This window comes from Gigantopelta aegis, chromosome 1, assembly GCF_016097555.1.
Source record: "Gigantopelta aegis isolate Gae_Host chromosome 1, Gae_host_genome, whole genome shotgun sequence".
In the NCBI taxonomy this organism is placed as follows: domain Eukaryota; kingdom Metazoa; phylum Mollusca; class Gastropoda; order Neomphalida; family Peltospiridae; genus Gigantopelta; species Gigantopelta aegis.
The window spans coordinates 42,614,054-42,686,142 of NC_054699.1; the positions used below are offsets into that span (position 1 = coordinate 42,614,054).

Here is a 72,089-nt window from a genome sequence, read left to right on the forward strand (position 1 = left end):
CTTAACCATATGACTGACGCCATATAACCGTAAATAAAATGTGTTGAGTGCGTCGTTAAATAAAACATTTCTTTCTTTGATACTAACATACAATCATTGTGATATCAGATGAACAATCTGATGCTAACATATCAGACTAGAAATCGCATAGTAAAAAATAGCCATTTGATATCAGACGAAAAATCTGATACCAACATACAACCACTATCATATCAGACGAACAGTCTGATACTAACATACAACCATTATGAAATAAGATGAAAAATCTGATACTAACATACAACTATTGTGACATCAGACGAACAATCTGATACTAACATACAGCCACTGTGATATCAGATGGACAGTCTGAAACTAACATACAGCCACTGTGATATCAGATGAACAGTCTGATACTAATATACAACCATTGTGATACCAGACGAACAATCTGATACTAACATACAACCATTGTGATACCAGACGAACAGTCTGATACTAACATACAACCATTTTGATATCAGATGAACAGTCTGATACTAACATACATACCGGCCTCGGTGGCGTCGTGGATAGGCCATCGGTCAACAGGCTGGTAGGTACTGGGTTCGGATCCCAGTCGAGGCATGGGATTTTTAATCCAAATACTGACTCCAAAACCTGAGTGAGTGCTCCGCAAGGCTCAGTGGATTAGGTGTAAACAACTTGCACCGACCAGTGATCCATAACTGGTTCAACAAAGGCCATGGTTTGTGCTATCCTGCCTGTGGGAAGCACAAATTAAAGATCCCTTGCTGCTAATCGGAAAGAGTAGCCCATGAAGTGGCGACAGCGGGTTTCCTCTAAAAATCTGTGTGGTCCTTAACCATATGAATGACGCCATATAACCGTAAATAAAATGTGTTGAGTGCGTCGTTAAATAAAACATTTCTTTCTTTGATACTAACATACAATCATTGTGATATCAGATGAACAATCTGATGCTAACATATCAGACTAGAAATCGCATAGTAAAAAATAGCCATTTGATATCAGACGAAAAATCTGATACCAACATATAACCAGTGTCATACTAAGAGCCGAACAATCTGATACTAACGGAACTACACTGCGATAGCAGCGGAGATGAACTGATTAGGTCCTGCAATAAACCAGATCTACGCCTGCACATGTTTCAGCCTCTTACAGTTTTATTGGTTTATATAATGGAGAGCAAGAAAAAAACACCGCCGAACAGAGCTGTGTAGGGTGAGGTCGATACGCCAAACAAAAGCCGTCTGACACACAAGGTTAATTTACTCAGCACTTTCCAACTATTACAGGAAACGCCGCTCGCAATGCTGTATTTTCAAGTCGTTACTTAGATGAAATATAGGTCTGCAAATATAAAGAGAGAGAGAGAGAGAGAGAGAGAGAGAGAGAGAGAGAGAGAGAGAGAGAGAGAGAGAGAGAGAGAGAGAGAGAGAGAGAGAGAGACAGCGAGAGAGAGCGAGAGAGAGAGAGAGAGAGAGAGAGAGAGAGAGAGAGAGAGAGAGAGAGAGAGAGAGAGAGAGAGACATTAAGCAGTTACTGAGTTATTAACATCATGTTCTTTCTTCATTGCTATTTTGCTATTACTTCGTTTATGATAACTCAGAATATAATATATATAATATAATATATATATATATATATATATATATATATATATATATATATATATATATATATATATATTGTTAGCAGTGACTCAAATTTCATTTTATTTCCTAATATTTATGTTCAAATTTATGATAGTACTGTGACGTGAAATCCACTGTGGGTTACAATAAACTTTCGTTGACCAGCAACGTATTTAACGTACAGACATAGATAGTGTAATATGGATGACAAAACCGTTAACTTTTATAAAATTGTATCTCTGCAGTAAAGACAGTAAAAGTTTGTTTTGTTTAACGACACCAGTAGAGCACATTGATTAATTAATCATCGGATATTGGATGTCAAACATTTGGTAATTTTGACTCGTAGTCATAAGAGGAAAACCGCTACATGTTTCCTAATGCAGAACGGAATCTCTTCACAAGACAGAGTGAAGATGATGTTTTCGACGAGGTTATAACTTCTCCCATGAGTTACTGGCAATAGTAACTGTTTTGCCGTTAAGAGGACTGCCACTTCGCAGCACGATACCATTAATATATTCGTTATTAGGGGCGGGATGTAGCAGAGTGGTAAATCTCTCTCTCTCTCTCTCTCTCTCTCTCTCTCTCTCTCTCTCTCTCTCTCTCTCTCTCTCTCTCTCTCTCTCCTCCCTCTGTCTCCTGTTTCTCTGTCTCTCTCCTTCTCCCTCCCAATCTCTCACTCCCTTTCCCCCCTCCCTCATTCTCTCTGTGTCTCTATCGCTGTTTCTCTCCGCCCTCCCTCCCTCTCTCTCCTCATCTTATCCTCTCTCCCCTCCCTCCCTAGTCTCTATCTGTCTCGTCCTGTCTCTTTCTCTCTCTCTCTCTCTCTCTCTCTCTCTCTCTCTCTCTCTCTCCTCTCCTCTCACTCACTCCCTTCCCCCCTCCCTCGTTCTCTCTGTGTCTCTATCGCTGTTTCTCTCCACTCTCCCCTCACTCTCTCTCCCCTCCCTATATCTCTGTCTCTCTGTCTCTGTCTCTGTCTCTCTCTCTCTCTCTCTCTCTCTCTCTCTCTCTCTCTCTCTCTCTCTCTCTCTCTCTCTCTCTCTCTCTCCAAACATACGCAGTTTATAATGGTGTTATGAAAAAACATGTCCATCTGTTTGGATTGAGACGAATCCTGTAATAAACATTTGAATATTGCTATCTATGAACGTCCGCCAGAGCTTCCGATCGTAGTGATGGCACGGAATATCCACGAAACAAGAGCGGGAGGAACAATCAATATGAATATACACGGAACCAACCTCGTGGTGCCATCCAGCGATTTGTACGCACGCACACAGCTTAAATCTGCTTCCTAATAATCTGGTTACTGCGTCTGTAGGGATATTGGGTATTAATGGTTATGGACGTGGTATGAATAGGGAAATCCATTTGGAACATTGATATCAGAGTTGGAGGAATTGGTTGAATTAATTGTATTTCTTTATATGCATGCACAAAATTTACAGGCTTCAGATTTCGCTTTCGATTTCATTTTCATTTTTAAAACCTGGACATTTTAAAATAAAACGTATTTCTAAGAAAAGCGTGAAATATGTGTGAAATATCTTTAATAGGCACCCGAGCTGAATTGTAATTATCACCGGCCATGGTGTGTAGTGGTTAAGCCATCGGACATAATGCTGGTACGTACTGTGTTCGCAGCCCGACACCGGTTCTCACCCAGAGCGAGTTTTAACGACTCAGTGGGTGGGTGTAAGACTACTATATCGACTTCTATTTCAGTAACTACTAACAACTAACCACTAACCATCTGTCCTGGACAGACAGTCCAGATAGCTGAGGTGTGTGCCCAGGACAGCGTGCTTAAACATTAATTGGATACACACACGAAAAACGAGGAGACGTGTAATTATATTCTAGTTGTATGCAACGACGCATAGGACACACTATAGATATTTGTTTTCGCCAAATGTTATTTAAGGAGCGATGTAGAATAATGAACTTCATCACCATTATTATTATTAGTGTTACAAAACATGCATAGGTGGAATCTAACTCAAGAGTAATAGCATTATAGTTTTGGGCAAATTCTTTTACAATTTCTCTCTCTCGACCCCCCCCCCCCCCCCTCTCTCTCTCTCTCTCTCTCTCTCTCTCTCTCTCTCTCTCTCTCTCTCTCTCTCTCTCTCTCTCTCTCTCTCTCTCTCCTTCGCTAAAACTCCTACCTGCAGCGTATTAATCGACACAAACACCATTTATATAAATTCTACCACCCCTCGCCCTTAAAGTGAAACAGAAAACATTGGGGGTCAAGCGGCTCATTTCAGAGGTAATGGGTAGCATCTATGACTACCCTAGTTCCGCAAAATATTTGAGTACCTATTTTTACAGGCACCCCATACATGTTTCAAGCACAAGACTACTTGACACCTTAGTACTAGATGAAATAAAATTGCATATATTTTTTGCCCAGATGAAACTGTTTTTTATATAACCAACACGCTCACATTTATCACCAATCACAGGACTTGTGGTGTTAACTTTCCTATCAAAAGTTCGGTGCACCTCGACGTTTGACCCAGCCGGACGTTATTTGGTTTAGTACTACTTGAAATGACAGCTTGACCCCAACCTTTTTCTGATTTACTATAAGTGTGAGTGGTGGTAGCATTTATATCCGTGGTGTATATGTCAATTGATACGCTGCAAGTAGGATTTTTAGCCACATATATTACTATTGTCGTTTTGGGGGTTTGATTTGATGGTATATACCCTAAATAGTTTATGTGGTATAGATTAGTTTGTAGTATAACACATAACTATATGCCCCCCCCCACCGACCCCCCCACCCCCAAAAAAAAAAATCAACAAACAAAAACCCCCACAAAAAAACAACAACAACCTAGCGATGTATGGAATTTGCACCTCCTCTGAGGACGACCCTTTAAATGATATACTGTATATATTTCTTGTGCCAGCCAGTGCCCTACGACTGGTATATTAAAAGGCAGTGGTATGTTATGTCATGTCTGTATAAAAGGTCCATTGCTACTAATGAAAACATATAGCGGTTGATTTTCTATGACTATAATTATTAAATGTTTGACATCCAATAGCCGATAATGAATAAATCTGTATGCTCTAGTGCAGGCACGGCGGAAGCAAATAGACATGGGGGGGGGGGGGGGGGCCTAACTGAGATCGAGGGCGTAAAGCAAAGTTTCTAGTGTGTTCGGGGTATGCTCCCCCTTAAAATTTTGGGAACTAGATATACTTAAGATTTACTAACAATAATAGTTTTGATTCAGAATTATTGTGGAGGGAGGGGATGGGGTGGGGTGGGGTGGTTGTGACTAGATCATCCAGCCCCCAACTCCCCGTACGTGTAATGGTGTCGTTAAATAAAGGCCGTAGTATGTACTACCCTGTCTGTGGGCTGGTGCATATAAAAGATCCCTTGCTGCTAATCGAAAAGAGTAGTCCATGAAGTAACGACAGCGGGTTTCCTCTCTCAATATCTGAGTGGTCCTTAACCATATGTCTGACGCTATATAACCGTAAACAAAATGTGTTGAGTGCGTCGTTAAATAAAACATTTCTTTCTTTGATATCATCACGAAATTACATTCACATTCTGAAAAAAATCTTGCAAAGACTAAACCAGGATTATGCGCTGAACCCGGATGGAAACCTAGTTGCCTCGCGCTATTCACGCCATTCATGCTAACTGCGTGAAACCAGAAACTTAAGCTCGAGAAAATATAGCCAATTTTTCTCACTTTTTTTTCTTCTTCAGAAAACAGGAAATCTTGGAGGAATTAAGCTGAAATGAAAATATTGATTATAGTTAGAGTATTCCCATTAGTTGAAAAAACCCAAACATAGTATGTGGGATTTTTTTGGGTGAAAAAATGTATTTTTTTAAAGTTGGAATTTGTTTTCGCGTAACTGTAACCGTTTCCAATCAACGTTACAGTTAGAAAATCTCTTCTCCATTGCGCATATCACGTAGTTAATACTGCTTCGCAATCTGACGAGAGTATAGACTTCATTTTGTATTCGATTGTGTGCATTTGTATCACTACTGCGACTTTTCTGCCATTGTAACAAAACAAAAAAATTAAATAACATTTTGTAATTCTGAATCGTAGTCATGAGAGGAAACCCGCAAGATTTTTTTCCATTAGCAGCAAGAGATCGTTTATATGCACTTTCCAACCTTCAACTAACTGGGGTTTTCTCTCGTTCCATCTAGTGCACCACAACTGGTCAAAGGCTGTGGTATGTGCTATCCTGTCTGTGGGAAAGTACATATAAAAGATCCCTTAATGCTTTAGGGAAAATGTAGCGGGTTTCCTCTAATGACTGCGAGTCAGAATTACCAAATATTTGACATCCAATAGCCGATGATTAATTAATCACTGTGCTCCAGTAGTATCTTTAGACAAAACAAACTAACTGTTTAAACTTTAATACGAGTTGTTTTAATGTGTGTGTGTGGTGGATGTGTGTGTGTGTATATGTGTGTGCGCGCGAGTTTATATATATCTGTGTGTATCTCTCTCTCTCTCTCTCTCTCTCTCTCTCTCTCTCTCTCTCTCTCTGTGTGTGTGTGTGTGAGCGTGCGTGCGTGTTTATATATATTTGTGTGTGTGTGTGTGTGTGTGTGTGTGTGAGAGAGAGTATATATATTTGTGCGTGTGTATATATATATTATATATAGATAATATTATATATATATATATATATATATATTATATACACATGTTATGAATATAGATATATATATAAGTATATTATATAATAATATATCCTTGTCTCAGTGTTAAATGCTTGTGACATTATTTAAACAATACTAGCACTCATTTGTATACGTTTCAAAAAGATGAATTATCTGTGTACTGCGCTTAAATCAAACAAACGCTATATTTGGTGAATACGCTTGTAAATCATTTTTCTTTTTAATTTATATTTGCAGGACACCAGCAGACATTGTTTTCAGCAATTACTAGACGAATGAAAGATTAACACACGTGATTCCAGATACAGACTCTCGCAGGAACTCTTGGAGACAGTTTTGTTGGTTGTTACTGGAACAATATCGCAGGAACTCTTTGAGACAATGTTGTTGGTTGTTACTGGAACAATATCGCAGGAACTCTTTGATACAGTGTGTGAAAAAAAAATAAAAAAAAATAACAACAAACAAAAACAAACACAAAAATAAACACAAACAAACAACCAACTCAAAAAACCCGAACAAATCAACCAACCAAACAAACAAACCAAACAAAACAAACAAAAAACAACAACAACAAAAACACAACCCCAAGGCAACCCCCCCTCCCAAAAAAAACCAAAAAAAAAACCAACAACAAAAACAACAACAACAACAACAACATAAAAACACCCACCCACCCTCCATAAGAAACCAAAGCCCAAGACAAACCCAACACCCAAAAAACAATAACAACAACACAACAAGAACAAATTAAAAAACCCCAACACAAAACAGCAAAAAATAACAAACAAAGAAAAACAAAATACAAATATATTAGTTTTCAAATATACAAAATTACTTCCGACAACAGATCAAGCTGAAAAAATAACAGGCAACCAACCAACAAGTCTGTAAGCAACCAAGGAACTTTCTGCTGATGAAATTCACCATGTCGTGTTTATGGTGCAAGCCTCCTTCTGAGATGCCTCCAATCATAGACGTGGAGAAAGTGATTCAGGATTACGTATGGGGAAAGGTCAAAGGTGACAGACACCCTCTGGCTCGGATGTTCATGCGCAGGTCCGACTACGACATAGAGGTGCCGCACAACTACTTCCACTTCGAGGACATTGAGGAGGATGTCGTAGAGGACACCAAACCGTCTCCCAAACACCCCGCCAGATCTCGCGGGAAGGAGGCGAAACCAATTCCGGAGATGTCGGTTGTGTGCACGGAATTCAGGAACAACACGGAGACCGAACAGACGTTCCAGTTCCGCTTCCAGAAGACGAGGAACGCGTCCGTAAACGTCACCTTCCAGAAGGGCTTCACCATAGGAGGCAAAGCTCACTTCAAACTGGGTCTGCCGAAACACCTGGCGGACTCCTCGGCCGGCGGCGAGGTCAACCTCAAGTACCAGGTGACGAAAACAACAGGAGAGACTTTCGACGAAAGCGTGACGATTGAAGCGAACAGCGAAATTCGCGTTGTTAAACAGAGGAAGTACATCGCTAAGGTCTCGCTGGCGGAGCGACAGTTCTCCGGAACGTTTAGAGTGGAGACGTTGATGAAGATGCCGTCGGGCTCGGCTCCTATATTCGTGAGGAGGAAGCGGAACCAGGAGCTGCTGTGCATCGAGTCCATCAGCGACCTCAAGTCCGTGTTCGCGGGACTCCCCGTCGAGGTGGAGGACGTGTCCAAACCCAGCCAGAGGGAGGCCAGCTACGCCGTGAAGTTCGTCACGACTGGCATTATCGAGGGAGTCAGGCTGCTGGGGCAGAAGATCTACCTCGACTCCGAGCAGTTGGACGAGGCGGACAGCTTTACCGTGGCGATGCCGAAAAGTGTGGAAGATTTCATCAGCGGCCCAGCCAGGGACAAACTATCGGACGTCATGGAGAGCAGCACAGATTCTGCGTCACAAGAATCAGGGCAGGTATTTGTCCTCATTATTCAGGTATGGTAGGCATCAGGGCAAGTATTATTCAGGTATGGTAGACATCAGGGCAAGCATTATTCAGGTATGGTAGACATCAGAGCAGGCATTATTCAGGTATGGTAGACATCAGGGCAGGCATTATTCAGGTATGGTAGACATCAGAGCAGGCATTATTCAGGTATGGTAGACATCAGGGCAGGCATTATTCAGGTATGGTAGACATCAGAGCAGGCATTATTCAGGTATGGTAGACATCAGGGCAGGCATTATTCAGGTATGGTAGACATCAGGGCAGGCATTTATTCAGGTATGGTAGACATCAGAGCAGGCATTATTCAGGTATGGTAGACATCAGGGCAGGCATTATTCAGGTATGGTAGACATCAGAGCAGGCATTATTCAGGTATGGTAGACATCAGGGCAGGCATTATTCAGGTATGGTAGACATCAGAGCAGGCATTATTCAGGTATGGTAGACATCAGGGCAGGCATTATTCAGGTATGGTACACATCAGGGCAGGCATTATTCAGGTATGGTAGACATCAGGGCAGGCATTATTCAGGTATGGTACACATCAGGGCAGGCATGGTTCAGGTATGGTAGACATCAGGTCAGGCATGGTTAAGGTATGGTATACATCAGGGCAGGCATTATTCAGGTATGGTACACACCAGGGTAGGCATGGTTCAGGTATGGTAGACATCAGGGCAAGTATTATTCAGGTATGGTAGTCATCAGGGAAGGCATTATTCAGGTATGGTAGACATCAGGGCAGGCATTATTCAGGTACGGTAGACATCAGGGCAGGCATTATTCAGGTGTGGTACACACCAGGGCAGGCATGGTTCAGGTATAGTAGACATCAGGGCAGGCATTATTCATGTATGGTAGACATCAGGGCAGACATTATTCAGGTATGGTAGACACCAGGGCAAGCATTATTCAGGTATGGTAGACATCAGGCCATGCATTATTCAGGTATAGTAGACATCAGGGCAGGCATTAGTAAAGTATGTTATACATCAGGGCATGCATTATTCAGGTATGGTAGACATCAGGGCAGACATTATTCAAGTATGGTAGACATCAGAGCAGGGATTATTTAGGTATGGTAGATATCAGGGCAAGCATTATTCAGGTATGGTAGACATCAGGGCAGGCATTATTCAGGTATGGTAGCCATCAGTGTAGACAATATTCAGGTATGGTAGACATCGGGGCATGCATTATTCAGGTATGGTATACATCAGGGCAGGCATTATTCAGGTATTGTAGACATCACGGCAGACATTGTTAAGGTATAGTAGACATCAGGGCAGGCATTATTCAGGTATAGTAGACATCAGGGCAGGCAATATTCAGGCATAGTAGACATCAGGGCAGGCATTATTCAGGTATAGTAGACACCAGGGCAGGCATTATTCAGGTATAGTAGACATCAGGGCAGACATTATTCAGGTATGGTAGGCATCAGGGCAAGCATTAGTCAAGTATGGTAGACATCAGGGCAGACATTATTCAGATATGGTAGACATCAGGGCAGGCATTATTGAGGTATGGTAGACATCAGGACAGGCATTATTCAGGTATGGTAGACATCAGGGCAAACATTAGTCAAGTATGGTAGACATCAGGGCAGACATTATTCAGGTATGGTAGACATCAGGGCAGACATTATTCAGGTATGGTAGACATCAGGGCAAGCATTTGTCAAGTATGGTAGACATCAGGGCAGGCATTATTCAGGTATGGTAGACATCAGGGCAGGCATTATTCAGGTATAGCAGATATCAGGGCAAGCATTATTCAGGTATGGTAGACATCAGGGCAGGCATTATTCAGATATGGTAGACATCAGGGCAGACATTGTTAAGGTATGGTAGACACCAGGGCAGACATTGTTAAGGTATGGTAGACATCAGAGCAGGCATTATTCAGGTATGGTATACATCAGGGCAGGCATTATTCAGGTATGGTAGACATCAGGGCAGGCATTATTCAGGTATAGCAGATATCAGGGCAAGCATTATTCAGGTATGGTAGACATCAGGGCAGGCATTATTCAGATATGGTAGACATCAGGGCAGACATTGTTAAGGTATGGTAGACACCAGGGCAGACATTGTTAAGGTATGGTAGACATCAGATCAGGCATTATTCAGGTATGGTAGACATCAGGGCAGGCATTATTCAGGTATAGCAGATATCAGGGCAAGCATTATTCAGGTATGGTAGACATCAGGGCAGGCATTATTCAGGTATGGTATACATCAGGGCAGGCATTATTCAGATATGGTATACATCAGGGCAGGCATTATTCAGATGTGGTATACATCAGGGCAGACATTGTTAAGGTATGGTAGACACCAAGGCAGACATTGTTAAGGTATGGTAGACATCAGGGCAGGCATTATTCAGGTACGGTAGACATCAGGGCAGGCATTATTCAGATATGGTATACATCAGGGCAGACATTGTTAAGGTATGGTAGACATCAGGGCAGGCATTATTCAGGCATAGTAGACACCAAGACAGGCATTATTCAGGTACAGTAGACATCAGGGCAGGCATTATTCAGGCATAGTAGACATCAGGGCAGGCATTATTCAGGCATAGTAGACATCAGGGCAGGCATTATTCATACATAGTAGACATCAGGACAGGCATAGTAGACATCAGGACAGGCATTATTCAGGCATAGTAGACATCAGGACAGGCATTATTCAGGCATAGTAGACACCAGGGTCCGATTCCACAAAGCGATTATATCACTACTATCGTCGTAATATCTAACATCGCGGCTTTGATGTTTTCTACGATCGGCAACCCGTTCCACGACGCGGAGTAGCTTACTATTTTCGTATATTACTGTGAAAATTTACAACTGATACGAGGCAGCCACTAACGTAGATGTCAAATGGCAATTAGATGATGATTTGATATTTTTTAGAAGGATATTGACGTTTTGTGTTAAAATGGTTCTAATATATACCAAATACCTTTTATGAAACTGTGTTGGCCATACGACCTTCACACGAAAATACGGAAGATAACTCTCATGTCTTATGCATTCGGCAATTATCTTTTAGCAAATAAACTAATAAACTTACCTTCATAGATGTCCAATACCAATGAATACATCGAAGATGTTCCGAAAAGTCGGTAACCAATTTATTATTTAACTAATTTGCACTTCTTTGCAAAGGAGATTTTAATTATTAAAGGGTTAATTACGACTACTGTAAGTTTGCTTTGTGTAACGACTGTAAAATTTGCGGTGCCAGCGGTAAAACTTACTTGAAGTCACCACAATTAAACTGAGGTATGATTCTTTCTTGGAACGGGGCCCTAGATTTGTCCTTATTATTCAGGTATGGTAGGATCTACCCTGACTTCCTTTTCTCAGGAATTAGTGCAAGCACATTTCGAGTTTAGTAGAACCTCATCATAGAAACCAGGGCAGGTGTTCATCTTCATTATTCAGATAAGGTAGACTCACCCTAGTCCCTCATCTCATAAATCAGAACATATAGCTATCTATATATTTTGGGTATGGGAGGAAACTACCCTAGCCCCTATCAGGGCATAATATAGTGTTCCACATATTTTGGGTAAGGTAGAAACCACCTTAGTCCCTCATCTCATGAATGACGGCAGATAGTTATCTACATATTTTGGGTATGGATGGAAACAAACCTAGTCTCTCATCTTATGAATCAGGGGTTGACTGCCGACCCCCCCCCCCCCCCCCCCCCCCCGTATACATCTCCTGGTTGATCATCATATTTCGGCTATACTAAGACCTACTCTGTTCGTTCTTGACGTGAATGAGGGAAAAGTAATTAAGCCATGTTCCTGACATTTAAACCACTTCAGTTAAATCAAGAATGCATAGATAACGAATTACAACAGACCGACTAGACAGGAACTATTAACTACAGACCCTTATGCCCCAGCCCCACCCCCACCCCTCAAAGCGATAACTTCTGGAAGAGCCCTTATCGATTTTGTATAGGTGCGTGTCTTGACTCCAGTTGGATGCTCATTATTTGGAATATAATACATTTTGTTAAAGATAGTGACTGTCAAGGGACTGTTAAATTCTACTTAACGTCTATTAACGAGATACATGTAGTGCCCGGCTTATATCCCACATGAAGTAATTACTCTTTTTAGAAACTTGATATGTGTGAGAGAGAGAAAGAGAGAGAGAGAGAGAGAGAGAGAGAGAGAGAGAGAGAGAGAGAGAGAGAGAGAGAGAGAGAGAGAGAGAGAGAGAGAGAGAGAGAGATGAGGAGGGAGAGAGAGAGGGGGAGGAGGGAGGGGGAGAGAGATGAAGAGAGAGTGAGAGGGGAGAGGAGAGGAGAGGAGGAGAGAGAGAGAGAGAGAGAGAGAGAGAGAGAGAGAGAGAGAGAGAGAGAGAGAGAGAGAGAGAGAGAGAGAGAGAGAGAGAGAGAGAGAGAGAGAGAGAGAGAGAGAGAGAGAGAGAGAGAGAGAGAGAGAACTAGGCAGACAGATGCAGAGACAAGAAGTTTGTTTTGTTTAACGACACCATTATAACACATTGATGTATTAATCATCGGCTATTGGATGTCAAACATTTGGTCATTTTTGGCAATCATAGAGAGGAAAACCGCTACAGTTTTTCATTAGTAGCAAGGGATCTTTTATATGTATCATCCCACAGACAGGATAGTACATACCATGGCCTTTGATATACCCGTCGTGGTGCACTGACTGGAACGAGAAATAGCCCAATGCACCCTCCCTTCCCCCCTCCCACCCACCCACCCACCCTGATCACCCTTTCTGGTACGCTTATATGTTCATTTCATTTATACTTATTGTGTTCCTTATATATCCAATTAAGGTCTAAGCACGCTGTCCTGGGCATACACATCAGCTATCTGGGCTACCTGTCCTGGAGAGAGGGTTAGTTTGTTAGCTGTTAGTGGTTAGTGAGAGAGAGAGAGAGAGAAGTTGCATGGTAACAAAGAAGAAAGTTACGGGTCAAAGTACGAGGTGAAATATTTACGGAGTAACAACAGATGTGTCTCTGATTGGTAGTAATATTTGATATTGATTATTTGTACAAATACTACTTTCCACTTGCAATAAATAAATATACTTTTATTTGTTATACGGCTGTTATGCAGTATACACCAGAGGCTGAAATTAGTGCAGGGTACGTCCAAAAATGGATCTGCCATTTTCAGCAAAAATAATGATTGATAATAAAAACATTAATTCATCTATTAAACGGTATGTGCCCCCTCTCCATTTTCTCGCAGGTAGATTAAATGTGAGGTGCCACACGTTTTATTAATCTACTGTCCGAGCGCGCTGATGCATTATTTATATCAGTTTTATTTCTAAACGTTAACATTAACGGCAGTAGGAATTCATTTGGTGCATTGGAACCTCTAGCCTTATTTTTTTTAATTTATTTTTATTTTTATATATGACAATATAAAGCAAATGCTTACGGTAATAAAGAATTTAAAAAAAAAAAAAATGAATTGATAATAGAGCTAGAGAACTTTTGATCTATTCCCAATCTGCGAAAATCAAAACGCTGTTTTCCCAAGAGCTAACTTTTTTCTTCTTCTTTTAAAATTGACCTCATTCGACGGCACTTTCTTTTCCTTTTCTTTCGTAACAAGACTCGAGTAATTTGCCATCTTTGTGCCGACGTCGTCGGAAATTAGGAACGCAAGAGGCATCATAAATGTAATTGTGGATCTAACGCCGGTCGCTTCTGACATGAGGTTACTTCCAGTGAGCGGCCAACGACAATCGACCGCCTAATGACAGCCGTTTGCGGCTCGCTCCGGTTATCAGGAGCTCAGTCTGTCGATTCCACCGTCTGCGTTTTCTCGTCTGCCAAATATGTGTGTACGGTCCTTGTAAATAATTGTGTTTTGTGCCCCAGGTTCCGTATTCATAATGGCCGTTAAGTCAACGTATGGTAATTAGTTATCTATATAGTAAAATATGTACATGTTGATCAGGGCCGTAACTAGCAAGGGGGCAGTTGCTCCTCCCCAGAAAAAAAATCCGGAAACAATTATAGAAACTTAAAGAAAATTCTCTTCTTAACCGTTTAAGGAGTTTTAGACTATTAACTAGTCAGTTGCCCCCCCCCCCCCCCCCCCCCCCCCCCCCCCCCACACACACTAAAAAATCCTAGCTACGGATGAGGTCAAACAAAATTTATCTTGCTGGTCTCTGGTGAGCGCACGCGTTCATTTTCACCATTTGTGTAGGCAGGAGGGGTGGAGTGGGCACGGTGTCCATGCCCCCCCCCCCTATCCAATCAAACCTTTTTTCTTCACCCACCCCCCAATATGAGTTTGCCCCTCAATATAAAATAATACATACATACATATATACACACATACATAGATAGTGTTCCCCACCCCCACCCCCAATATGAGTTTGCCCCTCAATATAAAATAATACATACATACATATATACACACATACATAGATAGTGTTCCCCACCCCCACCCCCAATATGAGTTTGCCCCTCAATATAAAATAATACATACATACATATATACACACATACATAGATAGTGTTCCCCACCCCCCCCCCCAATATGAGTTTGCCCCTCAATATAAATAATACATACATACATATATACACACATACATAGATAGTGTTCCCCACCCCCACCCCCAATATGAGTTTGCCCCTCAATATAAAATAATACATACATACATATATACACACATACATAGTGTTCCCCACCCCCAATATGAGTTTGCCCCTCAATATAAAATAATACATACATACATATATACACACATACATAGTGTTCCCCACCCCCACCCCCAATATGGGTTGGCCCCGCAATATAAAATTATAAAATACACGCAAATATACACACATACATAGTGTAAGTTTCCCCCACCCTTCAATATGGGTTGGCTCCGCAATATAAAATCATGGCTATGTCAGTGATTTTCATTCTACCGCGTCAATATTCTTTTTCCACAAATGTCACGTTACCTCAAATAATGATATTGTATAAACAGAGTTTCTTTTGTTCTGACTAAGTAGCCCAGAGCATGTTTTAAAAACATTTTAAGGGCTAAGTGGAAGTAATAAAAGATACCTTGGCTACATAAAAAGTGTTATGGAAAGCTTTTAAGGCACCAAGGCAAGTACGTCATGGTGCGTCATGGCCAATAAGGAGGAACCAACGCAGACGAGGAAGAAATTTGTTTTGTTTAACGACACAACTAGAGCACAATGATTAATCAATCATCGGCTATTGGATGTCCAACATTCCGACTCGTAGTCATCAGAGGAAACCCGCTACATCTTTCCTAATGCAAATGAGGAGTACAAAAGAATATATATATATATATATATATATATATATATATATATATATATATATATATATATATATATATATATATATATATATATACCCACATTGTCTCTTCAATCCATGCTTTCCATGCTTTTCAAGGGTGGCGGGGGCAAATGAAATAAAACAAAACAAAAACAAAAACTAAACACTCGCTTCGCCGTCTCTCTCTCTCTCTCTCTCTCTCTCTCTCTCTCTCTCTCTCTCTCTCTCTCTCTCTCTCTCTCTCTCTCATATCAAGTTTCTAAAAAGAATAATTACTTCACGTGGTATATAAGCCTGGCACTGTATGAAACTCGTTAATAGACGTTAAGTAGTATTTAACACTCGCTTGACTGTCACTATCTTTAACAAAATGTATTATATTCCAAATAATTAGTATCCACCGAGAGTTCAAACACGCACCTGTAAAAAATCGATAAGTGCTCTTCAAGAAGTGGTCGCCTTGAGGGGTTGGGGTGCAACTCAAGTGATCGCCTCGAGGGGTGGGGGTGTAACTGAAGTGGTTTATATGTCAGGGACATAGGTTAATTACTTTTCCTTTATTCACGTCATGAGCGAACATAGTAGGTCTTACCCGTAGTACAGCCGAAATGCTCGCGGAAGGTAGGGTCACCTTTTCTCTACAAGTCTTGGTGCACTGATTCTAGATCCCTCTAATGCGTTGTATTACTCTGGATTTTGTTTAGTAGGCTACACGTGGTAATAAGTTGAGTGTTTTATTATATACTCTTCAAAAGAAGAAACGCAAAACCACATTGTCGTAACATTTGGAGAATTGATTTAATTATTGAATGGCGAGTCCGATAATTACCAAATGTTGCAGGATTGTTCACAATTCACTCTAGTCCATTGTGAGTAAGTGATAGGACACACCACCAAGGTCAAGGTCATCTGGAGTCAATACCGGGTGTGGCCTCCGCGTGTGTTGACAACTGCCTGGCACCGCCTGCCCATTGAAGCAACCAGAGTACGGATGACGTCCCGGGGGATGCTGGCCCACTCGGCCTGCAAGGCTGCTGCCAGCTCGGGCAGGGTCTGGGGCTGTGGTTGTCGCTGTCGGTCCAACTCGTCCCATAGATGCTCAATTGGGTTCAAATCCGGTGATATCGATGGCCAAGGAAGGACATTAATGTTGTTGTTCTGTAGGAAAGCCGTTGTGAGACGTGCTGTGTGAGGCCTGGCGTTGTCATGTTGGAATACTGCGTTGGCGTTGGCCATAACTGGAACGATGTGTGGCCGGAGGATCTGGTCAATGTAGCCCTGTGCATTCAGGTTGCCCTGCACGTGGACCAGGTCAGTTCTGCCAGTGTGTGAGATAGCTGCCCACACCATGACACTACCCCCGCCGAATCTGTCCACTTCCTGCACGCAGTTTGCCGCATAACGTTCACCACGACGCCTATACACGCGACATCTTCCATCATGACGTCGGAGCAGAAATCGGGACTCGTCACTGAACCACACCTGTCTCCATCGCAGTTGAGGCCATTGTCGATGAATCTGGCACCACTGCAGTCGGAGTCGACGGTGTTGTGGTGTTAAGATGACACCTCGAACTGGACGTCTGGCACGAATTCCTACCTCACGTAGGCGGTTCCGTACGGTCTGGTCGGATATCCTGCGCAAACGTGGTATTGCTGCGGCTGTGGAGGTGGCAGTAGTCAATCGTTCCCGAAGGTGGCGTACCCGGATGTAGCGGTCCTGCCCGGGGGTAGTGACCCGTGGTCGACCGGATCTAGGGAGGTCACGTGATGATCCATGTTGCTGGTAACGGTCCCACAGTCTGGAGATGGTGCTTGGGGACACATGGAATGCCCTGGCAACGGCCGTTCTGGATTCGCCTGCGTCTAGTCGGCCGATGGCATTGTTTCTCTGCGGTTCACTGAGACGTGGCATGTCCTGGATTGTCAACTGTCGGCCAGATACAGAGGCCAGGCAAGCGTACAACGCACGTGCAGTGGTGACATGGTTTGCACGTGGCTGCGTTTTTGCGAATATTCACATTTTGGAACTTTATTGTACAGTAGCTGCGTTTTATCGAATGTAACCGTGGGAATGTGTTTGGGACATGCAATGACCTTACATTCACAAAGCATGAACCGGTAGGAAACATAAAATCGGAGTTATAACCCATTTGTACCCTTTTGCGTTTCTCTTTTTGAAGAGTATATTATGACACGATTAACTGTATCGGGTTCCAAATACTCACTCTTTATAGACTTTTTGACGTAACTCTTTTGCAAACATTATATAAAGAGAAGGAAGGAAGGAACGTGCGCTACAACATCTTGCTCTGAATGTGTACGTAAAATCCTATGACCTCTGACCTGACCTGACCAGGAACGTTTTTATTTAACGACGCATTCGATATATATTAATTACGGTGATATGAAAATGTGGAGAGAGAGAGAGAGAGAGAGAGAGAGAGAGAGAGAGAGAGAGAGAGAGAGAGAGAGAGAGAGAGAGAGAGAGAGAGAGAGAGAGAGAGAGAGAGACAGACAGACAGACAGAGAGAGACAGAAAGAGACAGACAGAAAGACAGACAGACATAGCAAAATAAGCTCAGTGAAAATCGATGACATACCGCGGTAAATCAAAACAAAATGTTTACGCGCGAGGGTCGGAATCAACGAGCGCGCTGACTAGAGACCAGGGGCCTAATTCACAAAGGTCTCTTAGGCTCTGCTAGACAGCACAGCATCCTCTTTTTAAGTCTTTTAGCATTGCACTGCGAGAACGTTGAGTTGAGAGAGTTTAGTGAATTAGGCCCCAGGAAGTTATTTTGTTTGGCCTTAGTGATAGCCAAGGAGTTATTTTTTAAAATGACAGGGTTTTTTTCCACTAGCAGTACAAACGGAAATAGCTGTAATGAGGCTTGTGACAAAAGTAGGGCGCGATCAATTTGGGTAATTTTCAAACAAGCTGATTTTGTGAAAAACTTAATAATCTAAACCTTTATTTAAATGTGGGATTTTGTAAGGTTTGATGAGCAAAGTTTCCATAAATATATGTGTGATATCCGCCAATTCTAGCTTGGGTGTGAACATCGTCAACAATGCACAAAAAAGCATGCAGTTTAGGCACATTATGATGAATATAACACGAACATTTAACTAAAAATATTTGAAATGAATCCTCATTGTAATTATGACCCTTTTTGTAATTTCCTTGAAACTAAAAATACCTGTGTCTTTCTTTATTTTTAAACAATAGGTGGGTATTTAGGATACCAGGGTCTGGTATGAATAAATCTTAGCTAAGATTCACAGATAACTGCGGTCTGTTACCTTAGAGACTAGACTCAAGCATTTAACAGACTCCGAGACTAACGTCATGGCAACGCCATACAAATTGTATGTGTTACGTCATTGGAGATTTGAGTCAAGATTCTATAGAGGCTATTTCATGGTTATTTTCGAATACGATTTTCATGTCGACGAGTGATTTGTGAAAACCATATTTTCACGAATTGCGAAGCAATGAGTGAAAATATGGTTTTCACATATCACGAGTTGACATAAAAATCGTATTCGGAAAAAACACCATGAAATGGTTTATCTTTCCTAATTTTTGACAATATCTTTCGCTTATCCTATCGAAAACATGATATATTTCTTCCTATGGAACTTTTCCAGAAAATTTACTTCACCATAGACTTTTAAAAAGAAATTTGAATAAAATTTATCTTTGTTAACATTTATATAATTGTGATGGAACATGCTCTTAATTTTGTTTTCGCCTGTGGCGATATTAATTGTTTTAGAGGGCCGTGTGCAGTTCCAACATGCACTTAAGCCCAGTTGGGCACCGTGTTACGTAATACCTCCGCGCGACCGTGGTCGAGCTATGCCTAATACACACCCAGCCCAGATGCGGAGGCCATGTGGCCAGTAGTTATGTAATACCTCCGCGAGTGCGGTTTTTACGGCCGTGATTTTGGCGACTAGGCGTCAGCAAGTCTGGCCATCTAAGGAAAATTGTCGTCTTGGTCTCTGTGGAAATATCACTTGTAGGTATTCGGTGCCGCGATGTACCCCCAGGCGATACTGGGATTTTATAATAAATAGCTAGGGTTTTAGAGATATGAGGGAGAAACATATTGGAAGGCTTCCAGGGAACGCGTCCGTTTGGACTTGGTAAATATTATTTCTGCTCTGTTGTATAACCTTGATGTGATTGTTGTGACTTTAAATGTTTTAATACTGTATTATACCAATATTATTTAGACGGTGCTGCCGGTAATCTGACGCAGTAGACTGTAGGCTCACTGTTCTAATATATATAAAGCTTAACCAGTCATCCTAGAGGACCTAGGTAAACTGTAAGTTATTGTCTTTATTGTGATAGGTACCAGTATTAATTCCGTATTACAAGGTTACTGAATGAGTAGTTAAGGGTTAAGTAAAAATTAACCAGTTAGGAATAGAGTTGTAATTCCTTTATTAATTAAGTTCCCCTGGAAGCGTTTCTCAATTATCACACGTGTGGGTGTTGTGTCACGGTGAAGTGATTAGAATATTGTATAAACTAGACACCTAGTGATTAACTAATTAAGTGATCAGTTCTGGGTTGTTACTATTTGTTGTTGTTAATTAACTACTGCGGCAGTACATTTGTCAGCGTAGATTAATACAGATTCCAAAGTGTATTGTGTTTTTTGTTGTGTTTTCTAGTGAACTAAACGTGCTATATTATATATACTTTATATAAGATCTTATCTCTGTTCATACCTAGAGACGAGCCACGCGGGTATATACTGCCCGATACAGAGAGATCTAAAAGATATACAGTTAGGAGAGATATTTGGATAATCGTGTTTCATTCAGTGATGGGTATTATAGGATCCCCGTGACAATAATAATACTGCTGTGCAAACATACCTAACGAAGCGATCCTCCAAAAACTCCCACAAAAACAAAACGAATCGAACGCCGTTAAATTCTGACACGAATACTCAATGACACTACATTGTGTCATCATTATTTAGCTTCGTATTCAATTCGTTTGAGATATTTTATCGTAATTGCACTTCGTATCCCTTTTTAATAGGTACAGTTGTTTAAATTACAGTTTCTTATTTTTCAAATACGATCAGATGCATTGGTAATCATTAAACTTAAATACGAAGAAACGAGACAAAGGGAGATAATTTAATCATGCACTTTTACAAAAAAGTAAATACGATTTCTATATTTTCGCTGCAGCTAAAATACAGTGACAATATGACTTTTCACCGGATATGTCTTTTATGGTTTCCGTAGATCTATATATTTCATTGCTATGTATATAATAAAAAGTTTTATATAATCTGATAAAATATTTAATGGTGTTTATTGAATCGTTTGATTTGATTTTTCAGGGTGGACTCAAACATCAACCAGAGACAAAAATACTGAAGGATCCTGAAATACCACAGATCATAACAACAGCGCCGAGTTCCCTGGAGACGTCACCAAGGAGTGTGCAAAACTACAACACAACGGACCAAGGTCATAGTACAATGACGTCACCTTTAAACGAGACGCAAAATACTGGCGCGCAAATACCACAGATACGTCTGCCGGATAGCGGTAACGTACGTGAAACTAACGAGAAACCAACTGATAACTCAGTCACTGTAACAACATCAACGGACAGGTCATCAGTACCCAGATGTGAATGTGCTCCAAAGGCAGAACCTGAATTAGCCGATGTTGGTGAGAAAAACAAAGACAAAACCCAAACACTGAATGAAGTGGCGCAGCCAAAAATAAAGGCCGAAGAAATTATAAAACCGACATCAAAAATCGAACCTGAACTTTCAAAAATGAAAATCGTGGACGTTAAACGGTTGGACGGAAATAAACACGACCTAAAACAGACGACTAAATCCAAGTTTCTTTTAAAACAATCCGCTAGATTTGAGCCAGACGTAAAGCAGACGTCAAAAAACCAGTCCGATATACAACAGACGACAAGATGCGAAAATCCAGCCAAACAGAATCCGACAGCAAGAACTGAACCTTTCGCGGGACAGACGACAACACGACAAAAACTCAACGAAAGACAGACGACACAGACGGATGCAGACAAAAAGGAATGGAAAAAGACGGACATGGACAGTAAACGGACGAGATCGATGGACGTTAACATCACGAGATCGATGGACGTTAACATTTACCAGTCTAGGACATCGACAGGAAGTGTGATGGACGTCGACTCGGAAATGACGCAAAGCCGAGCGCGAGAGCGAGCCGAGATTTGAAAGGAGACGCGTTTACGAGACACAGTCTACCCATCTCCAGGAACGATGATCTGCGGAAAGCTATTCTGTCGGAGGAGAAGAGACGAAGCTTATCGAAACTCACGAAGTGCACGAGCGTTTGACCACGTGCACTACGGGCGTTAAAGGGGCTGTATCAAGAGTGCACAGTGGTCAGTTTCCATCATATGCATTTATTAATTCTTGGAGCCGGATGTAGGTTAGGCTGGTGGTAAAGCGCTCGCCTGATGCGTGGTCAGTCTAGGATTGATCCCGGTGGTTCCAGCATGTGCACCACGACTGGTATATCAAAGGCCGTGGTATGTGCTATCCTGTCTGAGGGATGGTGCATATAAAAGATCCCTTGCTACTAATGGAAAAAGAAATGTAGCTGATTTTGTTTCTAAGACTTTGTCAGAATAACAAAATGTCTGAAATCCGATAGCCGATGATTAAGTAGTCAATGTGCTCTAGTGGTGTCGTTAAACAGAACAAACTATCTTTAATTAGTAATTCAGCTAAACCAGTCTCAAAGTCTTGTATCCTAATTTGGGGTGCTTTTTGATAGTTTCACCCGTTTCTAGAGCAACATTAACATTAAAGATGGCCAATGCCATTTTAACACAGTTGCATTCAGTATGACTAGATGGCGACTGTCTTCGTTCCAGCCAGTGCACCACGATTGGCATATGAAAGGCCGTGGTCTGTGCTTTCTTGCCTTATTGGAAAGTACATATAAAAATTTAAAATCCAATGCTGCTAACTGAAAAAAAATGTAGCGTGCTTCCTCTGATGTCTACGTGTCAGAATTACCAAATATTTGACATCCAATAGCCGATGATAAACCAAAACAATGTGCTCTAGTGGTGTCGTTAAACAAAACAAAATTTAACTTTAACTTGTATCTAGATAAGGCCATCATAGAGAGATGCGTTGCACAAAGACAAGAAAATTGTTGCAGCATCCGTCGGGCATGAGGTTGCGAAATGTTCGCCTAAGGTGGACGTGCCCAATTCCGTTCCAGCAAAGATTCTACGATAATCTTTTTTATTGTGTGTGTGTGTGTGTGCTTTTCTACATTTAAAACAAATTCTTTTGCTCTAATTTGTCTAGGTAGTTTTGTTTAACGACACCACTGGAGCTCATTGATTAATTAATCATCGACTATTGGATGTCAAACATTGGGTCATTCTGACTCTTAGTCATCAGAGGAAACCCGCTACATTTTTTTTAATGTCCAATTATGGTGCACTGGTTGGAACGAGAAAAAAACCCCAAATCAACTGAATGGATCCACCGAGGTGGTTTGATCCTGCGACGCAAGTACCTCAAGCGAGCACTCAATCGACTGAGCTAAATCCCGCCCCTAGGTATATAGCTGAAGGTATAATGTATACATTTCAAAGCAAACGTTAATACATAGTTTTGGCCGGAAGGAGCCATTGTGCAACTCTTAAATAGCATCGTTATTTTGTTTAGCAAATCAGATTGACAAATTAAAACCGTTATCGTGACTAAAATCCTTTCTCTGCAGAAGGCAGAGTCTAAAGGATATTAGCAAGGTTGTGATTGTTTCCAGGAATCACTGTCAGGTGGTTTTTATTTCCAAGAGGACTGCCACTCTCCAGGACATTACATCCTAACACCGTGTTGGAAGATCTCCACCCAAAACTCATTGGCGTAGCCAGGATTTTATAGAAGGGGGCAACCCATATTGCATGGGGAGGGGACACTGTGTATGTATGTATGTATGTATGTATGTATGATTTTATAAAATGTATTAGTTTAAAAACAAAAGTTTGATTGGGGGTGGGGCATGGCCCCTGTACCTCCCCCCTGCCTACGCCACTGCCAAACTTGTTAATAAACTAATCCTGCACTAGTTAGAGCCAAATATGCGAAGGACAGGTTCGTGATTTTTGCACATTTCTTCCTCAGAAAACAGACTGGCATTCTTGAACTATTATCAACCCCACGTTCGCTTAGGAGACAATGGATAATAGCCCTTTCATATTATATTGTTCTATTTTCATCCCTGACATTACCATAGGCGTACGGGCTCCCATAACAACGTTTATTCATATCAGCTTTACTGCCAACAGTATATATAGGGTGGTAAACGAATCACTACACGTTTTTACATTATTTTCAACTACTGTTGACGGTAGAGTGATGGAATACATGGTAAAAAAGTCTCAGGTTAGCACATTTTGCCCGAATATCTTTATCAGTTTTGCCTGAATTTGAGGATTTGTTCCAGCCCACCTGTCTCGTACGTTTATGGACATTATTAACGTTCTCTGTGGGAACAATATTTAAAAAACGATTATTGCTGTGTGAGATTTTATCGGTGACACCATCATAAACTGTTTGTGTAGTGTTGACAGACTTTCTATCACATATGACTGCGACAAACAAGGGTTTCCTGAAATATTTTGTCTTCTTACGTTTACACCAGCTTCAGAATGAGCTAAATGCCACCCGGAGAGAACATTATGTAGACCTGGGTTTTTGTATTCCTCGTCATATATATTAACAAAAACGTTTTGGAAAATAGGCTTCTGGTGGTGGGTGTGGCATACATGGACGTCAATGTAGCCCCCCTCCCCGTCCCAAAAACAAGGTCAACTATTAATAGCACTATTGGGTGAACAGCTAACTGGGAGAACCTTTCAAATGATGATAGAAACATGAAACTTGGCACAGATGACCCTGTTTTTGAGAGGGGGCCCTACTTTGACCTCCATATTTGCCACACCCACCACCAGAAGTCCGTCTACCAAATCGTTTTTTATTTTTGTTAACATATATCATGAGGAATAAAAAAAATACCCTGGTCTACATAATGTCCTCTCCGGGTTGCATTTAGCTCATTCTGAAGCCGGTCTAGTAATTTGTGCACTAGTTTGTATATTGGAGAGGGCATTCACAATGTTCTGAAGCTAATAATAATAATAATAATAATAATGAAGAAGAAAGAACAAGAAAAAGCAAAACAATACCTCAGTACAAACATGGCGTGACTGCGGCGTCTTTTTAAATATCTTACTGAAACCTGGGCCTGTGTTTATAAAACTTTTAGAGTCCACACTCAATCTTTAAATACAATTTGTATGGCGTTGTCATGGCATTGGTGTCTCAATCTATTGGCGTCTTCTGTCTAGACTTTTAAACTTTTTATAAGCACCAGGTTGGTTCCCTTAAAATGTGACACACGACCGTCGCAGATATGTGGCCTAATTCACTGGACTCTCACAACTTTACGATACCGTCGTTCAATGCAAATATAATCGAAGGACGGTGCTATGTTGCTTAAGAGAACTTTGAGAATTGGGCTAGTGATGCAGATTTAGATAATACTCAAAGAGCTACGAGGCAATACCATTTATCCTTCACGAGTGAATTGATGTTGTCCTTCACGAGCCTTTGGCAAGATAAACGGTATTACCGGTTAGCGAGATGGGTATTCTGTTTATTACTCATCATCAATATTTATAATTTTATGGAATATTTTCAAACGATACTGTTATTGAAGTAGCAGTATACAGTTAGCTCCCTTGTATACCCTGGCGCACAAAGAGTTCGCTTCTTGGTTTTGCACAGATCCATGTTTGAAGCCTAATTATTTCGAAAAGGAAGTAAATTCTTAAGCTTAGTGATAGCCAAGGATGTTTTTTTTTTTTTTTTTTTTTTTTTTTTTTTAAATGACAATAAGTTTGTCACCAGCAACTACAGATCTGGCATCAGACGATATAGAACATGTACTATATTTTCACTATATTTGCCAGACTGGCATCTGCACAATGTTCCAACCTTACTCATTCATTGTTCTTAATAACCATCAGGAAAGGTATACATTAATCAATGTGGATTTTTTATTCTTACTGTTGATGTTTATAGATGTAAATGTATCTAAAGATATGAACGCATAAATATATATATATATATATATATATATATATATATATATATATATATATATATATATATATATATAGATATCACGTTACAGTTACAGACCCAGACATCAAAATACTGCCACACTCGCCAGACCCAGAACCAGCTTCGGTGTGTTTTGGGCCTTGCAAGGGCCGTCTCAAAATGTTTCAGCCACAACAAAATGGAGACGACAAAATGACATCATATTTCACGTGCACAGTCTGGGCTAGGACTTGGGAAGCAACGTCATGCTATGGTGTCGCTTCCCAAAATTACACCATTACACTTGTTATTACACGAGTGTTTCGTATGATTTTTATTAACTCGGTTATGTGAACCATGTGATTAATAAAGGAACATCTGTAATAATTTAAAACTGAAATGTGTAAAAAAAAACCAAAAAATACACAAAACAAACAAACAAAAAACAAACACACATTGTGGTGCACAGTATGTAATACAACTCAAAACGTAGTTGTATAACAATAAATGCTATTTTGTTATTAATATTAGGTCTCACTACACAGTCACTTCAAGGATGAGAATTCATTGATGACGGTCCACTATAGTTCCTAATTGTGACATATCTTGTGATTCACATATTCACTTCTAGTAACTGGGGAATAATTAATACAATTAGTGTTTTTAATGCTAAGGCTGGATTTTGCCCATGTTATTTTGTAATATTGTGCATTGACTTTTTGGAACATGGGTGTATAGCGGAAGAGGCGGTCGGCGTGACTTGGTTCCTGAACAAGTGGTTCCGACCGATATTACAGCCAGATGCGGTCATATAGATAAAACAAAATTGAGAATGAAATGTTGTCAATTTTGGAGTGAAAATAAATTCTTATATAATGTATGTTCGCAATGGTGTATGTTGTTAGTGTCAACGAGAACCCGTTCTGTTGGCAATCTTCATTTGATGTTGAACAATTCAACATGGATTCGTATGACAGATGACAGCTGTGCACTGAGACCTTACCTGTTGCGACGCACCGATTTGGCATGCCACTATCAGAATGCACAGTGTCAGTCTCGGTGCACGGGATACATTAAGTCAATACTTTCCTTAACGTGCACGGCGAGTTGCTTCCCTCTATTTATAAAATTTTCGTTCCACTTTCCAACCCAAACCGTACACTAACTAAGTACACAAACTGCATATATAAACCTATCACATTCTCTGTATCTCCACTTCAAGTAATTTCCACACGTTCTACAAAATAAATCTTTCAACAAAACACTGACCATTTGATTACGGCTTGGCTAGCTTTGAATGAATGAATGAATGAATGAATGTTTAACGACACCCCAGCACGAAAAATACATCGGCGATTGGGTGTCAAACTATGGTAAATGCAACAACAAAATGTGATGATCAACATGAATATAAAACTTCAACAGTTTCTTGGCTAGCTTTAAACATAAGGCTTTGGGAGTCCTGTGAAACCCCGGAAAGAACCGTTTACCGTGTTATGCACCAAGTAAAATACAAAACTAGGAACATTTGCTGCCGTATTTTGTGTTTACTGTTCTACTGTGTAAATTGTTTCTTAACATTTTTTTTTAAACATGAATTATTGCTATAACGATAAACGATAAACGATGAACATGAAGTAAAACATCATTTTATTATTTTCATTTTACTATTTTCTTTGTTATGATGATTAAAAACTAATTCACAGGTAAAAAGAGTAAAAATATAGTTATTATTATTATTATTATTATTATTATTATTTTAAATACCGACCTACATAACAATTTACATTATTTTTTTTAATTTTTTTTTAGCATGTTCCTCTCTAATTACAATTAGCTCCACTTTTACATGTGGATCTAACAGCAGCCCGTTGGAGCTCATGTCCAGTTGACCTTTCATCTGACCAATCAAAACCTTACTTGCCAGTGATTTGAAAAGAATTTGAAAACATTCGGGATTATGCCGAGGGTATACGGAATGATTCAGGTGAATTACGAAGTATGCCTGAAACTAATTTCAATATAAACTTTTATATACAATTCGTTTCAAGACGAAAAAAAAACCTGTGATGGTATAGCGATAAAATCTGTTTATACTAGTATACAATCCAGAGTTTATTACTGCACTTTTCCCCCTATTTTTTCAATGTTGAAATAGACCAACAAGTTCGCCTATTGCATAAATAGTCTCGCCGAATATTTTTAGAATTTGTATGCTCCCGAATAACGCTATAAAAGGCGAAGTGTAATTGGTCGATATTTAAATTGTTATTTATAGATGAAATGTCACCTGAACATGGGAGTCCACGCAATGCTGTTAGATCTTCTGGTACACCAGGTAGAGCTAATTTTAGATTGCATAGGACATGACAAAACTGTAAATGTCACTTTAACTGTCACGACACTATTGTGGGTGAAATTAAAAAAAAAAACCCAAGTTAGTTTTATTTAACGACACCACTTATTGATTTATTAATCATCGGCTATTTGATGTCAGCTATTTGATTACTTTAACATAGTCCTAGAGAGGAAACCTGCTACATTTTTCTATTAGTAGCAAGGGATATTTTATATGCACCATCCCACAGACAGGATAGCACATACCTTTGATATACCAGTCGTGGCGCACTGGCTAGAACGAGAAATAGCCCAATGGGCTCACCGACGAGGATCGATCCTAGACAAATTAAAACATATGTACATGTATATATATATATATATATATATATATATATATATATATATATATATATATATATATATATTCACCACCACTGCCACACCACAACCGCCACTATCATCGTCATCATCATCGTCAATACCACCGCCATCATCATCATGGTCATAATAGTAATAATAATAATAATGATCATCAACACCGCCAGCATCATCATCGTCATAATAATAATGATCATCATCAACATCGTCATTATTACCACTTCTCATCATCACGGACAACATATTAGATTAATAATAATAATAATAATAACCGTCAACGGATCATCATCATCATGATCGTCATCATCACAATATCACTACATTCAACATCATGGTCCAACAACATCTCCTATAATAATAAGGTAATCATAATAAATAGGTGATGTTCAAGGTCATGCTCCAATAAGAAGGTATATGCGTCTCATCATCATCAACAACACTGATCAAATATCATGGTCCATCTTCAATAATAACAATAATCATGAGATAGGGAGTGCGCATGGCAGGACATGCAGACGTTTAAACCGAGCTTATGACTGATTAGCCTTTTTTTTCGATGGGTCAGACGTTTGTGACAAGATTTAAGGACCAGTTAAAACTGTGGTAAAAATATCACTGTGATATTGGTGCCATGCTATCTTAGCCCCAAACCCCAAGTCGCTCTCCGACTATGTTACGATGTTGATCGGTATGTTACTATTTCTTCAGTAAAGCTACTTTTAACATTTGTACGGTTAAAAAAACATATCTCTTATTGCTGTTTTTATTTGTTTATTACATAAATTATTACCTGCATTTGAAAATATGTCGTCCAAACGATCAAACACCAAGCGTAATCTTTCAAGCGACAACAGCATTGAAACTGGTGAAAACATAGTAAACCAAAGTAAAGAAACAACCAACCCCCCCCCCCCCAAAAAAAAAAAAAAAAAAAAATTAAAATTAAAAAAAACCAACAACACAAAACAAACAAACAAACAAAACAAAAACAAAACAAAACAATAACAAACCCAACCAAAAAAACCCAAAAAAACCCTGGCAAACAATGAAAGCCTTACTTTCATAAAGTGCGATCGCGTCAAATACTCCTCCTGAATGTGATTTGAAATCGGTGATGGAACAATGAGATGATGGAACAAAAAAAACACGTATTTCCAAAGATGATCTAAAACGACAGTTAGAGGAAACAAACAACGAAATAATTCAGTCGATGACAGAAGCAATTGAAAAGTTAGAATCTCGAGTACTGGTCCTTGAAATTGAAAAAGATAATTCAGAAAAGAAACTGCATATGGCTAATGTGAACATCATCATTGCACATTGCTTGGGCAAATTTACAAAGAATAAAGCAAGGCCGATTATCATGAAACTTAAATCTTGCACAAGAACCAAGCGCTGTACCAACGCCTCAAACTGAAAGGAACTGGTATGGGTATCAGTGAGGACCTGACGACAAAACAAAATCATGAATATTAAAATAAAAATTGCAGCAACACAATGATGTTGAATCAGCTTGGACAAGAGACACAATCTTTTTTCTTAAGATGAAAGAAAGTGGGGAAATTAAAAGGGTAAATACCGTTTGAGTGTTTACGTGAAAAACTACTTTTGATGACGATTCCAAAACTGAAGACTAAAGCTTTACAATGACGAGACTATTAGTACTAGGTTTTTTTTCCACCATCTTCTTTTTCTTCTTCTTCTTCTTCTTCTTCTGTTTGTTCTTCTTTCTTTTCTTTTCTTTTATTTTCTTTTATTTATTTATTATTATTATTATTATTTATTATTATTATTATTATTATTATAATTATTTACTTATTAGTTCAGTGTTCGTTTTTATTATTACTATTAAGTAGTAGTAGTAGTAGTAGTAATAATAATAATAATAATAATAATGGTGGTAGCAGTAATGGTAGTCGTAGTAGTATAATAATAGTAGTAGTAGTAATAGTAATGGTAGTACATGGTACAGTAATAATAATAATAATAATAATAATAATTGTAATATAGCTAGGAAACAGTTTTGATTGTGACATAAGTTGTTCAGTTACCAGTTACTATACATGTTCTTTTTTGTTACTTGTAGTTAACAATTGTATAAATAGAAAAACACTTGGCCGTATGTGATAATACATTTTTATGTATTTATTTCGCAAATCTTTGTATTGTGGGCATTGCATTATAAAATGGTATTCATCTTCTATAACATTTGTATTACAAATTGTACACTTTCTTTCTGATCTTTCGATGTTACGATATCGGCCAACTAATTTCCTTTTATCAAATTACTCTACAGTGGGGATTGGCATAAAATACATATCAATATATATTAAGAAAATAAACTAGGAAGTTATAAAATTTAGCCAAAATCAAATACCGGTATTCATAAACTCAAAAAGAATCCCTTAAATGTATAGCACACCTCAGGTCGGAAAAGAAAATTTTCACACCAACTGAGCGTGGAAATTTTCGTTAAGTTATACACATTCATATGTAGGAAATATATAAACACAATAAAGTGTCTGCACACACAAACATCTATATAAATGTTTGCATAGGAATAAAGTCATCAATCAATGTCAATGTTTACTTCATAACAAGTTATTAAAGACATTGACGTAATACATCACTGGGGTTAACGGGATAAAGTATCTGGAAATACGTTTGAAGATCCTAGAAGGTGTTTAATTTGCAGGCCGTATCCTTGAATCATAAGACTCCACCTCAGTATTCTTTGGTTGATGTGCTTTACACGGTTAATAAATGTCAGTGGATTATTGTCCGTGTAGACCGTCGTCGTCTTGGAAGAGCATGCCAACTGCAAGCTTAAACTGTTTTGTAAAATCAGGAGCAGATAGGACTGATGCACTGTTTTGCATAATTTTAAGCTGTTTGAAAGCATGGTCACACTTCTCACTCCACACAAACTTGGTTTGTTTTCCCCAGCAGGTCAGCCAATGGCTTTGCGACTTAAGCGAAGTTAGGGCAGAATAGTCTATAATACCCCGCCATTCCCAGGAATCGCCGGAATTCCTTCCTGTTAGTAGGTGCAGGAAACTGGCTCATGGCATCAACTTTTGTGGCCACTGGGGTTACGTGACCAAAGCCCATTTTATATCGCAGAAACAATATCTCTACTTTAGCGAACTCACACTTGGCCAGGTTTATGGTTAAGTTCGATTCAGCTAATCTTTGTAACATTCTTCTGAGAGTGATTAAGTGTTGTTTCCAAGTAGTGGTATGAATGACAACATCGTCCAAATATACACTAACATTTTAAATTCGTGTAGAACAATGTTCCCCAGTCTCTGGAAGGCTGCTAGAACGGTTTTTTAAACCAAACGGCATTACTCTGTACTGGTACAGACCTGCAGGGGTGCAAAATGCAGTTACACTTTTAACACAATCCGCAAGAGGAACCTGGCGATAGCCCTTCAATAAATCAACTCTCGTTATGTAACTTGCACCACCCACACTGTCAATATAGTCGTCGATTTGAGGTAATGGGTATGAATCCGCTTGAATCAGCTGGTTTACACGTCATAGGTCAACACATAGGCGCTTGGTTCTGTCCGGTTTAGGAATCAAAACACATGGTGAAGCCCATGCACTATTTGACGGTTCTATTATGTTCTTCTCCAACATGTATATTATTTCGGCCCGAAGTATGTCTGTCTACTCTGGGCACATACAATACGGCGGTTATCTCACAGACTTTGGATCACCAACGTCGACGTCTGTACCAGTATATTAGCACAACTTGGCACATCTGGGAATACTGTTTGAAAGTCTTTGATAATGTCAGTCAACTCGTCATGCTGAGTTGCGTTCAGGTGACTCAGCTCAGCGTCAAGGTTATTTAAGATGTCTTGGTTATGTAGACGGACGTCTGCTTCTGGGAGAACCATTGCTGTTGGTGACTCACTGTATTGGCTTAATGAGTCTAACACCACCATTCCCACTTGAGATACCTTACCAACATCCAGAGAACTGTTATACATTGGTTTTAACATATTTGCATGGCAATGCCACTGTTTCCTGCCACGATCCTGCGTCAGTATGATGTAGCCTGTACTACTAACTTTACGGTGCACTAAATATGGACCAAAGTATAGAGCTTGTAAGGGGGCTTTGGGAATGGGTAACAATAACAATACCTTATCGCCAGAGTTAAAACTTCTTTCCTTTGTGTCCCTATTATACAGACATTTCATTTTTTTTCTGGCTACATTCTAAATGTTTGCTAGCCAAGTCATTTGCTTTTCACTATTTTTCTTTGATTCCAACCACATATCCTAGCAAATTTCCTTCATCATTGTTTTTCAGCCAAGCACCTTTAATTCGTTTAAGAGGCCCCTTATGGGGTTGTTCTAAAACTAACTGAAATGGTATAAATCCTAACGATGTTTGAATTGCATCCCTAGCTGCACATAAGACATAGTGTATGCCTTCATTCCAATTTTTCTCATTCTCTGCGCAATAGCATCTTTCTAAGGCCCCTTGACTCTGTGGATGGCATGCTGTAGACTGTATTTTAATGGCTAAAATACTAATAACCTGTCTAAATAATTTTGACATAAAATGTATCCCCTGGTCTGACTGAATTTCGGACAGTAATCCTACCAATAATAAAATACTTGACCAGTGCCGTAGCGACCACTTGTGTCGTAATCTTATGCAATGGAATAGCCTCCAGAACTCTCGTTGTCGTACACATGATAGTAAGGAAGTACTGATTCCCCTGTTTTGATTTTGGCAACGGGACAAGAATTTCAACTTGTACCCGAAAAAATAATTCACCCACTATTGGAATGGGCTGCACTGGTGTCCGAGGTATTTTTTTATTAGGTTTACCACACACCTGACAAATGTGACATGTTTTACAATATTCATATACCTCTTGTTGCAAACTTGACCAATAAAATTCAATAACAATCCACATATAGGTTGTATGCCTACCTAAATGTCTCCCGAATTGTGAATCATGTGCTAGACTAAGTATCTCATCTGTAAAGATCTTTGGAACAACAACTGAACTCGTTCTTCCCGAACATCATTCGCCATATCATGTTCATCAACATCTACTGAATGTACACTTTAGCGCATCAGTACTCCATCCTTCGTATAAAACCCAACTTTCCCTTTTTGTATTTTATCGATTCCCACCACCTTTTCCCGCAATGGTTTTAAGGTCTCATCCAGTTTCTGGTGCCTACACACATTTCCCTTGCTCCATCATCAGTCCTTATTTCCCCTTTTGATTGGCACAATTATGACCTCCTTACATTTTTCATTTACAGATTAGTTTACAATGTGTACTACCTATTCTGGTTTGCTATGTTCTTTTAGCACATTTTATCTGCCATGAAAGAATTTCCTATGTCTACCTCATCCTCATTTGACATTTCCCTTTTTGCCATGGAACATGTAATTACACACGCCGGAAATAATTGTACAAACAATTTTTTAGTATCTTAATGCCCCAAATGGTTTATTACAAACCACCAAATGTCATGTGAAAACCTGATTGACACTTAAGTCATTACCTAACCGAAAATCCACCCATCTCATCAGTAGCTTGTCTACAACACCGACAAAACAGAACAGAACTTTATTTCTCCCAGGCCGTTACACAACGGCATATGGGGAATATGAAATAACAATATTTGACAGTAACAAGATCGGTTTTACAGGAGATAATATATATGTATACAGTACAATGCATATATGTAATAAATTCACAATGTAATATGTAATGGTATTAACACAGCTATGTATGGCGTGGAACAATCATCATACTGCACATGCACAAAAATATACGCAAACACTCATACATATATACGTATACACATACACATACATACATATACATACACACACATATATATACATATACATACATATACAAACACAAACACACACATATATACTCTTCAAAAAAAGAAACGCAAAAGGGTACAAATGGGTTATAACTCCGATTTTATGTTTCCTACCGGTTCATGCTTTGTGAATATAAGGTCATTGCATGTCCCAAACACATTCCCACGGTTACATTCGATAAAACGCAGCTACTGTACAATAAAGTTCCAAAATGTGAATATTCGCAAAAACGCAGCCACGTGCAAACCATGTCACCACTGCACGTGCGTTGTCTGCACGTGCAACATGAACACCGACAGTATAAAAGTGCAGGGTGTTCGCTTGCCTGGCCTCTGTATCTGGCCGACAGTTGACAATCCAGGACATGCCACGTCTCAGTGAACCGCAGAGAAACAATGCCATCGGCCGACTAGACGCAGGCGAATTCAGAACGGCCGTTGCCAGGGCATTCCATGTGTCCCCAAGCACCATCTCCAGACTGTCGGACCGTTACCAGCAACATGGATCAACACGTGACCTCCCTAGATCCGGTCGACCACGGGTCACTACCCCCGGGCAGGACCGCTACATCCGGGTACGCCACCTTTGGGAACGATTGACTACTGCCACCTCCACAGCCGCAGCAATACCAGGTTTGCGCAGGATATCCGACCAGACCGTACGGAACCGCCTACGTGAGGTAGGAATTCGTGCCAGACGTCCAGTTCGAGGTGTCATCTTAACACCACAACACCGTCGACTCCGACTGCAGTGGTGCCAGATTCATCGACAATGGCCTCAACTGCGATGGAGACAGGTGTGGTTCAGTGACGAGTCCCGATTTCTGCTCCGACGTCATGATGGAAGATGTCGCGTGTATAGGCGTCGTGGTGAACGTTATGCGGCAAACTGCGTGCAGGAAGTGGACAGATTCGGCGGGGGTAGTGTCATGGTGTGGGCAGCCATCTCACACACTGGCAGAACTGACCTGGTCCACGTGCAGGGCAACCTGAATGTACAGGGCTACATTGACCAGATCCTCCGGCCACACATCGTTCCAGTTATGGCCAACGCCAACGCAGTGTTCCAACATGACAACGCCAGGCCTCACACAGCACGTCTCACAACGGCTTTCCTACAGAACAACAACATTAATGTCCTTCCTTGGCCATCGATATCACCGGATTTGAACCTAATTGAGCATCTATGGGACGAGTTGGACCGACGCCTCCGACAGCGACAACCACAGCCCCAGACCCTGCCCGAGCTGGCAGCAGCCTTGAAGGCCGAGTGGGCCACCATCCCCCGGGACGTCATCCGTACTCTGGTTGCTTCAATGGGCAGGCGGTGCCAGGCAGTTGTCAACACACGCGGAGGCCACACCCGGTATTGACTCCAGATGACCTTGACCTTGGTGGTGTGTCCTATCACTTACTCACAATGGACTAGAGTGAATTGTGAACAATCCTGCAACATTTGGTAATTATCGGACTCACCATTCAATAATTAAATCAATTCTCCAAATGTTATGACAATGTGGTTTTGCGTTTCTTCTTTTGAAGAGTATATATATATACACGCACACATCCATCTACATACATATATATTTTTTTTTCATTTGTAGGCAGCTGTAGTTTTAGGGTTTATGGAATTTGTTAATAATTTCTTTTATTAATTTGCATAGTTTCTTAAGGGCACTTATTTTATTATTAGTCATCAAACGCTTATATTTCAGCATACTGGGTTTAATATAATAGTATGGCTTTAACAATGAGTGACGTAGATTTACGAAAAATGTGCAGGTGAATAAATAGTGAAATTCATCTCCTATGTCATTTGTATTACATAAGGTGCATGTTCTGTGTTCCACTGGGGTGTTGTTCCAGCGCCCTGTTTCAATAGGCATATAATAGTTGGAGGTTCTAAATTTTAGTAAAGTAGTCCAGGACGTTTGTGGGAATAGGATAAGATATTTGTCTAAACTAAGATTTTCATTAAATATAGCGTACGTTTTACCTCATGATGATGCAGATACATCACTATTCCATTGTTGTAGATATTGATAATTTTGTCTTAGCTTTACGTGGTCAAGAAGCAGCTTTATAGAAGAAAAGTTCTGTGTCAGCAAAATATCGGTCATACCTAAGTTATTGAATATATCTTCCACATATTCCATCCATTTATAGTTATATCCATTTATAATTGAGTCGCGTGACATTAATTCGTGCAGCAGAAACTTATAATTATTTGTTGAATAACCAGGTTAAGGTTTTTTTTCCTAATTCTCCATATAGCATGAAGAGTGGGGTACCTTTTTTCATGGGTAGGATATGCCTCAAGAATGTAATATGAACATTTTCAACAATATCAGTATTTTCATAACCCCATATTTCGCATCCATGTAAAAGAATCGGAAGTACAATTGAGACAAATAGTTTTAGTTTACATTCCACTGAAAAGTTGTTATCTTTAGATTTTGATAGAACAAAGTACATTGCTTTTATTGCCTTTTGTTTAAGAATTTTTTTTTGTTATATTAAATTTGTTTAGTTTTGTAAAAGTTAAGCCTAAGTATTTATATTCTTTTACGTTTTCAAGTTCATGGTTTCCAAGTGTAAATACCTTCTTGTGATCGTTTCCATTACCATTAAAAATGATTATTTTAGTTTTATTTGCATTGACTTTTAGTTTCCATTTGTTATAATACTTCGAAAATACATTTAGTGATTGCTGTAAGTCAGAGGCATTAATTGCGAGAAGGATACTCCATTACAATTTTGAAATTTAAAAAGTTTTCTAGATCATTTAAATAGAGAGAGAATAGGACTGGCGACACATTTTCTCCTTGGCGGACTCCGATGTTGCAAGGGAACTGTTCTGAGGTTCCATTGACTGTACAAATACATGATTTTATTCCTTGGTACATTTGATTTATGATTTTTAAAATGTTTCCATTTATGTAATTGTCTAATAGTTTTTGCTACAGACACGTTCTAGAAATTAAATCAAACGCCTTTTGGAAGTCAACAAAAGCTCAGAATAGTTTCTTTTTTCTTTTCTTTAAAATTTCTATCAGTGAATGTATATTAAATAGATGGTCTGTGGTGGAATAACCTGTCGAAAAGCAGTTTGGGCTTCGTTCAATATGTCGTTTTCTTCAATAAATTTGTTCAATCGGTTATTTAAAATTGTTGTAAATAATTTCGAAATGCAACATAGTAACGTTATTGGTCTATAGTTTTCTGATAATAAGCGACTGCCTTTATTTTTGAAAATGGGTTTAATAACTCCAATTAGCCATTCACTAGGATAAACTCCATTTTCCAGGATTATGTTGAAAAAATTTACATAGATTGGCAACATCATGTTCGCAGTCGTTTTAACATATTCATTGATAATATTATCAATTCCTGGTGCCTTTCCATTATTCAACTGTTTTATAGCCTTTATTATTTCTCTTTCTTCTATCCTTTGATTTAAAACATTTTCTCCGTCTAAGTCTATACTATGTACATTTATTTTTATTTCATTGTCATCTGTTTCGCCTTTGTTTAAATTTTTGAAAAATATATAAAAATCATCTAGAGGTGATAAGTTTTTTTCTTCGTTTGGTCGTTTGAGTAGTTTATAAAAGGCTTTAGGGTCGGTTGTTCTTAGTTGACGCATTTGGTTTTCTATATTAAATTTTTGGACTGACTGTTCTCTCAAAAGTCACTTTTTGTATGATTTACTTGCATTTATTAGTCTTATCTTATTTTCTACAGTTTTATACAAGTTATAAGGTTTTTTGGGCTTCACGGTATTTTCCGCGTAGCGCTCTACATCTGTACGACTTTCCGAACAATGTTGGATTTAACAGGCCGCTTGTTCGCCCGAGAACGTGCATGACCTAAGGTCGATTCGGCTGCATCTAAAAATAGATTGTTTAGCTTCTCTGTTGCTTTGCCGACACGTGCTTGGACGTCAACAGACTGATTACCAAGAATTGTTAATATGTTTGCAAGTGAGTCCCCATTGATTTTATTTTTGAATTCAGTAGACTTATCTGGTTTCCATTTACCTGGCTTCTTTTTTGTAGGAGGTGTTATAATTCCAACTGTATCATTATCGCAGGTTTGTTTATTTATGTCTATGCTCAGTATTAGGCCGCAGTGAACATCCGAGAAAAGTGGGTCAAATGCACACACTTGAAAAACATTTGTTATTTTAAATATATGATGAGTGGCAATGGCATAATCTACAACACTACTGTCTTTACAAGTAACTTTTCCCACATGTTTATCATCACCCAATCTGCCATTCACTATATTATATAGACAGACCTGTCAACCCTCCCGGATTCCGCGGGAGTCTCCCGGTATTTGATCAAATCTCCCTTAACCTGTGCGGGAGACAATTTCTCCTGTTAAATTACATTTTTGTAAGCATAAAAAAAAAATCGATCCTCTTTTGTCAAAATAACATAAGGGAAGTAACTCTGCCTTTTTTTCTTATTCGGAAAATGTAACAGGCCGAATTGTCCCGACTGTTTAACCTTTGCCGAAGTGAGAATTGTGGGATAGCCTATTTATATTGTTAAAAAAGCACATGGAGTTTATAAAATGACGTGTTATTATAATGTTTGTTGTCATCGTAATGGCTACGAAGCGTGTTGCCGCTAATTCAACAGACTGTGTATTGACATTCAGTGTTGCCATATAAAAAAAACAACTAAAAACTATCCAATTTAGTTCTAATAACACCCCTGAATTGTAAAATGTCTTCCCACTGGATTACATAATGCAACTATGACGAATCTGAACTGCCAGACTCCGAGTTGACAGCGATACACACGATGCATGTTAAAATCACATGTCACAGCAAGACAACGAAAAGACCAATTAGCTGTATAAACATACTTGTGTCAGTTAATTTTGTACGTTGTGTTTGACATTGACATAAAGTTACTCACGGAAATGGGTATAATTCCGGTATATTTCACACGATGTCCGTAATGAGGTTTTACTTATGATTAATGAAAATACAATGTTTATTGCATCATTATAATGATTTTAAATAAGTACCACGCCACCGTTCCTCTTTATAGTAAAAACTGAATATTAATTTATAAGATTTATATAAATTTGTCTTTGGTACTTAGGTACACTAACCACAAATGATAATGTAACGCAACCTGTAAGGCTGTAAGTGTAATACCGTAAATGTACTAATTAAAAATTTTATTTCTTGTTCATGTTCTTAATATTTTTGGATAAAATATTTTTTTTTTTTTAAATATGTATTAAATCATAATAATATTTAAACTTAAAAAAAAACAAAAAGAAAACCAAACTTTTTTTTTTATTTATTTATTTATTATTATGTTTTTTAAATGCCAAGATCTAAGGTTAAAAAGTATATATGACATTATATAGTATTCATATAACTTATTGTAATAATGTTTTTTTTAAATCTTGCGATTTTGGGTTAAATTGTGTGAATTTAAAAAATCTCCTACTTTTTGACAAAATCTCCTGCTTTTTCAACACACACCTGCTTTCTCTTGACTAAAGGTTGACAGGTCTAATATATAGTTTGTGATTGACATAAATTCAATATTTAATACCATGACTATTTACTTTGCCTGAATCATATGATTCTAATTTTAAAATGTCATTAACAAAATCCAACAAGTCATTTTCTATATTATTTAGCATGTCTGTGTCTGTGTCAATTATAGGGTAATCAGGAAAACATTTTGTTCTAGCATTAAAATCACCTAGTAGTAGTAATGGGCTATTTTTTCTGTGTAGTTGCAATCTAATTAAAATTAGCTCCACTATTACATGTGGATCTAACACCAGCCAGTTGGAGCTCATGTCCACCAATCAAAACCTGACTTGCAGAATCCTGCCAGTGATTTAAAAGTAATTTGAAAACATTCCGAATTATCCTGAGGGTATACGACATATTTCGTGTGAATTACGAATGCCTTATTTAGACCAGTAGAACTAATTTTAATCGGATTGCTAACAACACTGCGTAGTCCCCAATGTCCAGGTAACATTTCGTCTGTAAATAATAATTTAAATATTGACCAATCACACTTCGCCTTTTATAACGTTATTTGGGAGCATACAAATTCTAAAAATATCGGGCAAGTCTATTTTAGAGGCCGCAGTACAGCGAACCAATACGTACGGGGTGGGTTATCAGTCTTCAATTTTACATTAAAAATTATTTATTTATTTATAAAAAAAAAAAAAAAAAAAAATCAGTCTTCAGTTTTACATTACAAATTATTTATTTTATAAAATAAAACATGTTTTAAGGTTGGTGTAGTTGGTAATTTCATTTTCTATGATGTCAAATGTATTTTCTTTATAGTATGGAGATCCCATAGGGGGAATGTATACCACGCCGACTGTTAGTTTTTCGCAAAATTCAGTTTTTATACCGATGGCAATTCCACCAGATGGATGTAATCTTTTCTTCCTATTATTCAAAAAGAGAGTATAACCTGGGATTAATGTACATAAACTGTCACATTCACCGGTTTTAGTTTCAGTGAAACAAAGAATATCATGTTTGGATATAAATTCTACAAACTCTGGAATTTTTAGTTTACTTCTAAGACCACACACATTTATACTGAAAAAGGATAATTGCGTATTTACAAAATTTTCTTTTCTTTTGAGGGAGGAGGTTTGAAAACTGAGGTTGTTATATACTTTTTTAGTAACAGAAAGTTTGTCAGTTGTTTCAGTGGAAATGCTGGGTACATGAACATTTGTTACATTTGTAAAATTATCAAGTGGTAAATATGCATTTCTATTGCTGCTACAAGATGAAATAATATTTGTATGCAGATAATTAACAGAAAAAGGACATGTACTAGTATTCACAGTACTACCATTCGTTTGATAAACATTTGTAATATTAGCTGATTGTGAATGAACATTTGCAGTACAACCATAAGATAAATCAGCATTTGTGATATTTACACATGGTACATATACATTTGCATTGCATTAATATCATTTACACATGTTGAATCAACATTTATAATATAGCCTGTTGGTAAACATGTGTTATCATATCTAGTTCTATCAGACAGTAAATCAGTGTTTGTCATATTAGTTGATGGCACATGCATATTTAATGAACCCACACAAGGCGGGTAAACATATATAGTGTTTTCTGGTGGCTGATAGATGCATGTTGAGCTAACACAGGGTAAATCAGGGTTAGGCATAGTTGCAGATAATATGTAAACATTCATTGGATTTGTATAAGGTGGGTCTAAATTCCTAATATTTACAGATTCTTTTATATGGATGTGAAATATGGGGCTATGAAAACATTGATATTATTGAAGCTATTCATATTAAATTTTTAAAGCACATCCTACCAGTAAGGAAAGGAACCCCACTATTCATGATATACGATGAACTTGGAAGAAAACCCCTTAAATTAATTATCCAACAAAGGATGTTAAGTATCTGGGCCCGAATTGTTTCTGGAAAACAAACAAAAACATCCCTCTTATTGTATCAACTAATGTTACACGACTCTAACATATCTGGATATAATTATAAGTGGATAAAACACGTGGAAAATATATTTAACCAACTAGGTATGACCAGTATTTGGATGTCACAAAACGTTTCATCTATACCACTATTTATCCATAACGTTAAATTAAGACAAAACGATCAGTATCTACAACAACGGAATAGCGACATAGCTTCATCATCAAGGGGTAAAATGTACACCACATTTAAAGAACATCTAACATTAGAAAAATATATTATAAAATTACCACAAATATCCTGGACTACGTTAATAAAATTTAGAACATCAAACCATTACTTACCAATCGAAACAGGACGATGGAACAACACCCCAGTAGAAAGCAGACTATGTACACTATGTAACAAAAATGACATCTCAGACGAATTTCACTATCTACTTACATGCTCTTTCTTTAATAACTTCCGAATTTTTTTGTTAAAGCCATATTATTATAACAAACCCAATATGCTGAAATTTAAACAATTAATGACAAATGACAAAATAAGTCTTAAAAAAAAGTTGTGCAAATTAATAAAAGAAATTATGGATAAATTCGGTAAACCTTAAAAAGAAATGTCTCCCAAGCTTATGCTGTCTTATTCCGACTATTACTACTATCTATGTTATAGATTATTCTATTAGAAATATATTTCATTTTGTATTATTATTATTAGACCTTTTTTGTTTTGATATTGTACATATAAATTGTATCCTGTAAACCCCATCCTGTCACTGTCATATAATTATTGTTAATGTACCTCATATGCCGCTGAATAGCGGCCTGAGTGAAATAAAGTTCTGTTCTGTTCTGTATGTATATATGTATGTATGTATGTATGCCTACAAATGACTGTCAGGTCAGATGTCGGGAATTAACGTGCTTATATCAATCCTCGTTACGAGCACGCTCGTTACGAGCACGATTTCTGACTAGGGCCAGAAACTGTGCTCACAACGAGAGGGGTGGGGAGAGTGTTAGTAAAAAAAAAAAAAAAAAAAAAAAAAAAAAAAAAAGGTTTATACATTTGATTAGATAAAAATACTAATTAATGGTTAAATAAACTTTATTTACAAGGAAGTTAAAAAGTGTTTATACAAAGGGTTAAAAAGGGTTCTCTGTTCTGTTCTGTTCTGTCCTTTTATCTGTTAAAACACTCACCAATCAAATGCCCTGTTTTCTTACTATAATAATATGTTGGTCTGAATAGCTTCGAATCATCTTTGTGCATTGAAGCTTTACCTAACCTCTTGTCCGTTGCTGTGACTACCATTATCTCGGGGTGGTCTTGAGTTGTTACTACTCCAATTGTTCCGGTTAAGTACTTGATTAGGACCTCTCCACGAAGCAGTTCTTTGTACATTTACCTCGGAATAAGAGTGTGGTACTTTGTGATTTAACATAAAATTGCCAACTGCTACCGCGGCCTCGTTTAATGTGCTAATCCCTTGGTCTTCTAAATTAATTTTAACAGGTGTGGGAACCCCATTTTTAAAATCTTCAAGTAGCATTAATTCTCTTACCTTTTTGTACTCCCCGTTTATGTTCTATGTAATCAACCAATTTTCGTAACAACTCTTCCTTTTTTCCCCATCAAATTCACAAAATGATTCGAAATCATGTTTCTTTAAATAGTGAAACTCCTGACGGTAAGCCTCGCTTGTGTTTTCATCTCTCCGTCACATATATCTTCCAACCCACTACCTCGGTGACGTCACGTAAACTTTCAATCAGCTGATTCATTCCCGTAACTCACTTTGATAACGTTCGGTTAAGCTATATATTCCTGAAGAGGACGTGACGGAAAGCACCTTCAAGAAATGATGGCTCACAACGTTCTAAGCGATAATTGTCTTAAGTTGTGTTTGTTTAATTAACGTATCTTGTGATTAATATTCCCATCCCTGGTGTTAGATAAGGTTATGATACATCAAATTAACCTGTGAGCCGCGACGAATAGAGCTATCTAAGCAGGCATTATTAACAACTAAAGGTAAACATTCAAATGATAACCCTTGTGCCAAGCCCAAAAAAGCTATAATTTACCCGATTAACTAATTAGTACAACTTAATTACAACTCCCAACTAAATTCCTTTTGCCAATTTACTCTACAGTGGGGATTGGCATAAAATGCATATGAAGATATATTAAGAAAATAAACTAGGAAGTCATAACATTTAGCCAAAATCAACTACCGGTATTCACAAACTCAGAAAGATTCCCGTACATGTATAACACTACAATAGACAAATCTCCTAAATGCCATATATATATATTTGACAGACAAGTAATCGATGTATAAAATAATACAATTATTATCTGTTCAAAACCAGAAAGAACTCTGTAATCTTGATAAATATATCAAACAGGCAACACATTTACGTTCTCAACTCATTTGAATATCCATCCTCCAAACACACAATCTCTCATGTATATATTTCTGTTTATGTATCATTGTATATTTTATGCCTATGAGCCGCAAGGTTTAAAGCAAATAAACTACACATTGATAATTTTCGTGTTCCTTGATTAAAACAAAAACAATCACATAGTAATCACTATTGCACACACACACTACATGAAGACACCCGACAGCATCCACATTCAGCTAGGTTTCGACAATCTTCACCAGCAGTTTTCCAAGTTCGCTGCTGACCTATATCGTGACGTAGTGTCACATGATCACTCTCGTGGCCCAATCGGTGATTTCGATACATAGATTGGTCTCACTTTCACTGCATACAACCATGCAAAACATGTACAGTGCAAAATTAGCTGCATCAGTTTCGCTCGTTAGATACGTTTTAAAACAACTCGTTGCGAGATAAGTGGTATCTAACGGCCACTGATGTATTATTCTCTATTTATATTCAGCTGTATTAGAAAATGTTAACTTTATCAGCAATGGAAACTGATTTAGTACAACAGAACCTTCAGTAAAACAAACGCAGTTAAAAAGTATGAATCGAGACAAAACCGGATCGCATGTTGGTCGACAAACTACCAGACAAAAGGTACGTACATACTTCCCGATTATCTTACATGCCAGTGAGACAGTCCATTTGTGTATGTGCGTGTGTCTGTGCGCGCGTGTGAGTACGTGCATGTGTGTGTGTGTGCGTGACACAGAACAGAAGACACAACGCGTTTCCCAAACGGTATGTGTTGTATGTTTCTGGAATCTAGGTAAGGATTGTCTGATAATGATATACTAGTATATAAATCTACTTGGATATGTGCCAGTGTGACGTTTAGTGTATTCACAAGCCCGCACAATCGATATCTGTACCAAATGTCTGTCTAGCTCGAACGGCTTGTCTGCCCTGCCCCAAGTTCAGCCAACAAACGTTTCGCTAACTTCACCAACATTTTTATGGTATTTATTAGAGATTGAGTCTGGACTCTTAAGTTTTATAAGCACGAGCACTAAACGAGTTCCCGTGTGAGACCTTTTATATTACGAGTGTGTTTTCAATCGTACATCACGAGCAAATGCGTGTCATATACGATTAAAAACACATGTACACGAGTTGTAATATAAACGGTCTCACACGGGAACGAGTATAGTATTTTATTTATTACACCGGACATCAACGAACAAAAAGCAGAAGGACTTCCAAAATAACTAAGCAAGACATAAAAATGCAAACATTAAAGACCGCTTGCCTAATGACGTCATGTTATGGTCACTTTCATTTAGCTATTTTATGAAAGAAACTTTGCATTCCTACGCCACACATCTATCAATGAAGTTTACACAAACAATATTATCAACATATTCGAGGATAAACAAAATTATTAAAATATATATTTTGTTAAACTATGCTGCAAATATTAATTATAAGAACTGACAGTTAGTATTTTTCCGATGTAGCAAGAACCATGCGCACACATTTTGCATGGAGATTTATACAGAGTTGTACTGTTTGAAACAGCCTAATCAGAGGTCATGACCTCTGAAAGCGCATATTCTATAATGCAAAGAAACGATAAATATCACACGGGTATCTCTCCCACCGCGGTGTAATAAAAGGACGTCTGAAATAGATCCACTTGTGACGTGTGAGTTTATGTGAAACTGATTACAGTATGACGCTCAAAGGCGCAGACTCTGGTTTCAACCCGTAAACATGGACACTAAGTTTGGTTAAGTTACAAACCTGTAACACATTTGGATAACGTTACAAGAGAGTGAAACATGAGTCTGTGACGTTGAAACGGTGAAATATCGTTAAAAATAGACTAAAACACGACTCCATATCTGTTATTTCTCAGACGCACGTGCGTTTTTAAAAATATGGAAAATGCATTTTGTGGTATTAGAAACATCAGGATGACCAGAAACTTTTCGGTTGTACGGAAATGGAAGGGAGGAAGGAAATATTTTATTTAAAAACGCACTCGACACATTTTATTTACGGTTATAATGGCGTCGGACCACACATATATTAAGGACCACACATATATTGATAGAGGAAACCCGCTGTCGCCACTTCATGGGCTACCCTTTTCGATTAGCAGCAAGGGATCTTTTATATGCACCATCTTACAGACAGGACAGTACATACCACGGCTTTTGTTACACCAGTTGTGGAGCACTGGTTGGAACGAGAAATAGCCCAAAGGGTCCACCAACAGGAATCGATCTTTGATCGATCGCGCATCAGGTGAGCGCTGTAGCAATGAACTACGTCTCGCCCCCCCCCCCCCCTAAAGGACCCCGCGTTGAAAACAACCTTACAATGGCTTCATCTTATCCAGGCTTTTTGTTATTGTTTCATTGTTGTCTATATAATATGACAGCCCCCCCCCCCCCCCCCCCCTTAATACTCCCCTTCCTCTTCTCGTTTTGAGTACAATGTTTTGTTATGTCAGCATTTGCACACTCTGCTGGTTGTATTGCATTACGCCAGTTGCCAGGTGACAAGATCCGTCAGGCCATAGATAGGTTATGTTCACCTGGTTGTTTATCACTGTCATCGAAATAATTACTTCTGATATCTTGTTGCACTCGTACTAGGCATGTCATGTCATGTCATAGGGTTTTACGTGCACATTCAGAGCAAGCTGTTGTAGCGCACGCCTGTCGTGGGCGCAAGAGCCGGCCTTGGCCGGCTCTTCCGTCCATGACAGGAAAGGTGGGGGGAGGGGAAGGAGGGACCGCCTGCACTGGCAGGTGCAAGGGAGCACCAGCAGCCCGATTGAATCGGTAGCAGGCGGGTGGTCGTGGTGCTATGGAATTTGAATGGAGCCGTTAATGCCAAAGAGAAAGTGGTGCGTAATTTTGTTGAGGAAATTTTGGCGCAATTTTGAACGGTCGGTCGAAAGGTAAATGGCCGAGCTAATATAGGTTTTGATATTAGTGAATCGAGAGTAGTTCGTTAATTTTAGACCTTTACGATGCTGTGGTGTCTCCCTAGGTTGCCCATCGGGCCCTTATAAAGGGCCTGACCGCTTCTGGTCGAGGCATCACCAAGTACCAAGTTATTACCAGCAGCAAGTATTGGGGGTTTGGGTGGGGGAGGCCGATATTCTTTTGTTCAGCTTCTCCCGGGTGCATTGCAATTGTGTACTCGGAACGGTATTCTTTTGTCCGGTTCCTTATTAGAGCACGTGCTGGGCCATTAAATGGGGGGGGGGGGGGGGGGGGGGCGGATGCATTGTTATCATTAGTCAATGCATCCTGTGTACTGTTGCAGTGAGCGTGTAGTCTGTATGTAAATCCTAGTTTGGTGTTAAGGTTGTACTTATTGTCTTACGTCCCTACTCTAGTGAATTCAACGGTCATCATGACCACCCATCCCCCTCCGTCTTTGTATAGCATTGAACACAAATGACGGAGGGGGAGTTAGACTAATCTGGCTATCTAATTTGAAGGGTGGAACCCTTATAGTGTAGGTATTGGTTTAAAAAGCCTAATGCTTGACATACTTAACTTTATTACCAATCAATGAAAGAAAGAAAGAAAAGAAAGAAAAATAGGGTTAAAGTATCTAGTAGCAGTTGTATAGTTGACAGCTAAGTAATTAAGAATTTTTTTATTCCCGCCCCCTGAATAATTATTTTATAAAGAAATGAACTGATTGAGGCGAAATGAATGGTATCTATATGTTGGTAACTGTTAGTAATGTAGAATAATTTAGTAGGCTTACTTGGTTAGTCTTTTAAGTCAGTCTTGTTTTTCCTGCTTGCTATTTCCTCAGTTGCCCTAGTTGACTTACCTTAGTCAATCATGGTTTCATGCATCAGTAATAAAGACATGGTGCGAGTGCATAACACAATTGTGCAGTTTATTTACATGTGAGGTTCCTTGTTCGCGATTGGCTGGATTGGACCAGTGAAAATGCTGCAAGAGAAAGTGGTAATTAGTGGTATCCTATCTTGTTTGTTATAAGGGCCACAAAAACATTTGGGAGTGGTATACACCAATTGCAACACACGAGTTTCAGAACCTAAATAAATATTTACAGTAAGGTTAACAATGGTTATTAATTATTCGCTACCGTCCCGCCGTTGAACCCCGGGGTTGGAGTGCTTGTCGGTTGTGTGCTTAAGGTCGCTCTTCCCTCCCGGAGTTGTACAGGCGGGTGGTTTTGAATAATTGTTGATTAATAATTTTATTTTATGCCAGCTATCTAGTTTAAGTATATGCTTTTACTTGTGTCGTTTCACCGTTCTCCCCTCGGATTGGAATACATAGTCTGGTCGAGTGCGAAGGGTGGATGTTCCGCCAAGGGATCACAGGTGTCACGATTTAAGTATTGTCATATCTAGTAGTTATTAATCACTCGCTACCGTCCCGCCGTTGATCTCTCTGGTTGGAGTGCTTGTTGGTGGAGTGCTTAAGGTCGCTCTTCCATCCAAGAGATGTACAGGCGGGAGGTTTTGTGCAATAGTTAATTTATAGCTGCATTTATATCAGCTAACTAGTTTAGGCATATGGTTGTACTTTTGTCGTTTCACCGTTCTCTCCCCGGGTTGGAATACCTAGTCTGTTCGAGTGCGTAGGGTGGATGTTCCTTCCAGGGAGTCACAGGTGTCACGAGTTAAGTAGTATACAAATTACTTATCTTAGTTATAGATCGCCACCTTCCATCCGTTGGTCTCCCAGATTGGAGTGCGTGTCGGTTGAGTGTAGAAAGTCGCTCTTCCCTCCAGGAGACGTACAGGCGGGTGGTTGCGATCTTTTTATAATTTTTTAGCTTTTGACTAAATGACTTGCCAGGAGCCCAGTGGGTGCGCTACGGCTTCCCATCCTGCCTGCGATCGGTCGAGTTGGTGGTTCGCGCCGATCGAACGCTGGCACGGTGAGTGGCACGTGGCTTTTATAATTTTGGTTTGGTGGACAGGACGAATTGGTATACTGCTTTGAAGGTTTTGAGTTTGAGGAATTTATCAGGGTTAAGTAAAAAAATTAGGAGTAATTGTTTTATTTTGGTTGGCTTCGGTTATTCATTCTATCATTAGTTTTCTCTGGCTGTTGTGTAGCGTGCAATCCAGGAGGTAGTGTTTCATATCCTCCCGGGTGCCACATTCGCAGTCAGGATTTAGTTTGGTGAAAGAGCAGCTGTTGAGCTGTGAAGATTTACCTATGCGTAGTTTAGTGATTAGTTTATCCACATAAGTGTTTAGGTGTTTAAGTCGGATAGAGTTGACCAGTGGCTTGATGTTATAGTGCCATGTATTGGTTGATAGGTCCCAGTTTGCCTGCCATTGATTAATGTAGTGTTTTCTTGCTTTTGACATTAGTTCTGATATTCCTAAAGGTAGTGCTGTAATTGTACTAGTGATTGAAAGTGCAGTTTTGGCTCCATAGTCAGCTATTTCATTGCCAATTATACCTACATAGGCTGGGACCCATTCGAATACTATTGTTAGATTAAGCTGGTTTATTTCTTGAAGTTTATTATGGATAGCTGCGAGGATATCTGGCCTGGTAGATTTATTAGTTTGAAGTGATTGGATGGAGCTAAGACTATCTGAAAAGATAACGCTTTTAGGGTATTGTTTATTTTTAATCCAGATTAGCGCTTCATAGATGGCTGTCAGTTCTGCTGTATAGACTGATAGATTATCTGACAGCCTGGCATATTTAACTAGTTTAGAGTGTTTGGATATTTTTTCTTCAACTATTGCGAAGCCAACCCTACCGTTATCTGGATTTTTTTAGCCATCCGTATAGATATAGATATGCTCAGGGTAGTTTTCATTAGCTGTGGCTTCAAACAGGACTTTCTTAAATGGTGGAAAGGGGGTTTGATCAGTAGCTTTTTTGATTAGGTATGGAGTGTGGCATTCAATTGGCTGGTTGAGTTGGTACAGAGCCACAGGTGTGTTATCAATTCTTACCTCTATTTCAAGTTTACTAGCCCTACTGGCAGATGAATCATTAAGTTTTTTATTAGTTTTAAATTCTAGCCCTGGTTTTGCTATTATGGGGGTAAGTTCCTGAACTGGGTGATCTAATTTAAGCGAATGGATTTTAAGATGGTAGTTGAGATGTTGAAGATTACGGCGGTATTTAAGTGGCATAATGTTAAATTCAACTTCTAGGCTTTGGCCACTAGTATTAGCTGGAACTTTAGCTATTGTTCTAAGAGCTTGGTTTTGGATGATATCTAGTTTTTGCAGTAGCTTTGGGGAGGCGCAACTGTAGGCTTGGGCTCCATAGTCTATCCTGGAGAGTATACATGCTTTGTAAACCATAAGCATTGCCTCTGTTTGCGCTCCCCAGCTGATGCCTGAGATTGCTCTTAGTAAGATTAGAGTATTTTTAGCTTGTCTGACGATATCATTAATATGATCACTAAAGGTTAGTTTTGAGTCGAAGGTGACTCCTAGGAATTTGAATTTGCTAACTCTTGGGATTGGCTTATTGTTTGAGGTTATTTGAAGGTTATCTGGCGAGTTGACTTTATTAAATAACATACAAACTGTTTTAGTTTCAGATAATTTAATGCCCCAGTCCAGGGCCCACTTATTTAATTTGTTCATAACGTCTTGCATTAAATTAAATAGATTCTTGGTTACTCTGCCTATGCGCCAGATGGCGCAGTCATCGGCAAACAGTGCTGTGTTTAATGGAGTGGTTGATTTAATTTTACCTTTAGCATTAAGTGCTTTAGTTATGTCATTAATAAATATGTTAAATAAGGTTGGTGATAGGACCGAGCCTTGTGGTATTCCGTTAATTATTTCTGTTTTATCTGAGTAGTGGCCGTTTACTCTGACTGAGATTGATCTATTATGGGTAAAATTATTGATAAAGTTAAACATGTTTCCTTTAATTCCATTAGTTTGTAGTTTATTGAGTAGGTCTTGTCTCCATACCATATCAAATGCTTTTTCAATGTCTATGAATATTGCTAATACTTTGTTAGATTTGCGGAAGGCATCGTTTATATTGTTTTGAAGTCTGACTATTTGGTCTATTATTGAATGTTTGGATCTAAATCCACTTTGTACATTTGTAATTAGGTTATTTTCTAGTAAGTAGTTATTTAATCTTTTATTAATGACAAACTTTGTTTTTTGTCTGGTGCTTTGTTTACTGGGGAGAGTTGAACTTGATCAAGATTTGTGGTCCCAACTCCGTGTGTAGGACCGGCCTCGGTGGCGTAGTGGTTAGGCCATCGGTCTACAGTCTGGTAGGTACTGGGTTCGGATCCCAGTCGAGGCGTGGGATTTTTAATCCAGATACCGACTCCGAACCCTGAGTGAGTGCTTCGCAAGGCTCAGTGGGTAGGTTTAAACCACTTGCACCGACCAGTGATCCATAACTGGTTCAACAAAGGCCATGGTTTGTGCTATCCTGCCTGTGGGAAGTGCAAATAAAAGATCCCTCGCTGCTAATCGGAAAGAGTAGCCCATTTAGTGGCGACAGCGGTTTCCTCTCAAAATCTGTGTGGTCCTTAACCATATGTCTCACGCCATATAACCGTAAATAAAATGTGTTGAGTGCGTCATTAAATAAAACATTTCTTTCTTTCCGTGTGTAAGAGGACTGTCACCTTATTTGACTCAACAGTACAGGCTCGAAATGCCTTTCTATAGCTCCCTTAAACAAAATGATGCCTGAAAGCGCAGATAGATGTGCATAGAATAAACTGTAACTAATTGAGCTCCGTGGTCTAGTGGATCAGCTGCTGGATAATCAAGCTGACGACACTGGTTCAAATCCCATCAAAGCTGGCTCACACTTTCATTCATCTTTCTCATCTATCACCTTCTGCCTATCATTCTCATTATCTTAATATATTTACTCTTCAAATAAAGTAGGGGAACTCTAATAAGAATTTACAAAAATTGTAAGGTATATTAGCTGTGGTGAATGGTTATATATAATAATAGTGAATTAATTTGGCAAACATTACAACCGGTAGTTCAGTATTACAGTAGGTTTTATGAACACCAACGATCTTGAAGGACGATTGGGGTCAGAAGTGAGTTTTTTTATCAGTAAATCGCAAATTCAAACAATAAAAATGACTAAAAACAAAACAATAACAACTGTATGATCAACGGAATGAAGATGATTGACAGATATAATGTCCCACACAAACGCCTACCTGTCTCAACTGTTTTTATGTATTTCTCTGCACCCACCTGGCATCCTCGTCCTCTGCCGCTAATAAAGCTGGTCTGACGACCGCTGGTAGTAGGGGTGTATAGTAGGTGATTACAAGTGCCTCTTAACAATGGCAGAAGTAACTACTGAACACTCCCCGAAGTGGTCAGACTAAGCCCACAGCTTAAAAGCTGATGGGGAATGGCATGTATGTGGTACGAACAGCCACGTGAGACAAGCACCTGTTGCATTTACAGAGACAAGGACTGGGATGTGGAGAGGACAGGAGGAGTTGCCAGATCAGGAAGAAATCAGATGGAATTCAAAGAAGAGAAAGGAAACGGGGCAGTGGGATTAAAAACAAAGAAGAAGAAAAAAAGAAACTATTTTGTAGAAATATTCCTCAAATTTACTTTTCACTTTTTTTTGTGTGTGCGCAGGTTCCACCAGATGACATGAAACAAGTCGGCATAAATCAGCACGCGTGGGTCATAGTAGCAGCGTCCTTCTTTTCTCTCTTACTGAATTCCAGCCTCTGTTTTAGTGTTGGGGTGCTGCACGTGCGGTTGGTGGAAACATACCCAGAGAACGTCAACAGTGTCGCCTGGCTTGGCTCTGTTTTAGTCAGCATGACTGCGCTTTCAGGTATGGTTTTAATTCTAATATAGTTTCATCTTTTCAAAAAATATTTTATATTTTATAAATTGTTTAGTTTTTTCTGTCACTATGATGCTAAAGGGTTTTACGTGCACATTCAGAACAAGCTGTTGTAGCGCACGCCTGTCGTGGGCACAAGAACCGGCCTTGGCCGGCCCCTCCGTCCACGACAGGAAAGGTGGGGGGGGGGGGAGGAGGGACCGCCTGCACTGGCAGGTGTAAGGGAGCACCAGCAGCCCGATTGAATCGGTGGCAGGCGGGTGGGGGTGGTGGTGGTGCTATGGAATTTTGAATGGAGCCGTTAAATGCCAAAGAGAAAAGGTGCGCAATTTTGTTGAGTAATTTTGGCGCAATTTTGAACGGTCGGTCGAAAGGTAAATGATCGAGCTAGTATAGGTTTTGAATCGAGAGTAACTCGTTAGTGAATCGAGAGTAGCTCGTTAATTATAGACCTTCATGATGCTGGTTGTCTCCCTAGGTTGTCCGTAGGGTCCTGATAAGGACCTGACCTCTTTTGGTCGTGGCATAACAACCCAGAGGAGACTCGTGCAATTGTGTAACGGTGTCTTGCTCACGATTCGTTTTATATGTTGTCATAAGGAAACCCGTAATAAAACGCGAGAAATTGATTTTGTTTTTTTTGGAACTATACATTTCCCACCTTTTTTAGGCCCTGTTGCCAGCCTCGTTATCAATTTATACGATTGTCGGACATGCGCAGTATTAGCTGGAATTATTGGAGTCACTGGCTTTGTTGGTAGTTATTTTGCATCCAATCTGTCGACCCTCTTCGTATCTTACGCTTTAACAGTAGGTGAGTATATATTCTACATATAAATGTATATATTTTAATAATCTAAAGTCTTTAGCTTAATTTATTTAGTACATTATTGTTTCATAAAGAAGCAAAGCAGCATTAAAAATTCAAAAGGTGCGAGATGTAGCTCAGTCGATAGAGCACTCGCCTGGTGTGCTTGCGTCGTGAGATCGAATCAACTCAGTGGACACACTGAGTGATATGAGTATGTCCCGACCTAACCAGTACACCACAATTGTTATCAAAGGCCGTGGTATGTGCTATCCAGTATGTGGGAAATTGCATATAAAAGACTCCTTGCTACTATTTTTTTTTTTAACGGATTTCCTCTCTGAGACTATTTGAGGATGTGACGTAGTCCAGTGGTAGAGCGCTCTGTTGATGCGCGGTTTGTCTGGGATCGATCCCCGTCGGTAGACCCATTGGGCTATTTCTCCTTCCAGCCAGTGCACCACAACTGGTATATCAAAGGCAGTGGTAAGTGCTGTCCTGTCTGAGATGGTGCATATAAAAGATCCCTTGCTACTAATGGGAAAATGTAGCGGGTTTCCTCTCTAAGACATGTCAAAATTACAAATATTTGACATCAAATATCCGACGATAACTAAATCAATATGCTCTAGTAGTGTCGTTAAAAACAAAAAAATTAAAACTTCTGTATCATAGTTGCATATACATTTATCTATGATTTATCTAAGTTAATCTCTGTATTATTAGCTTGGGAATATGACACTGAAATACGACTTCATCTCCTTTTTTAACACTACGTCCAGCTACTTCTTTTTCTGTCTACAACATTATTGTCATGTCATGTCATAGGGTTTTGCGTGCATTTTCAGAAGCTGTTGTAGCGAACGCTTGTCATGGGCGCAGGTCCAGGAAAGGAAAAGGGTAGGGGTGGGTTTCAGAAGGGACCGTCCACGCTGGCGGTTGAGTCAATGTAGTGGTGCTATCTGGGTGAAGTATATTAAACTTTTTTTCTCTTCAGGTTTGGGTTTAGGACTATCCCATACATCAGCCATGGTGATTTTAACCTACTATTTTAAGGAAGACACTTCCACTGCTGCAGGAATTACTACGACGGGGATTGGACTCGGGATGTTTGTTTATCCCGTTCTAACCGACTTCCTTCTCGAGACGTACGGTCTCCGTGGAACATTTCTCATTCTAGGAGGTGTTGTCTTTCAAAGCTGCGTGTGCGGTATGCTGATGCGGCCGTCAGAATTTGAACATAGCCGTCGAGAGATGTTCCTGAGTGGTCGGACCAGACGACAGCTGGTGATCTACGCCATCTCTGGCGGAGACTACACCCAGTGTTGTTCCATTCTGACCAACATTCCTTTCCTACTGCTATTCCTCAGTTACTTCACCGTCGCCTTGGCAACGTCATCTTTGTATCTGTATCTCCCGGACTATTTCGTTCAGCGCGGAGCATCGCTCCAAGCCGCATCGTTCAGTCTATCCGTGTCTGGAATAGGCTCAGGAATATCGAGAATGATTACTGGTTTCGCTGCCAGTGATCCGCGAATTGGAAGTATTATATTAATAGCAGGTTTGACTGGTATCACTGGCGTTCTTGTCGTGTTCACCAACCTCTTTAGTGTGACGTCAGCGGGGCAGCTGTCATACGGGTTCTTGCTTGGACTGTACACTGGTGGCGTGTGGGTAATATCGGGATCATCCGCTCTTACTTTACTGGGCGTAGAAAGACTTGCAACCGGTTTCGGATTGTTGATGTTGTCCATAGGTCTTGGCTACCTTGTTGGACCGCCACTGGCAGGTAACTACATATAAAATAGATTTATGTAAGCTGGTGTTTCTTCATGTTTGTACTAAATTCTAGCCATTGTTTTGAAAAGCGAAACAATCTACATAATCAAATTGTACACCCTCATACGTCACGCAACAATAGGTGAATTCATTAATGCCGGGGTGTCATTACACATCCATCCATCCATCCATCCATTCCTTCATTCATTCACTCATTCATTCATTCATGCATTTCTTCATTCCTTCATTCATCCATATCTCCACTCATCCATTTATCTTTCCTTCATCGTTGATTTATTCATCCATCAGGTCCTTGCTTTCTTCATCAGTCATTCATTAATTCACCGGCAGGGGGAAGGGGGGGGGGGGGATGTAGCCCAGTGGTAAAGGGCTCGCTTGATGCGCGGTCGGTTTGGGATCGATCCCCGTTGGTGTGTCCATTTGGGATATTTTTCGTTCCAGCAGTGCACCACGACTGGTATATCAAAGACCGTGATATGTGCTATTCTGTCTGTTGGATGGTACATATAAAAGATTCCTTGCTATTAATGGAAAAAGTCCTGTCCTGGACGGAGTAGCCAGTGAAAGTCAACACCTGCGCCCATGACAGGCGTGTGCTACAACAACTTGTTCTGAATGTGTACATTAAGACATATGACTTGACCTGACCTAATGGGAAAAAATATAGCAGGTTTCCTCGCTAACACTATATGTCACAATAGCCAAATGTTTGACATCCAAAAGCCAATGATTAATAAATCAATGTGTTCTAGTGTTGTCGTTAAACAAAACAAAAACTTTTCATTAATTACAAACATACCTGGCATAATAACTGTACACTGGTTTAGTTTGTTTTGTAATTTTAGATGATGCGGATGATATTGATATTTTTTTATGACGATGATGGCAGTGGCTACGCTGATTAAAGTTAAAGTTTGTTTTGTTTAACGACACCACTAGTGCACACTGATTTATAAATAATCCGCTGTTGAATGTCAGACAGTGTGTACAATTTTCCATTACTAGCAATGGATCTTTTATATGCACCAATCCACTGACAGGATAGCACATACCACTGCTTTTGATATACCAGTCGTGGTGCACTGGCTGGATCGAATGGTAGAGCGTTCGCCTGATGCGCGGTCCGTCTAGGATCGATAGGTCCAATGGGCTATTTCTCGTCCCAGCCAGTGCTCCACAAGTGGTGCAACAAAGGCCTTGGTGTGTACTATCCTGTTTATGAGATGGTGCATATAAAATATATTTTGTTCCTAATTAAAATTACTCCATGACTTGGCGGCTGAAGATTTCATCTCTAATTACCTCTGTAGTCATTAAGTTATTAACTGAATGTGTAAATAGAGAAAATGAGTGGTCGTTGGATACCATTTATCTCACAACAAATTGTTCTAAAATGTGTCTAACGAGCGAAAGCGAGTTTCATACATTTTTACCGGCCTCGGTGGCGCAGTGGTTAAGCCATCGGACTACAGACTGGTAGGTACAGGGTTCGCAGCCCGATACCGGCTCCAACCTAGAGCGAGTTCTTAAGGGCTCAATGGGTAGGTGTATGGCCACTACACACTCTTCTCTCTCACTAACCACTAACCAAATAACCCACAGTCCTGGAGAGATATAGCTGCGGTGTATGTCCAGGACAGCGTGCTTGAACCTTAATTGGAAATAAGTTGAAATGTTTAATTCATTTCACTTCAGATATCTAAAATGTATAAATAATTTGGTGGTCCGTCTAGATCAGAATAAATTAGAAGTAAGACGTTAAATACATTGCTTCTTCTCTTAAAAAAGCTAGTACTACTACTACTACTACTACTACTACTACTAATACTATTACTACTACTATTACTCATACTACTACTATTACTCATACTACTACTATTACTACTACTAGTACTACTACTATTACTAATACTACTATTACTCATATTACTACTATTACTACTACTACTACTACTACTACTACTACTACTACTACTACTACTACTACTATACTACTACTACTACTACTACTACTACTACTACTACTACTGGTACAAGTACTACTACTACACTACTACTACTACTATTACTAGTACTACTACTTTACTACTACTACCACTACTGATACTGCTACTACTAACAATAATACTATTACTACTACTATTACTACTACTACTACTACTACTACTACTACTACTACTACTACTACTACTACTACTACTACTACTACTATTACTACTACTACTACTTTACTACTACTACCACTACTGATACTGCTACTACTAACAATAATACTATTACTACTATTACTACTACTACACTACTACTACTACTAATACTACTACTACTACTACTACTACTACTACTACTACTACTATACTACTACTACTACTACTGGTACTAGTACTACTACTACACTACTACTACTACTATTACTAGTACTACTACTTTACTACTACTACCACTACTGATACTGCTACTACTAACAATAATACTATTACTACTACTATTACTACTACTACTACTACTACTACTACTACTACCTACTACTACTACTACTACTACTACCACTATTACTACTATACTACTAACTACGTACTATTATACTAGCTACTACTAATACTTTACTACTACTACTATACTACTACTACTACCTATATTACTACTACTACTACTTCATTACTACTAACTACTACTACTTACTATTACTACTACTACTACATACTACTACTACTACTACTAACTACATACTATTACTACTATTATCTACGACTACTACTACTACTACTACTACTACTGACCTATTTCATACTAACTACTTATTTACTACTACTAACATCCTTTCTTCTAACTAATACTTACTTATTAACTACTACTAACTAACTATTACTACTTACTTACTTATTTACTTACTAACATACTTAGTTTTAATATACTAACTACTCTACTTTTTATTACTTACTACTGCTACTTACTTCCTACTACTTCCTATACTAACTTACTACTACAATTAACTACTTACTATTAATCTACTAACTCTTACTACTACTTACCTCCTTACTTACTACTATTCTACTACTACCTTACTATTCTTACTACACATCCTAATTAACTACTACTACTTACTTCTACTACTAACTATTCTTACTGACAAACTTCACTACTAACTAACTAAAATACTTACTAACTTACTAACAAATACTTACTACTAACATACTTACTACTCTTATTTACTACTAACTTACCTTACTTACTAACTTCTTATTTACTACTACCTACTTACTACTACTACACTACTATATACTACTATACTATCTATTACTACGTTACTACTATCTATACTACTATATACGATTTTTAGCTAATACTAACTACTACTACTTACTATTGTAATATACTCACTACGACTACTACATATTACTACTACTACTCCATACTATCTCCTACTACTCTACTACTACTATTACTAACTTCTACTCTTACTACTATATACTTTACTACTATACTAGATCATTATCTCTACTACTACTACTAGATACTACTATAACGCCTTTGTATACTCCTATATTATCCTACTATACTATTACCTCCGCCTATACTTACTATTCCCTATCCTACATTCCTACTCTACTCTTATTACTATACTATACTCCTACAATATATTACTATACTACTATATTCTACTCCTATTACTATCTATACTATATTCCTACTACTAACTTTATACTACTTCCTCTTATATACTACTCCTATTATTACTACTACTCACTACTACTTAATACATCTATATTACTAATCTAACTTATCTATTCTACTACTTACCCTTATACTACTACTACTACTACTACTTGTATACTAGTACTAACTATACTTTATACTACTACGATTATTATACTACTATATATACTACGTATACTATCCTTATATACTACTATATCTTATACTACTACTGATTATACTACTATGCTATTATTATTCATACTATTACTATACTTACTATATGATACACTATACTACTTAATATACTCTATAATGTACTATACTATTCTACTACTAATATTATTATATACTACTAGTATATCTACATATTTTTTGACTACTACTACTGAAATTAATACTTAACTACTACACTACTACTACTACTACTATCTATTATCTTACTACTACTACTATCCTATTACTACTACTAATATGATTACTACTATACTATTACTATGACTACTACGAAAAATATCAACAAGAAAACCACGCGTGATCGATCGATCGTAATTTGTTTGTCTCCACAGTATTTTTTAGTACCTATTTCATAAAATTCACTGAAGAGAATATGTAATTAACACCTAAATACTAAATGATAAAAGTTAAAATTATATGTTTTTAATCATGATTAACCCCCGTCAACGGTTTCGGGCCGTACCCTCAGGGGTGGGGGGGGGGCTGGGGCAGCTGCCCCCCCCCCCATGCGAATCTTGTCCGTTTTTTTTTTTTATAATCTCCAGTCATACATAGAAATGTTTAATCTTTATAGTATGTTAAAAATTATTTATAAATTTAGTGCCCCCCATGGATTTGGTCAAGGGTACGGCCTTGGGTTTTCGTTTTATCACATTACCCGATGATGTTGTAAGCACAGGTTAATTCATAAATCAAAGAAAAACTTTACTTGTAACAGATACTTCGTTGTAAACTTAACAACCAAATAATATTTTTTAAAAAATCGTTTTTACAGTCCGACTGGTATTCTAATTAATTTGGTTGATTCAACAAATTAGTTGTGTCAGCCGGAAACTCAATCGGCAAAAGTCCAAATATTCCGAATATTCACGAGCACGACCGGTCGGTGTTTTCTAGCCCCTGTGTATTTCTCAACCAGGATATTTGTATAACATTTGCGATGAGACCCCGCGGATTCTTCTGTTTTTTTTGTTAAGTACAACATTGCTAAAAATTTGATACGTTTTTAAAACATAATTTTTTACTGTCCGCGGATAACATAAGGTAAGTATGCTTGTCAGAGTAACTTTTCACTGTTGGGACAAACCGGACAAGTGGCTATTTCGACACGCGGCATGTTACCGTGAGAACCTCCTAAAAAACCGGACACTTAACCCGTTGTAAATTAAAACACTACGTTTGGTAATCTATAAACGTGTAATACATCTAGCTAAAGTTACAACCGAGTGAACACAGGAGTTTTGTGACGTGGTGGAGGAAACGGGGAATACTCTCGAAAAATAGACCTGAAAGCTCGTTCTCAGAGGCCGTGCGTTTTAGAAATTATAAAAAAAAAACCCCGCATTTCGTAGTATTACAACACATCAGGATGACCAGAAAACACTTTGGTTGTACGAGGAGAAAGTTAAGTGAAAATAAAACTACAAATAATGTTTAATTTCAAATGATGAAAAATACGTAGTAGTGTTAAAAAATAGGACAGTCACATTAAATTCCTAGCTACGACACACGAGTGTCCAAAAGTCTCACTATTACGTATTCGGCCAGGGCAAGGGGCGCACTGGTTGTTAATTTAGTGGGGTCACCTGGGTAGCATGTACAAGTAGATTGATCTTCTTTCGTTATCTATCCTCTCTCTCTCTCTCTCTCCTCTCTACTCTCTCTCTCTCTCTCGCTCATCACTCTCTCTATCTCTTTCTCTCCTCCTGATGATACAAAAGGGCAAGTTAAAAAATTCGACAGGGGCTTTGTCACGAGCTTTTCAGGTAACTGCCGTCACTTGACCTCCCGGCATCCTGGATGGTTAACCCTATAATCTCGGTTAACGCAAAAGTATCATGTCACACCTATATATCCTTTGAAAAAGTAGGGAAACATTCTGTAGATGATCCTCGAACGCATGGTTAATGTTCTGAGAAGTGTTGATTATCCCCACCCCCGCACACCACAACACCTAGGAGCTGTGCTGGTACGCCCTTGGGCCTTGTCCAACGTAACCGCATTTCGAGGCACAAGGCGATCCAGCGACTGTCACGCTAATCTACGGCGTAGAAGAAGCGACGCCACAGCAGAAGGACGGAGGATGGCGAACTAGACTACGCAGCGGTGGGGGTGGGGGCTAAACTTGGCGGCTCAGGCCGCCAGGGGCGGCCACAACCTGTTCCTAAGAGGAGGAGAGACCGATAGTGGGCGGTGCAGGGGTGATTCAAAACGGTGATAAAACCACCGGGGGCGGTTCTTCTGCGCGGCCGACCACATATACTCGACGAAGCACTTCGCAGGAGGCGAGCCGGGGGGGGGGCAACGCTGGTCAGCTCCACTGACAGTGGCGGGCCCCTATGTGGACGTCACAACGCAGAGGAGAGGAAACCCCAGCCAGCCCCATCGCGCCCGGAGTTGTTGCCTGTTCCAGCGGAGGTCCAGCGGGAGAAGCCAAGAGGAGGAAGGTGTCGGCGGTACCTACCAAAGACCAACCGATTGGATCTCGTCTGTGACAAGCGTCATCAAGGTACGGGGAGCGGTTATCGGCGACCTTTACCGACTGCACGGACACCTTAGGGGCCTGGGAAAGAAGTCATTGGCGCCAACTTCAACGGCAAGGGAAGTGCCAGTACCAGGAAGCCTTACACTCGGACCAAACGGTATGTGACGGCACAGCAGGACGGACTGTACAGGCAGGGATCCTGAGCATTCGAATGTCCAACGCGACCATTAATGAATCGGAAGATGGTATGCGGGACATCTATCCAGAAGCCATCGACAATGAAACATCGCGAGTGACGGGGACCCAATTCAGGGCCTGAGCAGCCATACTCTAGACATGAGTCCTGCGACGCCAACCTTAATAGACAGGTAATCCTTTGGGCCTTAGTGGACTAATTTTTTTAGGCCGTGGCGCAAAATTTTATGTTTATTTTTTCAATAAAATAGTCCACGCCTTTACTTTGCCACCCGTGAATTGCTCAAATCACCTTAAAACCTTTTAGCCGAAAGCAGTCAAAATGCTACTTTTGATTTAATTTTCTAGTCCGGGGACATATGGGGTGCAGGGTTTATTCTCGTAGACTTAGGCTTTTTTTAGACTTACTAAAAAAAATGTATTCCAATTCAGCCCAATGTCAAACTGACCCCCCACCCCCCCCCCTAGGGTCCGGACTTAGTCATGCCGACGTCAGAAGGAGAATCAGCCCGGGATAGGCGTGCGTGAAAGCCTTCGTGGCCATAGATGACGTAAAATACCTTACCTGACCTGAAAAAGTAGCACATGTTAGATATACAGATTAGTAGTATGGGGATATATGACTATATCTTATAGATACTTTAGTCCTTTAAAAGGACAGCTCCGAGGTTTTTTTAAACAGCCTATAGCCTATTTTTCACTCTTGAGCCGTTTATGATCTGAAATCAAATTGCTCTAGTCTATCTTTAGATGACCAATTTCCGTTAGAGCAGTTGGACGTGATTCTGGTATTATGGTGCATACTATTACACAATGCGTTTTTGATATTTTAAAATAAACGCACGTGCGTGGAAGAAGGTGAAGTAGCGTTTATGATTGAGGTCTAGTCTGTTTTTAACAACGATATTTCCCGTTTACCGGCCACAAACTCCTCTTTCACTCTATGTAACTGATCCAAATGCTAAGGTTTGTAAAATAGCCGGTCTCAACAGGGCTTAAGTCGTGTTCCACGAGGGGGTTCGATGTTTTTTGGCTGATTCGCTAACTGGACGCAACGAGGATTAAGTGGAATAGATCGGATTACAATCCATTGTACGATTTTTTAACGCAAGCGGGACTTGCTGCATGAGCATTTCCTCCTTGCGACAAAAAAATCGGATCGACCACGTAGAGAGGAGCAATTATCTGAGCACACGGCCTACCGACCCCCTTACTACTCGCGAATAGTCTGCGTTAAATGTGCCATTCGCAGATAGTCGCGGAAAGTATCAGAACAGTTGCGTTGATCGGCGAATAAACAAAAATAATTTGAATTTTTTCCAGGTTCTTCCAGGTGTCGGTAGTGTCGGTCGCGGAAAGGACGATTACTGGTAGCAGATAAGGACGCAGACCGACTAGAAAATTTCATTTCCCCAATTTTATAATTCCCACCCCCCCTCGATCGGGGAAGACTGTTCGCAGAGTTGACTTTTGTTTTTGTCGGGAAATCTCATCTTGAACGCGGGGTATTTTTTAAAAGGAAAAACGATCGTGAACACGAACAAGCCCGGTGAGACCGGGCTATTAACTAAATTTAGTGTCCTTTTGTACGGGTTGAGTCTGCGCCTTTAAAGGGAGAGTGTAACAAAGAAAACAAGAGATATAAAGAAACAGGATAATTAAGGTATAAACATTATATTAAAACACGTAAAATAATACGGGACGGGGCTGCAATTGTTTATTAAACTTAAATTTTAATATACGGTTTTGGATTTTAACGTAAGATTTCAATGTAATTAATTATGTCTTTAAATGGATAGAACAGAAACAAAACAAAGCAAAAACAAGCAAACAATACACCACACGTTACTTACACACAACACAACTACACAAACACACAACACACACACAACGAGAGAGAGAGAGAGCATGAGAAGAGAAAAAAAAGAGAGGGGAGAGAGAAAAGAAAGAGGTTGAAAAAAAGACTAGAGGGGGGGGAAGAAGGGAAAGAGACAAAAAAACGTGTCATAAAGAAGAAACAGGAAAAAAAAAAAGAACGAAGATAGGGAGGGGAATAAGGATAGACAAACAAAGAGGGGAAGAAGAAAGAAAAGAAAGAAAAAAGGAAGCTATAGGAGGGAGCAAAGTGAAGCGAACCCGAAAGGAATGAGGAAAGATAAAAAAGGAAAAAAAAAAAGACTGAGAAGGGGGGAGGAAGGAGATCGAAAAAAAAAAAGGTGTAGACTAAAGAAAGGGAAAAAAAAAGAAAAGGCTATGAGGGTAGAAGGGGAAGTATGAAAAAAAAAGAGGGGGAGAGCACCTGTATAAACGTTGAACAAAAACAAAAAGAGAGAGGGCCAGGGATTCAGTGAACGGACTAACTAAGTTAAGAGGAGCTAGAAAGGGAAAAGTCGACGAGATCCAAGAATGAAGGAAGGGGGAGTATAGGTGAGACGCAAAAAAAAAAGGGGCATAGAAGAAGAAAAGGAAGCAAGAAAAAAAGAGAGGGGGGGAGCCGGGGGAGAGAAAAGTAGGGGAGAAGAAAAAAAAAGGAAAAAGAAAAAAAAGCACATATGGAGGTGGGAGACGGAAAGAGTCAAGAGAACAAGGCTTTTACAAGCAAAGGGGGGGCAGACGGGTAAAATTAGAAGAGATAAGGATACAGGGAGTGTAGAGAAGGGGAATAAAGGGACACAAACCAGTAATATCATTGTAAATTAGCGCCATATATAGATAAAACATAGTGTCTCATGTTCTGGGCTTTCTACACAACAAGGACGCAATCATTGTAAAATTAGAACAATAATAGATCAAACAGTAGTTATAAGGCAGGACTTTCTACACAAAAAAAACTAGTAAGAACATTGTTAAAATTAGGAACATTGTAATAGATCAAACGTAGTTCTAAGTCAGGACTTTCACACAAACTAGTACGTAATCCTTGTTAAAATTCAGCATACAATAGATAAAAACGTAGGTAGAATGCAGAGCTTTCTACACAAACTAGTATTAATCATTGGTAAGTCCGGGACATATAATGATTTTTTCCGTAGAGTCTACTTGTCAGGGCTTTCGGAAATAAACCGAACGTCATCAGAAGCACCAACTTAGAACATATAATCGAAAACAACGGGAAAAGTAGTGTAAAGATCGGAGCTTCTCATCAACCGGAAGAAAATATCTGGTAAACTGCCATCTCTAGGTAAAGAACACCTCACTGTATTCCTGTCAGAGCGTTCTCCAAGAACAGTAGTCATCTAAATGATTTCCAAAAAACAGATCCCCTAATTCCGGGTTGTAAATTCCAGTGCTCCTGTCAGGACTATACATGTCTTCTCCGTCGCCAGGGACAATGGCATGATGATCGCACATTCTAGGACTTGGGCTGCCTCGTCTACGAAGATGTGCGTGAAGTAGCCGCGTAGATTCAAGTGCAACAACTCTAGCGAAGTCTCCACTGTTGTTATGACTATGCTGTGCTGCATTATGTCCTCACGAAACGGTGGACTGAAGGCATCCTTCCTCTCCGTCATTGCACAGTATTTCTGGACTTCTAGCTTCACGGTGTTTACACGGCGTTCTTTGAAATACACCCGTCTCATCTTGTCTTCCAGTTTTCTCTCTTTAAGAAATTTATCGAGGTATTTCACAATATATCTATCTGCAGCACTACAAGAAATGAAACAAATCAATTTGAGAACACCTACTGGATAGCTGGTTTTTAATACATGTTTTTTTTAAATTTTACATTGCACAAGTTAAAAAGGTTTCATAGATCACAATTTTGTGCCCGACAGCCTTAATTTAACATACAGCAGTTATACTCAAACAACTGATTTGTTACACACATTAGGCCAAGTGGACTAATGTATATGGACTGTATTAGGATTTTTTTCCCCACAAATTAAGGGTGTATACAAAATTAATATGAAGTCAACAAGACAACATTTCATGTCAGACCCCCATCACAAAACTCGAAACTGGTTAACATCTGGTATCGGACCCCCAATCACAAAACTCGAAACTGGTTAACATCTAGTATTAGACCCCCATCACAAAACTCAAAACTGGTTAACATCTGGTATCAGACCCCCATCACAAAACTCGAAACTGGCTAACATCTGGTATCAGACCCCCATCACAAAACTCGAAACTGGTTAACATCTAGTATCAGACCCCCATCACAAAACTCGAAACTGGTTAACATCTGGTACAGGGTTTCTTCTTTTTCAATGTCAAATATTAAGTTTAAAATATTCCCAAGCTGTTATAAAATAGATTTTCCTTTTTTTATTCTTTTTACATATATGTTTTCATTTACAAGCAAAATTACCATATTTCATCTTAAGCTACACATTTACAAAAAGTCAAATACTGTTTATCGAACAAAGCAATTTTATATACATTTAATTCACCTACTAAATGGCCCAACAAAAACATTATGTGAAAAATAGATTTAATTTATGTTGAATTGTAGCTTATTCAACCAGATGCATACAGAATGTTTATTAGCAGGGCTGCAGGCAGCAATTTAGGGCAATACACAGCCCAGTGGTAAAGCACAAAAAATTACAAAAAAGTCTTATAAGATGGTCCCAAACCTGAATAACATTGGTAACAAGCTCAGTCACAAACATTATATTCATTTTTGAGATTTCCCTTTTTCAAACCATGTAATTAATTAATTGCATTCCTTATGTGTGAAAACCTAGGTTTAGACACTTTCTTTGCATCTCTACTATGCATGGTTGCAAAGATATGACAAAAATAGACAATGGTGGCCATTTGTACAGCATCTTGAATTCCCAAGTTGGCTTGTTATGGATTTGCAGGGAATTTTCATTTGTGCTGTGCAAAATTAGTGATATCTAAAGCCCACTCAAATAAGTGTAAAAATAGGGAAATATGTAACAACAATAGTACTAACCTGTTTGACTGTGCACAAATCAAAATGCGAGCTGATTTGGACTCTTTAATCAGCATCATTGTAGCCTGTGCTAGGGTTTCCGTCTTGCCTGTTCCAAACGGTCCGTACATTATAAATGGAGGAGAATACCCAACGCGCTCGGCTACAATATGTTGCACTACCTTCATCTGGTCCTCATTCAGAAACTTGGAACTGAAGCAAAACAAAACAGTTATTTTATGTAAAATTAAAAAAAAAGGAATAAAATTCCCCACAACTCTTTATCTATAAATGTAAAAGGAAACCTAAATCAACAAATTCTGTAACTGATAATCCAATGGCCAAGTAAAACTCTATTTAAAGCAGTGTAGTGCATGCTAGTTGTGGTTGATGCCATATTATCATCTGGAATTTCATTTCTTGAAACCAAACCAGAATATATATTCTTATAAAACTGTCTAAATATGCATGCTGACTTTGGACCACTTATTTGGGTAATGCATCAATATATTTGCAATCATAAATAAAGTTGTTCAGTTTGTTTTTTCAATAGACCAGATCTTGACATGGAAAATATTCAGAGAAGTGGTTAATTGTTATTATGGGTAACCATTTAAAATATTACCATTTTGAAACTCACTCCTTTAACTAGACTGAGGGGAGTGAAAGTGTGCTTTTGTTTGACGACACCACTAGAACACATTGATTTATTAATCATCGGCTATTGGATGTCAAACATTTGGTAATTTTGATATCAATAGACCAGACATCTTTAGTAGCATGGAAAATATTCAGAGCATTGTGCGTTGGCTGTTATTATGGGTAGCCATTTAAAAGGAAATTTTTATTTTGAAACTCACACATTTTTTAATATATGGCGTCGGACATACAGTTAAGGACCTAGCCCAATGAACCAACAGTTTGATTCTAGTGACTGCACACAAGGCAAGCCCTTTACTATTGGGCTATAACACCTCTTAATTGCTAGTTCCAAGATACTTCACTATTGGGGATTTAGCCCAAACATTTGATCCTAGACTTTGACATCAGGCAAGCCCTTTACCATTGGGCTATAACACACCTCTTAACACATGAAAGGAAACCCATTACATTTTTCCATTAGTAGCAAGGGGTTGGATTTATGCCACCATCAGGGACATCCTGCGCTGGCTGGCAACCATTGGGCTAAATAGCCTCAATGGAAGTTCCAGGATACTTCACCTGACCGTGTGGGATTTAGCCCACCAACACTGATCCTAGACTGACACATCATTTACGGGCTATATGGCACCTCGGACACATGCTAGTTCCAAGGTACTTCACCTGACCATGTGGGATTTAGCCCACCAACAGGGACTGATCCTAGACTGACTGCACATCAGGCAAGCCCTTTACCATTGGGCTATAACACACCTCTTAACACATGCTAGTTCCAAGATACTTCACCTGACGGTGTGGGATTTAGCCCACCAACAGGGATTGATCCTAGACTGACTGCACATCAGGCAAGTTTTTACCATTGGGCTATAACACACCTCTTAAGACATGCTAGTTCCAAAATACTTCACCTGACGGTGTGGGATTTACCTCAGTCAGGTGACCACTTGCCTAGGGTGCTTGCGTCGCAAGATCAAACCACCTCAGTGGAACCATTCAACTGATTAGATTTCTTCTCATTCCAACCAGTGAACCACAACTGGTCAAAGGCTGTGGTATGTACTATGCTGCTAAAGTGCATATAAAAGATCCCTTGCTGCATTAGGAAAAATGTAGCGGGTTTCCTCTGATGACTATGAGTCATAATGTTTGACATCCAACAACCGATGATTATATAATCAATGTGCTCTAGTGGTGTTATTACACAAAACAAACTTTAACTTTTAACCTCACCTGACATGGGTTAAAGCTGTATCCTGTTTGAATGATGGATTTACGTTTTTAGTATATGGAAAGACTATGTCGATGTTCTGCAAGCAGTCAATGGCGAAGTGCATGCGACAAAAATGGAGTCGGTTCATCTGGAACTGAATCTCAACTTCAACATTTGACCCGGCCTGAAGATAGTGATAAAACAGAGAGCTAAGATTAGTGACCCGGCCTGAAGATAGTGATAAAACAGAGAGCTAAGATTAGTGACCCGGCCTGAAGATAGTGATAAAACAGAGAGCTAAGATTAGTGACCCGGCCTGAAGATAGTGATAAAACAGAGAGCTAAGATTAGTGACTGAAGATAGTGATAAAACAGAGAGCTAAGATTAGTGACCCGGCCTAAAGATAGTGATAAAACAGAGAGCTAAGATTAGTGACCCGGCCTGAAGATAGTGATAAAACAGAGAGCTAAGATTAGTGACCCGGCCTGAAGATAGTGATAAAACAGAGAGCTAAGATTAGTGACCCGGCCTGAAGATAGTGATAAAACAGAGAGCTAAGATTAGTGACCCGGCCTGAAGATAGTGATAAAACAGAGAGCTAAGATTAGTGACCCGGCCTGAAGATAGTGATAAAACGGAGAGCTAAGATTAGTGACCCGGCCTGAAGATAGTGATAAAACGGAGAGCTAAGATTAGTGACCCGGCCTGAAGATAGTGATAAAACGGAGAGCTAAGATTAGTGACCCGGCCTGAAGATAGTGATAAAACGGAGAGCTAAGATTAGTGACCCGGCCTGAAGATAGTGATAAAACGGAGAGCTAAGATTAGTGACCCGGCCTGAAGATAGTGATAAAACAGAGAGCTAAGATTAGTGACCCGGCCTGAAGATAGAGATAAAACAGAGAGCTAAGATTAGTGACTGAAGATAGTGATAAAACAGAGAGCTAAGATTAGTGACTGAAGATAGTGATAAAACAGAGAGCTAAGATTAGTGACCCGGCCTGAAGATAGTGATAAAACAGAGAGCTAAGATTAGTGACCCGGCCTGAAGATAGTAGATAAAACAGAGAGCTAAGATTAGTGAAAGCCCGGCCTGAAGATAGTGATAAAACAGAGAGCTAAGATTAGTGACCCGGCCTGAAGATAGTGATAAAACAGAGAATGCTAAGATTAGTGACCCGGCCTGAAGATAGTGATAAAACAGAGAGCTAAGATTAGTGACCCGGCCTGAAGATAGTGATAAAACAGAGAGCTAAGATTAGTGACCCGGCCTGAAGATAGTGATAAAACAGAGAGCTACTGTTTCTTACCTGTTTGTAATAAGTACGAAGCTTGCAAATTAAAATCACATAATCGGAGTACATGTAATGTTTATATTAGTGACCCGGCCTGAATGTATTTCATTATATAGTGATAAAACAGAGAGCTAAGATTAGTGACCCGGCCTGAAGATAGTTATAAAACAAGAGCTAAGATTAGTGACTGAAGATAGTGATAAAACTTAGAGCTAAGATTAGTGACCCGGCCTGAAGATAGTGATAAAACTGAGAGCATAAGAATATGTAATTTTTGCACTGAAGATAGTTAGCTAAAACAGAGAGCTAAGATTAGTGACCCGGCCTGAAGATAGTGATAAAACAAGAGAGCTAAGATTAGTGACCCGGCCTGAAGATAGTGATAAAACAGAGAGCTAAGATTAGTGACCCGGCCTGAAGATAGTGATAAAAGGAGAGCTAAGATTAGTGACCCGGCCTGAATCAACAATTAGTGATAAAACAGAGAGCTAAGATTAGTGACCCGGCCTGAAATAGTGATAAAACAGAGAGCTAAGATTAGTGACCCGGCCTGAATATAGTGATAAAACAGAGAGCTAAGATTAGTGACCCTAATTAAGTTTTGTGGCTTTATTTTAACCAACCGGCCTCTGAAGATAGTGATAAAACAGAGAGCTAAGATTAGTGACCCGGCCTCCAGATACCGATAACCAGAGAGCTAAGATCCGTGACCCGGCTGAAGATAGTGATAAACAGAGAGCACCGATTAGTGACCCCATGAAGATAGTGATAAAGGCCACAGTTTGTGCTATCCTGATTGTGTGAAGCGCAAATAAAAAGATAGTGCTGCTAAAACAGAGTAGCCATGAAGTAGCGATAGCGGGTTTCCTCTCAAAATCTTATTCTATAACCATATGTCTGATTTTTAAAACCGAAAATAAAATGTGTTGAGTGTCAACAAAATAAGAAAAGTTCTTTCTTTTATTATAACCAGGTTTTTAAAGGTGCGGTTTATGAAGGAAGGAGGGTAGGAAATTGGTAGCTTTCAAAAGAAGGGGTATGGCTTATGACACAAACCTGTAAAGACCATAAAGGCAACTAGATATTTAAAGGGTATTAATTCAGAATATAATCTAGACCACATTTCCAGATCTCTATTTATGGTGAAAACTGGTGTGTGTGGGGGGGGGGGGGGGGGGGGGGGTAAAAATGCTTCAAACAGGAAAAAGGGTATTCCTGAAACTACAATCAATATTTTTATGAAATTTGTGTTTAGTTTCATACATCTTCACCAAATACCAGTCAAGTTAAGCATTACACATTTTTAACATGCATTTACTACTATTAATTTCATTAAATAATTATATACTCTTCAAAAAAAAGTAGGGGAACTCTAATAAGAATTTTACAATTGCCAAAATTGTAAGGTATAGTAGCTGTGGGGAATGATTATATGATAATAGTGACTTACCCCAAACATTACAACTGGAAGTTCAGTATTACAGTAGTTTTATGACCAGCAAAGATCTTGAAGGATGATTGGGGTCAGAAGTGAAATTTGAAAGTTGACGTTTTTTTATCAGTTGCATACACCATATCACAAATTCAAACTTTAAAAATGAATAAAAACAAAACAATAACAACTGTATGATCAGTAGAATGAAAAAGACTGACAGAAATGCTCCACA

The 72,089-nt window shown here is 39.1% G+C and overlaps 3 protein-coding genes across 3 annotated transcripts in view; 2 read left to right on the plus strand and 1 right to left on the minus strand.

Moving 5' to 3' along the window:
* The first annotated feature begins 7,043 nt into the window (after nt 1-7,043).
* On the plus strand, nt 7,044-23,032 carry LOC121368207. The gene is made up of 2 exons (XM_041492844.1): nt 7,044-8,245; nt 20,994-23,032. Exons 1-2 carry the CDS (start codon nt 7,247-7,249, stop codon nt 21,876-21,878), a joined length of 1,884 nt encoding a protein of 627 aa, XP_041348778.1. The 5' UTR covers nt 7,044-7,246; the 3' UTR covers nt 21,879-23,032.
* Nucleotides 23,033-44,677: 21,645 nt separating this feature from the next.
* Nucleotides 44,678-55,761, plus strand: LOC121381718 (monocarboxylate transporter 12-like). Its single transcript, XM_041511099.1, has 4 exons — nt 44,678-44,940; nt 52,934-53,138; nt 53,821-53,964; nt 54,956-55,761. Exons 1-4 carry the CDS (start codon nt 44,887-44,889, stop codon nt 55,759-55,761), a joined length of 1,209 nt encoding a protein of 402 aa, XP_041367033.1. The 5' UTR covers nt 44,678-44,886.
* A 7,091-nt stretch (nt 55,762-62,852) lies between these two features.
* LOC121381809 (probable helicase with zinc finger domain) overlaps nt 62,853-72,089 on the minus strand; it is a 10,795-nt gene continuing 1,558 nt past the window's right edge. The window contains exons 3-6 of the mRNA XM_041511202.1: nt 69,147-69,310; nt 67,278-67,469; nt 65,679-66,019; nt 62,853-62,941 (exon numbers count right to left, since the gene is read on the minus strand). Of these exons, the coding sequence (XP_041367136.1) occupies nt 62,853-62,941; nt 65,679-66,019; nt 67,278-67,469; nt 69,147-69,310 (786 nt within the window). The remainder of the gene's footprint in view (nt 62,942-65,678; nt 66,020-67,277; nt 67,470-69,146; nt 69,311-72,089) is intronic.

Excerpts from the sequence above, each read along its gene's own strand:
- LOC121381718 (XM_041511099.1), top strand. The coding sequence starts at position 44,887 with ATGAATCGAGACAAAACCGGATCGCATGTTGGTCGACAAACTACCAGA. Across the intron at positions 44,941-52,933 it reads GACAAACTACCAGACAAAAG|GTTCCACCAGATGACATGAA; the intron begins GTACGTACATAC and ends GTGTGTGCGCAG. Across the intron at positions 53,139-53,820 it reads CAGCATGACTGCGCTTTCAG|GCCCTGTTGCCAGCCTCGTT; the intron begins GTATGGTTTTAA and ends CACCTTTTTTAG.
- LOC121368207 (XM_041492844.1), top strand. The coding sequence starts at position 7,247 with ATGAAATTCACCATGTCGTGTTTATGGTGCAAGCCTCCTTCTGAGATG. Across the intron at positions 8,246-20,993 it reads CGTCACAAGAATCAGGGCAG|GGTGGACTCAAACATCAACC; the intron begins GTATTTGTCCTC and ends TTGATTTTTCAG.